General features: G+C 30.3%; 4 protein-coding genes across 4 annotated transcripts; 1 reads left to right on the top strand and 3 right to left on the bottom strand.

The window, feature by feature from the left end:
- The first annotated feature begins 15,729 nt into the window (after positions 1-15,729).
- LOC123212689 (RNA demethylase ALKBH10B-like) lies at positions 15,730-22,640 on the top strand. Its single transcript, XM_044631822.1, has 8 exons — positions 15,730-16,396; positions 17,176-17,301; positions 17,625-17,722; positions 17,813-17,930; positions 20,119-20,238; positions 20,346-20,458; positions 20,540-20,694; positions 21,600-22,640. Exons 1-8 carry the CDS (start codon positions 15,961-15,963, stop codon positions 22,327-22,329), a joined length of 1,896 nt encoding a protein of 631 aa, XP_044487757.1. The 5' UTR covers positions 15,730-15,960; the 3' UTR covers positions 22,330-22,640.
- A 4,891-nt stretch (positions 22,641-27,531) lies between these two features.
- LOC123213162 (purple acid phosphatase 8-like) lies at positions 27,532-29,900 on the bottom strand. The gene is made up of 7 exons (XM_044632540.1): positions 29,635-29,900; positions 28,833-28,989; positions 28,642-28,749; positions 28,364-28,491; positions 28,098-28,226; positions 27,950-28,017; positions 27,532-27,877 (listed from the first exon to the last, which is right to left on the bottom strand). The coding sequence occupies exons 1-7, from the start codon at positions 29,827-29,829 to the stop codon at positions 27,664-27,666; spliced, it is 999 nt and encodes a 332-aa protein (XP_044488475.1). The 5' UTR covers positions 29,830-29,900; the 3' UTR covers positions 27,532-27,663.
- Positions 29,901-44,643: 14,743 nt separating this feature from the next.
- LOC123213504 (purple acid phosphatase 8-like) lies at positions 44,644-46,739 on the bottom strand. The gene is given in 8 exon segments (XM_044632956.1): positions 44,644-44,850; positions 44,853-45,007; positions 45,080-45,147; positions 45,228-45,356; positions 45,493-45,620; positions 45,768-45,875; positions 46,078-46,234; positions 46,480-46,739. Coding segments are annotated over 8 exon segments (996 nt in total). The 5' UTR covers positions 46,675-46,739; the 3' UTR covers positions 44,644-44,794.
- A 12,671-nt stretch (positions 46,740-59,410) lies between these two features.
- Positions 59,411-61,181, bottom strand: LOC123214936 (purple acid phosphatase 3-like). The gene is made up of 6 exons (XM_044634964.1): positions 61,025-61,181; positions 60,796-60,903; positions 60,583-60,707; positions 60,331-60,459; positions 60,168-60,235; positions 59,411-59,881 (listed from the first exon to the last, which is right to left on the bottom strand). The coding sequence occupies exons 1-6, from the start codon at positions 61,179-61,181 to the stop codon at positions 59,665-59,667; spliced, it is 804 nt and encodes a 267-aa protein (XP_044490899.1). The 3' UTR covers positions 59,411-59,664.
- Between the last annotated feature and the right edge of the window lie 10,908 nt (positions 61,182-72,089).

The raw sequence follows: 72,089 nt of genomic DNA on the forward strand, positions 1-72,089 counted from the left end.
GGGTAAGAAATCCAAGGAAATTACCTTTTTAACCTTATTTTGAAGTATAATAATCTATATATATTTTTTTCAAATTGCGGTAAAAAATAAATATTAATTTTCTAAATTTACAAGTGAACAACTAATTAGCAATATTTTATAAAAAAACAAAATAGAAATTTAAAAGGTAATAGTTAATACATTATTTATAAAAATAGTTTTTTAATATAATCACAATATTTTTAGCATAAATTAAATATTTTAATGTTAATTGTATTTTTGCCCACTTATGTCACATCTCAGTCCATTCCTTCAATATTCTACCTTATAACGAATCAGTGTGATCATATTCCATTAATCCTTTATTCAATATTCCAAACTCTTTCCTTTTCCTTTTATTAGAATATCAACAAGAAGACATCATGTTATTTATCCTCAACACATGTTTCATGTTTTCTAAATATACCCACCATATATATATATATATTCATAATTTTAACCAAAAAAAACTAAGGAATTTATACTTAATTGAAAATAAAATAATAGGAATCACAAGCTTTGTTGAAATTTGATTTAAAATTTTAATTCATATGTGAACTTAGAAAAAAAAATGGTTGAATTTAAAAGATTGTCCAGGACCTTTTTATTATTTCATCTATACATATATGAATTTGATATGAACTGTATTAAATAAAGTTTTAATTTAGTTGGTGTTATGATGAAACATGTGAAAATCTATTTACAATATTTTATGCACTATTTGTATGATTCTTTCCTATTGTAATTATTTCCTTATTCTTGTGAGTATTGGTTAGTGTGTAATTCTCTTATTCTTTCATTTTGTTGTGCTTTTATTCATTGAGATAATTAATTTTCGGCTTAAAAATAAAATGCATTTGTGCTGTCAAAAATGTAATCAAAGTAAAGAATAAAATTTCAAATTTATCACCTAATATTAATCATGAAATATGATGGTTTTTATCTATGAAGACAAGTTGATATTATATATTTTTTTAAAAGGTTGATATATGTTGTTGTGAAAAGGAATGTAATAAAAATAACGGATGTTATGTTAAATGCCTTAAATTAGGGGGGTCTAAGCGAAACTATCCAAAACAATTAGGGTTAAGCAAAAATACCCTTTTTGTGAAATGACCAAACTGCCCCTATATATAAACCAAAATTTTTCATATTTTCCCCGTTATTTTCCCATAGTCCCACTATGCAAATTCAAAGAATTTTGCCTTTCCCACAGTCATCCCACGGGCGAAGAGATTTTTGTCTATTTTCTTGTTTTCGGGTGATAAAAAAGGTTAGTACATCTTCCATACTCTTGTTTGAATCAATTTATTGTTTATATTATTGAGATTTGAGGGATATTTTGAGGTTTGAAACTTTAGGGTTTCGATTTTGAACAATGCATTATGTTTTGATTCTTGGTTGTTTTCATTGAATTTCTTGAGGGGTTTTGTATTATAGGCTATATAGATTTGATTTGTATTGAAATTGGAGGCAGAAACGACGATTTTTTGGCTGGAAAATGGGCTAGAAGCACAACGCTCTGTCTGTGGGAACAGTGGAACCCACGGACCAAATGAATTCTCCCATAGGCAGAAGAGATCGACTATGGGTTGGGGGGAAAGTTAGCTTTTTCAAACTTTTAGGGACTGGGGAAATAAGGGGTAGTCCACTGGGGGTCTTATGGAGATTTTACATGAAACCATGGGCTAATGCAGTGAAAACCGTGGGTTGGGGGGAAATTAAATTTTTTTAAACTGTAGGGGTTGTTATAGATTAGAAAATGTTGAGGGGCAAGAGAAAAATATTGGACCTGTTACAATAGAAATTTTTTAGGGGGTAAATGAATATTTTTTACATCTAGGGTTTTTCGACATATAGTTTTTGAATTTCATATTCGTTTTTCTTGTTTTAGGGTTTTTCGAGATTAGTTTTCAAATTTAACATTCGGTTTTTCATTTTTGTGCCTTTTTAAGCACATTTTACAATGTAATAATGAAATTTCTGATCGATACTTTGTTATTCAGGATATATCGACTCGTTATTTTAGATTTTCAAATGATTTTTCGATTATTTAAGGTATACGACATTTCAACATATAGAATTCAAATTTTAGCTCCGTTTTTTCGAATTTTGTCATTTTGGGATATTTTGACTCGCATTTTTAGATTTTCGAAAGATTTTTTGATTGTTCATACTCTAGGGTATTTCAACGTATATAATTCCAATTTTAGTTTCGTTTTTTTGAATTTCATCATTTTAAGATATATCGACCCGTATTTTCAGATTTTTGAGTGATTTTTTGATTGTTCACATTCTAGAAAATTTTAACGTATAAAATTCGAATTTCAATTTTGTGTTTTCAAATTTTGTCATTTTAGGATATATCGACTCGTATTTTTAGATTTTTGAATGATTTTTCAATTGTTCACATTTTAGGGTATTTCAACATATAGAATTCGAATTTCAGTTTCACTTTTTTGAATTTCGTCATCTTAGGATATATCGATACATATTTTCAAATTTTCAAACGATTTTTTGATTGTTTACATTTTAAAAAATTTCAACATATAAAATTCAAATTTCGTCATTTTAAGATATATCGACTTATTTTTTTAGATTTTTGAACAATTTTTCGATTGTTTGTGGTCTAAAGTATTTCAACATATAGAAGTTAAATTTCTGTTCTATTTTGTCGAATTTCGTCATTTTAGGATATTTCGACTCGTATTTTCAAATTTCTAAATGATTTTTTGATTGTTCATATTTTAGGGTATTTCAACGTATAGAATTCGAATTTCAGTTTTATTTTTTTTAATTTCGTCATTTTAGGATATTTTGACTCATATTTTTAGATTTTTGAACGATTTTTTGATTGTTCATATTCTAGGATATTTCAATGTATAAAATTCAAATTTCAGTTTTGTTTTTTTGAATTTCGTTATTTTAGGATATATCGACTCGTATTTTCAAATTTTTGAATGATTTTTCGATTGTTCATGTTCTAGGGAATTTTAAAGTATAGAATTCGAATTTCAGTTTTGTTTTTCGAATTTTGTTATTTTAGGATATATCGACTCATATTTTTAGATTTTTGAATGATTTTTCAATAGTTCACATTTTAGGATATTTCAACATATAGAATTCAAATTTCAGTTCTACTTTTTTAAATTTCGTCATTTTAGGATATATCGATGCGTATTTTCAAATTTTCAAACGATTTTTTGATTGTTTACATTTTAGAAAATTTTAACATATATAATTCCAATTTCATCATTTTAAGGTATATAAACTTATTTTTTTAGATTTTTGAATAATTTTTCGATTGTTTAGGGTCTAAAGTATTTCAACATATAGAAGTTGAATTTCGTCATTTTAGGATATTTCGACTCGTATTTTCAAATGATTTTTTGATTGTTCATATTTTACGGTATTTTAACGTATAGAATTCAAATTTTAGTTTTATTTTTTTGAATTTCGTCATTTTAGAATATTTCGACTCATATTTTTAGACTTTTGAACAATTTTCGAATGATTTTTCGATTGTTCACGTTCTAGGGAATTTCAACGTATAAAATTCGAATTTCAGTTTTGTTTTTTCAAATTTGGTTATTTTAGGATATATCGATTCATATTTTTAGATTTTTGAATAATTTTTCAATTGTTCACATTTTAGGGTATTCAACATATAGAATTCGAATTTTAGTTCTGCTTTTTTGAATTTCGTCATCTTAGGATATATCGATGCGTATTTTCAGATTTTCAAACAATTTTTTGATTGTTTACATTTTAGAAAGTTTCAACATATAGAATTCAAATTTCGTTATTTTAAGGTATATCGACTTATTTTTTCAGATTTTAAACAATTTTTTGATTGTTTAGGGCTAAAGTATTTCAACATATAGAAGTCAAATTTCCGTTCTATTTTGTCGAATTTTGTCATTTTAGGATATTTCGACTCGTATTTTCAAATTTTCAAATGATTTTTTGATTGTTCATATTTTAGGGTATTTCAACGTATAGAATTCGAATTTTAGTTTTATTTTTTTGAATTTCGTCATTTTAGGATATTTCGATTCATATTTTTAGATTTTTGAACGATTTTCGAATGATTTTTTGATTGTTCACGTTCTAGGGAATTTCAATGTATAGAATTCGAATTTCAGTTTTGTTTTTTGAATTTTTTCATTTTAGGATATTTCGACTCATATATTTAGATTTTTGAATGATTTTTGAATGTTCACATTCTAGGGAATTTCAACGTATAGAATTCGAATTTTAGTTCTGTTTTTTCCATTTTTGTCATTTTAGGATATATCAACTCATATTTTTAGATTTTTGAATGATTTTTCAATTGTTCACATTTTAGGGTATTTCAATATTTAGAAAACAAATTTCAGTTGCGTTTTTAAAATTTTTGCCATATTAGAATACATCGATTTGAATTTTTCAAATTTTCGAATGATTTTTGGGGGATGACAGTTTCATTGTTCAAATTTTTGTCATTTTTTTGTTTTTATATTTTTTATCTTTCCATATTTTTTTATTTGTCATTTCTATATTTGTTTACATATATATTTTTTTATGTCTTACGAATTTTTAAAATTTTTCGCAGGATACTTCTCGTAAAAGAAAATGTGTCGAAGGCGAGCTACGAGTCCCCCATGAGTCAAGACACTTTCAGGCAGAGATTATATGTCGTGTACAATGCACCGCATTGTCCAAGATTAGGTCCGCACTGACGCCGAATCAGCTTCGATTGTTTGAGAGGACATGTTTGGGGCATCTCCTTCGTCTATCCGATACCAAAATTTTCAGAGTGTTGGTTCATGCATTTTTCCTACAACAGCTACATCGGCCCTCCATCAGAGATAAGTTATCGTTTAGGGTTAATAGGGTTGACGTAAGATTCAACCTGTTTGAGTTTTTTCTGATGATGAGACTATCATTTAGTCGACTCACTGCTCTTTCATCGTATATTCCCCGCTTATCTGGACATAGGATCAAAGATACATACTTTTGAGGTTGTCCGAAGGTGTAGTATCACGACATAGAACATTTTTTTTTCGAGGCCATAGGGTGATGATGATATTGATGCTGTCAAGATGGCCTTACTATATTGCCTTCATATGGTGTTGTTAGGGAATGATCGACGAAGAAAGTATCTACCGAATATTTACAGTTGGGTGATCATCTGAATGGGTATACTAGGGTATGCTAACATTTGTGAGTACATCGGTATGCCAGATGCGCATTCCTCCTCATCGTCTTTGATGCCTCCCTCTATAGGTCCTAAGGCTTCTCCAGTCATGCCACCTTTAGATATACCTGTCGGCACTGTTATGACATTTGAGGAGCCTACTTAGCCCCTTGTTATGGAGCAACCTTCATGTCCCCCTGTAGTTCAGAGCCCAACAGTCCAAACTGTAGACCTTTCTGGGGTTGAGGACCGTGCTATCCATCCTATCACAAGGGAGTGTCGCGGACTGGGGCACTATGATTTTACGTGAGATTTCTTGTGGTTGATTTGAAACATTTCACCGACTTTGGATTTGGTTGCATGTATATACCACTGATAGTTTTCAGTCTCACACTTAATATCCCATCGCCCCTTGTTAGACTTCTTGACCTTATATTGAACTCCTTTTAGTAAGGCAAATTATTTCACAATATCTTTCAACTGTACTTTATTATGGAAAATGTCATCAAACTTTACAACATTCTCCTCTTGAATAGATCTTGTACCACTTGATGATGTTGATGGCTATGGAGATAAATCAGGAAACCACCTAAATGGATTAGTGGGGACATTGTCAAAAAATAGCCCAGAATAATTTGCACCACCAAAATAGGATCTTTAAGTTGTAAACTGTTTATCCCCTCAGTAACAGGTGGCTTATGCTCGGGCTCTGCCTCTTCAAAAGGAATATCAGTCATGTCATTTCCATTAAAGTTACCCTAGTCGGGAACTTTATTTTCCTCTCCATGAGCCCTTGAGTTTGCAATGTGCAATGCGCCATTACTGAAATCAATCAAGGTTTTCAAATCATATTCTTTTTTCTGTCCACTAATTTCTTCTTCTTCTTTTTCTTCTTCCTTTTGTCCTTCAATTGAGGTACATATAACAAAAATAAGAATATATTTTTATAAGTATTGAGATATATCAATAAGACCCTGTACATCTTCATCATTTTGGATCTGTACGGGACAGTCAAACTTAATTTTTCTTGGCTTCATTGATAGTTGACGGTAGTTTTTCATTGGATTAAGACTGCAAGACTCCTTCAAAAGCTGAATAAATCCCTCAAATGTTGTTTCAGAAGAAATTTTAATCAATAGTTTAGATACTCTAACATATTTTATTGTGTTGTCATCACCTTGAATCATTCTCCTTGGTAATGAACCGATGCATAACCAACTATTTTAATTATCAATCCTACAATGACAAATTTTTTAGAAAAAATTAATCATTTATAACAAAAAATCCACAATAACCATTTAAAACAGTCTTACAATGATTAATATCAAAATATCCCCTATAATTATCTAACGTTTTGTTTCATTTAACCCCCTATCATTATTTTGTATCAAAATGCATTTATCTATTCTTAACATTTCATTTAAAATGTTCTTATAATGTTTAATATTAAAATACCCCCCATATTTTTTAAACATTTCATTTACCTCCGTAATTATTTAACCTTTAATTTTACACCTTTGTATATTGTCTTGTATGAAAATGTATCTATCTATTGTTAACATATCATTTAAATCCATCTTACAATATTTAATATCAAAATACCCCATATTTTTTTAACATTTCACTTTTCCCCTATAATTATCTAATATTTCATTTAACACCCTTGTATATTGTCTTGTATCAAAATATGTTTTTATTTAAATCCTTCATATATTATGTAATATCAATATAGCCCCATAATTTTGTAACATTTCATTTAGCCCCCTTATATTTTTCTAACCTTTTTTTAATACCCTTGTATATTGTTTTGTATCAAAATACATCTATCTATTCTTAACATATTATTTAAATCCTTCATCTATTATGTAATATAAAAAAACCCCCATATTTTTTTAACATTTCATTTAACCCCCTATAATTATATAACCTTTCATTTAACACCTTTGTATGTTGTCTTGCATCAAAATACATCTATCTATTTTTAACCTATTATTTAAATCCTTCATATATTATCTAATATCAATATAGCCCCATATTTTGATAATATTTCATTTAGCCCCCCCATATTTATCTAACCTTTCATTTAATACCTCGTAGTTGTCTTGTATTAAAATACATCTATTTATTCTTAACACATTATTTAATCCTTCATATATTATGTACTATTAACATACCCCCATATTTTTTCTAAATTTCATTTAACCCTCTATAATTATTGAACCTTTCATTTAACATTCTTGTATGTTATCTTGTATCAAAATACATCCATCTATTCTTAACCTATTTTTAAATCCTTCATATACTATGTAATATCAAAATACCCTCATATTTTTCTAATATTTTATTTTATCCCCTATAATTACCTAAATTTCATTTAACACTCTTGTATGTTGTCTCATATCAAAATGCATCTATCTATTTCTAACATTTCATTTATAATGTTCTCACAATGTTTAATATCAAAATACCCTTCATATTTTTATAACATTTCATTTGACCCTTCATAATTATCTAACACTTCATTTAACACCCTTGTATGTTGTCTTGTATTAAAATATACCTATCTATTATTAACATGTTATTTAAATCCTTTATATATTATATATTACCAAAATGTCCCCATATTTTTTTAACATTTTATTTAACCCATAAATTATTATCTAATATTCAAATACCCCCTTTACATGACATACAAACTAGATTTAAAAAATAAAATTAAGTTTTAAGTTAAAATTCATATAAATACCTTTTTTTTTATAAACTAACTTTTTTTTATTTAAATTTAAAAATACGAACTTCTTCCTTTCGAACGAACTTTTAGTAATTGATATTGAGTATAAATGAGAGTGAGAGTGAGTGTTTGAGTGATATAAGAAGTGTGTGTAATAAAAGTGCGAGTGAGAGTGAGAGGGTTTATATAGATGTTGTGAAAGGTAATTTTGGTATTTTAAAAAAATTTTAGGGCATTTTTGCTTAGAAATAGGAAAAATAGGCATTTTTGCTTAAGAATAGGAAAAATGAGCATTTTTGCTTAATAAAATGGTAAAATGGGCATTTAATATAATTTCCTTCAAAATAATTCTTTCACATATATTGAAACATTATTGTATATGCATTATATACATTGAAGGAGTTGTTGAAAAAAAAATTACAGTAAATAATTTCCTAAACTAAAGTGTAGAATAAAGGAACAAAAGTAAGGGGTGTTGACCGTAGGATCAGTCTCCCAATGGTTTTCCTTAATCTTGGGTGTAATTGACGATGGGAATTTTCTAGATTCATGAAAACCTCCCTCAAGCTATTGCGTTGAAGAGAACACTATCAAGCTTGCCTTATTGATGATTCCCAAGTCAGTGACAACATGCCTCCCTCAAGTCAATTTCTTGCAAAAGAAAGCAAAATTGGCCACTTCCAAGAGCCTTGGTAAATATGTTAGTGAGTTATTGTGAGATGACACATGGAGTAGATTAAGTAATTTGGCTTGATATTGAAGTCGAATGTAATGAAAGTCAGCTCCGATGTACTTCATTTTTTCATGGAAGACTGAATTTAAAACAACGTGGACTGTCATATTATTGTCGCATAGTAAATCAATAGGTTGAGGAATTTTGACTAACATGTTATTCAATAAATGGACAACCAAACAATTTCTTTAGTAGTTTTGGTCATAACTTTGTATTCAACTTTGATAAAAGGTAAGGACATTGTAGGTTATCTTTTGGACCTCCATGTTATGGATGCATGTTCAGAAACGTGATGAACCTTATGATAAAATGTCTTGTGAAAGGATATGAACTCTAATTAGTGTCACTATAATCTTAAAAAACTAGAATATTGTTGGTTGGAAAGAAAATCCCTTGTTGAATCATTGAGGCAACATATTGAACCATCTATTTAGCTAAAAATAGGAATGAAATTCATGCCTAAAGTAGAAATTGCCTAAGAAGATGGACTCCTATGCCAAATCGAGTCTTGTCATGGTGAGATACTAAGTCATCTCCATCTTTAGTGTTTGTGCTAAAGTGTTGCGGAATAAAGATTCTTATTGCCTTTTTGTTTTTGAGATCAACTTCTTCTAGGATATCCCATACATATACTTATGTTGGTTAAGGAATATTCTTTTGTGGGAGCATTTGACTTCCAATTAAAAGAAAAAAAAAAGAAAAGTACTTAAATCTTTAACATGAAAACACATTTGGAGGTAGAGTTTGTAATCTACACAAGCTTTTGCACTATTTTTTGCAATTACATGATCATCGACATGGACTTAAACAAGTAATCGATAGTCACGAGTAGTCATGGTAAATAAGGAATTATCAGAAAAGCTTTGCTTGAACCATAAGTAAGTCATAAGAGAGTCTCCTAAACCACTGGCATGAGGCTTGTTTTAAGCCATAGAGTGCCTCGTGAAATTTGCAAATCATTCTTCTTTTTGTTGGTGCAAGGCCTAGTGGAATTGTCATGAAGACTTTTTCTTCAAGGTCTCCATTTGAGAAGGCGTTATTAACATCAAGTCGGTGAAGTTTCCACTTTTCTACGATGGCCACAATGAGGAAATGTTTTACTGTTGTGAATTTAGCTACTAGTGAGAAACTCTCACTAATACCAAGACCTGTGCTTGGTTAAAGCCCATAACAATGATACATGCTTTATAGTGCTCAATGGTTTTGTTGGCATTATGTTTTATCTTGTATACCCATTTTTATCCTATAGCCTTCTTTCTGTGAGGGAATGGTACAATGCTCCTGGTTTCATCTTCTTAGAAAGCCTTCAACTACTTTGCCATGGCATCTTGCCGATTTGTGATTCACATTGCTTTCTCAAAGCTAGAAACGCTGGCAAATGAAGACAAGACCAAGTTGTTTTAGCTTGACAGAGGTATTCTTTTCATCTAAAGTGGATGAGTTTATGTTCTAGGATATAAAATCTTCAAAAAAAAAAAAAAAAACTTGGTCAAAGAGTGCTAATACACAAATTGAGCAGGCCATATGGGGCAATGACATAAGAGAGATGTTAGTGCAAACTATTATTGGCCATAGATGCAGGAAGAGGTGAAACAATTTGTGAGCAGTTGTCTAGTGTGTCTTCAAGACAAGACAAAATAAAAATCCAAGAGGATTACTGGAGCCAATGTTGACACTCGAGAGACCTTGTGTGAGTATTAACATGGATTTTACCATTACTTTGTTAATTTTAGAGAGGTGTGGCTCAATTATTATGGTAATCAACTGATATCCAAGTATGAAACCACCATGGCACCAAAGTAATGCATAACTGAAGACACAACTAAGTTGTTTTTTAAGCACATAGTGAAGTACTAGGGATTACTACAATCAATCATTAGTGATCAAACTCATGATCCATGGGGAAATTATGGACAAAGTTGTTTAAACACGTGATCTACCAATATATGGTAATTATGACATGATAAATGGAGGCATTGGATTTTTCATAAAGGACATGGTAATTATGAAGATTTTGATGGGCCAACACAAATCCACATGCTCAGTTCGTAAGGCATTGTTGTGGAAGTATGAGGGCTTATTTTCCGTTGTCAAGTTGAAAATGTTGATTATTAGTTGAGACAGCCTTTGAGACTCAATTTTTACCTAATCTTCCACATGAGTTTTTTAAGGCCTTATCATGGAGACACAAAAGATCTTTATAAAAAGGAGCCAAAATGAGTACCAATTGACACCACCTCCACCCACAACAAAGATATATAGGCCATGCTCAAACATAAGACACAAGGGCAATTCAAAAGTAGAATGACAATCCAAGTTGTGAGTATCTAGTAAAGTGGAAGGGTAGCTGATTGAGAAACTAGTTGGGAAGCCTGAGCATGCATTTTGGAAATTTTAAATAAAGACTCAAGAGTTTCATAATATGACTTCACAATGAGAGAATCACATGATTAGGTGGGGGAGAATGTCATGTCCAACCCAAGTCTAAATCCAAATTTGTATGAGACCTAATTCTAAATCTAAAGGCTTGACCCAAAAGAGGAAAAAATTATGCCAAAAAATATTTCTTAAAGCTTTAGGAATATTTCTTCACCAAATAAATAGTTTAATGATAATATGGTTTTAACTCTTATAATGCAAATTTTAGTTGTCTATTTAAGTGGGTATGTATGGATTTGGAACCGTTGGATCTCTCCATAAAATAGTACATATAGTTAACTTTACTTGATGTATTTTCATTCAATTCTAAGCACTATATTTAATTAAGAACACTTCTATCTGTCTAATGACTACATTATTATCAAATACTTATTGAGATCAAACACATAATCTTTCTTTATTGGTTTTAGATTATAGCATATCTAATTAAATTGAATATATATTTATATATATATACATGCATATGTACATTGCCCTCTTCAATACATACTTGTATTGGCTCTCATCAAACTTGCTCTTAGATAATTTTCTTTTTGTATTGCCTTTCCTTTATACTAATTAATGTTCTTTTTAGCAATGTATTACTACAGAAGACTTTTGCAGAGCAAATAATGCAAAAAATCCACTAACTCAATACATTTTCTTTGTTTATAATAAAATAATACATAAAAACACGCATTTTCACATATGTTATAGGGTAAAAATAGTTATTATATATGAAGATCCCAAGTATAAGGTATAAGATTTAGATCCTACATTAAAAAATATAATGTGGGGTTTATGGTCTTGGGCTTTCCTATCTCAATAGCTAGTTTTTTATGTGTGATTCTCCTAAGGTTCGTATCATTTGATATCAGAGCTATCACCATATCTTTCAGTTATAATTGTGCGATGCGGGTGGTGAGGCTGGCATTACAATGTTTGCTCGGGGCTATCACGGAGCGAGCACACAACCAACCTGTGTAGGCGTTGGAGCTACGATGCATGACGATATGTTAGGATTTCAAATGTAAGGTATGAGATTTGGATCCCCCATTGAAAAATATAGATAACTAGTATGAAGTTTATTTGGTCTTGAACTCTCCTATCTCAATAGTTAGCTTTTGAGGTGTAATTTTCTTAAGGTTCGTATCATTATTATTTCTTGGAAACAAGTTTGGCTTATTGTCAAAATTCCATATTTATTTGTGCATTGATTTTGCGAGGAAATTATCATAGTTTAGACTAAAAATAGTTGAATTTGGTTAAAGTTAATCGTTTACTTTGAATTATTTTGTTCACGGTAAGACATAGTTGTGATGGTAACATTTGTTTCACACTTGGTAATATTTATTATCATTTATATATAATTTACATCAATAAAATTATATATATATATATATATATATATATATATATATATATATATATATATATATATATATATATATAATATATAATTTAAACATATAGATAATATATCATCGTGTGATTGAATGATTTTGAATTAAAAATAAAGTAATATTCAATCACATGATAACGCATCATCTAAATACTTAAATTGTATACAAAAAATATGTACACATAGTATTACTCAATTTATATTTTCATCAAAACATATGTTTGAAATATTATGTTTTAAAAATCAACAATGCTATGTACATTCAATGTCGAGTACTCAATTGGATATATAAGTAATGTGTTATATTATATAATTAGATTTTAATTTAGAGCAATATTATGTATATCTATTTTAAGTATACAAATAATATATATTTATTTGTTTTATCACGTGATTAAGTATTATATTATCGTTAATTTAAAATCATTCAATTACATGATGACACATACTAAATATGTATTCATTTGTGTACACAAAGTAAATATGCATACTTTTATTGTTTACAAATAAAACTATACGTATATATTTTTTGTATATAATTTAGATATACAGATAATACGTTATAATGTGATTAAATGATTTTAAATTAAAAATAAAATAATATTTAATTATATAATAATATATCATCGATATACTTAAATTATATATAAAAAATATATAAACGTGCCATTGCATTTTGTGTTAAACGTTAAATATGCTTAACACTTTACATTTTTTTTATTGGAATTATAAAAAATTCATTAAATCTAATCATTCAAAAAAAAAAAAAAATCAAACTAACATTTGAATTATAGTTTAAATAATATAGGCCAAATGAGTTATTCCCACCAAAGGTTTTAATGTAAACCCAAACTTATCTCAATTAATTTTTGAAAATTCAAATATCTATTTATCTATTAGTTTTAGTTGTTATAGCTAGGAATAAAATCGTTATTTAGTTTTAAATATTAAAAAAACTAAAATATTATCACATTTGCCTCATAGATTTAAAAACTAACAAATTTCTCTCCACCCAAGTTTGGAAAGTGATCATTTAGCCCTTAGGGTTTCTCTTTTACGTTCCTTCTTCGATAAGCTTTCTTCGGTGACAATCGACCTTCTTCCTTGGTTGCGGATGACCACCGATACCAGTTGCAACTTCCTCTGTCATGGACGACTACCAAGACTGACCAAAATAGTCAAATTTTCACACATGGAGCTTTTTGAAACAATGACTAATCAAGATAAAGATCGGTGCAAAACTTCGATCTTTGGCATCCATGGTCTTCGAGAAACTCAAACCGATGTTTTCTAAAGATGAAGGATGCAAAAGATCAATGTTTTGCGTTGATCTTTGTTGCGATTCGTCGTCATTTTAGGAAGCTTTGTTTGTGAAAATTCGACCATTTTGGTTGAACTTTCAATAGTTTCCACGTCCAAAAACCACCAGGGAAGGAGGAGAGATGCCATCGAAGAGAAACACCAGGATGAACGGTTGTCGAAAAGATGAAATGAAGTTTTGGGGTACAAGTGCAATGTTTCAAAGTTTGAAGGAGGTGGTTGTTCATTCTAAAAATATAAAACCCTAAAAACATAATTGATTGGGGTGAAAGATTAATTTTTTAAAATTAAGCTAGGGGGAAATGGTTAGATTTTAAAGCTAAGGGGGAAAAAGGAAAAGTTTTTCTTTGTTTAAATAAAAATCTCTAAATGATAATTTTACCTTTAATTGTAACAGCCAAAACTAACAGATAAATGGATATTTAGATTTTCAAATGTTAGCAAGTTTGAGTTTACACTAAACTTTAGATAGGATTTAGCCATTTGGCCAATAATTTATAATCTAAAATTAGATTATTTACAGGTGGGTGGATATTTAAAAAAGGTCAAAGGGTTATTTCTCACCTATGACCTAATTTCTGTTAAAAATCTTAGTTAGCGTTAGGGGAAAAATCGTTATTTATTAAAAAAATTTAAAAAATTAAAGTTTTATTATTTTTTCTCTCAATGTATAAAAATCTCACAATTTCAAGATACACGGTCTTTTTGTCAATGGAGATGAAGAGACGACGCCTCTTCATCTCTCATTGATGAAGCTGAAGATTTGTTTGTCAGAGATGGTCGTTGCCTTTTCGTCTCGTCTTCAGATGGTCATCATCACTAGAGTTAGTTGCTGGAGAGGGGAAAAAGAAAACCTATAGATATGAGGGTGAAATGGTCACTTTTCAAAACCTGAAAACTTCAGTTAAGGAAAAAATTGTGAGATTTTTAAATCTAGAGAGGAAAATATGATAAAATTTTAATTTTTAAAATTTTTTTGGTAAATGACAATTCAACCTCTAACCATAATTGAAATTTTTAACAGAAATTAGATTATAGGTAAGTGTTTGAGTTTTTAAAACCCCATTAGTGTGTATTTATCTTTATATTAAAACTTGAGTGAGAAATAATCATTTGACCTTTAAAAAAATATACTTCAAATTTCAACAGACTGCTAAAGTAGTCTCACGATGTGCATTTTTAGCACTAGATTAAATCTAGGTCAAACCTATTTCAAGGTATAATTTGAGATTAGTTTGAATACAAAAAAATTAATTTGAAATTATGAGTTAAAACTGGAATTCAATTAAAAAATAATTTAACTTTAGATTTGATTTAAATCAACTCAAATTCAAATATTTGAATCAATGTATTTTATAAAAAAAAAATTCAATTCTTAGCTTAATCTTCACTTGTTTGATTCGAATTCAAGTATCTTTAGTCAAATCTAACCCTAGGGGAATAATATGATACCCTAGATTAATAACATGAGATAATACATCTATTTTCTTAAAATGAATCCACTTAACCTCATAAGATGCATTTCAATGCAAAACGTAAATCTCGAATCAAATCCAATGCCATATCTAGATTAGAAATATAGAACATCATCTCATTAATTTATTATATTTCATAAATATATCAAGTTCCAAATATTAACATATTTATTTGTTTTTAAATATATGTAATTTCTCACCAAAAAGAAAAAGAGAACTTCAAATGTCAATATTAATGTTATATATCAAGTTTGCAAAAGTGAAAGTTAAAAAATAGATAAGTTAACAAAATTTAAACTCTAAACCAAATTCCAAAATTAGAAAATGAAATTCTAACAAAGTAGGAAACTCTTAGTTAAGCAGTTAAGCGTTTGATGAAATATTTTTCAAAATTCCGAAATTGCCCATCTACACAATAGAATATTCGTTGTGGTACTACTTAGCTCCCAAAACCACGCTTAACACCAGAGAGAGAAAGAGAGAGCCACCATTTGAGACCATACAGATGCGTGCTTCATAAGCCATTTCCATTCAATTCCAAACCCTAGATCTCTTAACTCTTAACTATTCACTCTTCCAAACTTACCCTTTTCAGATCTGTACAATTCCTTATTCTGGGTTGATCCCAAGATTTCATTTTGGTTTAATTTGGATCTTAAATTTATGTTCTTGTTTTAGTCAGCTATGGCAATGCCATCCGGGAATGTGGTTTTATCCGATAACAAAATGCAGTTCCCTGATGAGCGAGATGGGTTTATTTTCTGGTTGAGGAGTGAGTTTGCCGCTGCTAATGCTATAATTGACGCTCTTTGTCACCATTTGCGTGCAGTTGGTGAGGGTGGAGAATATGATTTAGTCATGAGTTACATTCAAAACAGGAGGTCTCATTGGTCCCAAGTTCTCCATATGCAGCAGTATTTTCCTGTTGGTGATGTGTTGTATGCTTTGCAACAAGTGACTTGGAAAAAACAACCGAGGTTCTTTGAGCCATTCAGCTATAACAAGAATAGTAAGAGATCTAGTGGGTATGTTAAGAGGGATTCGTATAAGTCAAGTGTGGATAAGGATAATCAACCCGTTGATGCAAATTCTTCAGTTTCGGATACTAATGATAAGATAGGTAATTGCCCTTTGGATAATGTAAATGGGTCTATTTTGTTTTGATTACTGTTTTAGAGATGCATTTGGGCTTGTGATTTCATCTGTGTTACTTTGACCGCGTAACTAACTTGTGATCATATATGTATGTTTTTTATGTGGTTCAGTTTCGGATACTATTGGTAAGATAGGTAATTGCTTTTTGGATAATGTAAATGGGTTAATGTTGTTTTGATTACTGGTTTGGAGATGCATTTGGGCTTGTGATTTCATCTGTGTTACTTTGACCGCGTAACTAACTTGTGACCGTATATGTATGTTTTTTATGTGGATATTATGTTTTACGATTTTGGAAAGTAGATTTTGTTTTATTAATATAAATTAGCGTGTATTAATGTAAATTGAATTACCTGTGCATCACTATCTTACTTTGAAGCAACTTTTATAAATTGGACGTTATATTATGGCAATTAATTTATTGTGTTGTATCCTTTTAGGTTTATTCTTCTCTCTTTTTTTCTTTTACTTCATTTGAAAGATACCTGTACTGTCACCTTCAGAGCCTGATTATGGTCTTGCATTCAATCATCAATGGCAGTACTTTTCATGAGGTTTGCTGCTAATTGTATATCATGTATTTCTATACTTGTATAATAAAATTAAGTTGCATGATTCTTGGTTCTTTCAAGCTCTTAACGAAGTTTCTTAGATAGTAAAATAATAAAATTGATTTTTTTCACAGTTTGTTACATCAGTTTGATCTAAATCATTTTTTATTTGGAAAATCACTGTGTGGAGCAGATGCTGTTACTAAAGCTCCTGAAGATGGCAGCTCAAAGAATTCAGGGGATTCAGAAATTTCTAAGTCTGCTAATTCGGAACCTAAAGCTGAGGCGTCAGATGACGGATGCACCCCAAGCCCCAAAGGTATATCCTCTTTTGTTTTCTTGTTCTACATGGGCAGGTGGGGTGCAAGTTGTTGATGATTATTTAGCTATGTAAACTATTGAGTATTGAGGGTTCATTTGTCACCACGATTGAGGACTGAATCATACACTATTGTTTATCTTGATTATGTTTTTAATTTAAACTTAAATTGTTACTTAATAAAACTCTTTTTAAACTCTTATGTCATGTTTGTGTATATGTGCTCCTTATACTCCCCCTTTCTTTGGCATTGTGCTTGTTATGCAAAATAATTTAATAACATTATTTATTCCACTTACCTGGATCTCTGAATGTTCTTTCAGAGAAGGATTCACATTCCGTTCAAAATCAGATTGAGAAGCAGAATCTCACAACAGCTCCAAAAACTTTTGTCCGTTCAGAGATGTATGATGGAAAGATGGTATTGACTTTTTACTCGTTTCTTGATTATAATTTACAATTTATCTTGTTTTATCTTCTGCTAAGCTCCTATACTATTCTATTTTTTAAGGTTAATGTGGTTGATGGGCTTAAATTATATGAAGAACTTTGTGCTAATTCAGAAGTTTCAACGCTTCTTTCAATGGTTAATGATTTAAGAGCTGCAGGAAAAAGAGGTCAAATTCAAGGCAAGTTTGCTGACTCATTTTCTTCGTTTAAGATAGAAGTATATTTATCTCTCTTAACTCTCCCTGCTCCTTCCATTGCACTCTATGATCTTTGGAACTTTACTTTTCTTGGAAATTTGAGATTATCGCATGAATTATGTTAGAACCATCTCAGGGCAACATATGTTTTAGAGACATGGGAGTTTTGTCTCTGGACACATAGTTTGACCAATGGGTGCCATTACTTTTTTAGAACAGTAAAATAAAAAAAATTGTTATGTGTCACACTCCATTACAGTGATTCAGCTAGTGGCTTTGCTCTGTAAGTTACAATTAGGATTGCTTGAGTTATTTGGTCTAGACCTGTCATAAGGTCTGTTTAAACTTGGTTAAACATGGTTTATTTAGTTCTTGTTCTAATTCTAATGTGCTTGATTTTACAGTCTCATACTTGCTGCATCTAGTTAATACTTTGATACATGTGTGAGACTATGTGGATGTGGTTCGAGTAAAGAACTGTTTAAAGGCATTTATTATTGAAGCAAGGTTTAGTGCATGGCTGTTGATTCTAATATTAAAAAGATACCATGCTTGTGTGGCCGTGCTAGTTATTCCTTAAGATTTTAATAGCTCTTGCAAAATTGCACTTGGTTGTAGCCATCCACCCCTTAGTTTTCTGATAGTACCATGCCGCTTATAATTCTTAAACCTTAGTTTTTGATGTAACTTTGCATTGTATGGATTGTTATATATCGGTACAAAATCATATTAAATGTTACATTCCCCATAGGTGAGACCTACCCTTCTCCTCATGTTGCTTTTAGGATGTCCAAGACAAACCCTGAAGTTTCCTGACAAAAAGCATCAGACATTATTTTTTATTTTGGCCAGTGGTGTCGTGAGTATGGGAATTTTTTCTTGTATTTGAAATCCAAATTTCTTGGACTTGTTTTTCTTGAATAATTCTATTATCGATGATGTGAGTTCTAGATAGTGTGGGCTTTGGTCATATGGACCAAAGAACTATCATGTGGTAGCATCAGAGTGGGTTGTAGTTGTGCATGATTTGATCTGAAAGAATTTCCTATAAATACACCTATGAGTTTTAGATATTTTTGTCTAGTAATTTCTTGGATCTCAGCCCCAAAGCCCCTGGGAAATTACTTTGATTTTCAAAATGTTCCAATTGTAAGAAAGAAATTTTTCATGGTATCAAAGAAGAAAGAAGAATGTATCCACTTATATTATTACTTGAAATAAGAATGGATGCTGAGTAAGAATGGTTGAGCTGAATGCTGAGAGCCTTGATATTATGAATTGGCCTGGCTTGGTGATTAATCTCATTAGTTATTGTGGTCTGATCTTAGGGCATATGCAACAATGGTTAATCAGTCATTGGGGTGTTTAACTTGATTTTTTAAATATCTTATTGGGCTTAATGATGGAACTGATACCTAACCCAGCCTGGCATGTAAGCCTTGCATCCACTGGTACTTTTGCACATATCATTTGTGCCATCCTATCACTCTTTTTCCTAAAATTTGTCTTCTGGTTTGAGATCCGCATTTATATTGTCTGCACTTTGTTGAAGCAGTGACAGGTAAACAATGGTGTTGACAATAGTAAAATGTTCTGCAATAAGATGATAGATTTATTCAGAGAAAGCAAAAGATATTTTCTTTCATGCCTGTGCTTTTGTATGTGAGCCATGTACAGCTCCTGAAATTTTTCTGCAATATGATTCAGTAGTTCATCTTTGCTACTTACCATTGTCTTTAGGTTTGCAAGTTTCTTCTTGGTGTCAGGAAAAGAACTCATTCAGGCCTTTTTATTTTTTAATTTTTCAAGTCCATTGATCGATTTTTGTTAAAGTTTTTCTTCTAATTTACCAAAGAGAGTCTAGGCATATGATAAAGGATGGTGTGCTTTTCTTGTTCCGTTATTTGAATATATTTTATTGATCTTATGGCATGTAAAAGTTGTATCTTGTGAAGTCAATAGTATGTCAGTTTTGCAACAATGATGGCTAGAACCCATAATTTTTTCATGCAGTATGAATCCTGATGCCGATAATTTATGTGCACTCTCTGCAACATTCTGATTGACAGCTTGATAGTGTTACAATTGCTCCTTCAATCATTATTTTTTCTTATTACTAAATCTTTAGATTTGGTTGAAAACTATTAAAAAGTCTATCCTTTTAACACAGGCCAAGCATATGTGGTCTCAAAGAGGCCAATGAAGGGACACGGAAGAGAGATGATTCAATTGGGCCTCCCAATTGCAGATGCACCTCCAGAAGATGAAAATGCAGTAGGGACCTCTAAAGGCAAGTGCCATTTTCTGAGGAGCTTCTTTTCTGTTTCGTAATTCGTGGTTTTGAACAATAAAGACCCATTAATCTTTGTAACAATTTTGCATAAACATGTTTTACAGATCGGAGAATAGAACCCATTCCTGCCTTGCTTCAAGATGTTATTGAACGCTTAGTTGGCATGCAAATTATGACAGTAAAGCCAGATTCATGCATCATTGATTTCTATAATGAGGTTGCTTAATGGATTTTACTTAATGGTTAAAGATAAATCTACAAGATGATAGCTAAGCTAATAATGTGAGTATTTTTGTAGGGTGATCACTCACAGCCTCACATTTGGCCGCATTGGTTTGGACGGCCTGTTAGCACCCTGTTCCTGACAGATTGTGAAATGACCTTTGGCAGAATGATTGGAGCAGACCATCCTGGAGATTATAGAGGCGCCCTTAAGCTTTCTCTGGCTCCTGGGTATTTATCTTAACCTCTACTCTACCTTTCTTGCTTGATGCCGTTTGTAATACTTGAGCTTTCTCCAAAAAGAATTATCATAACTTGAAAATTTGATGTGTCTCAAACTAGGGCCAGTATGTGGAACTAGCTAAATGGTTTTCAGTCTTAAACTGAGCAGGTAATATTGCAATCAGTGTCAGCGGCGCTACATCCTTGGTTGTGTGGCATTTGTAATACATTCTTTCCCAATGCTGCTTCTCCAGAGCTAAGATTGTGCAGTTTTATTATATGATTCCCTACCGGGACATGGAATATAATTTACAAATATTGAATGCCTTGTAGTCATTGGACATATTGAAATTATGTCTCTTTCCCATGGATATACCTCATGTTTTCTTCTTGTGAAATTAGTACCTTGAGTCATCCATTGATTTGTACAGTCTACCATTGTTTCAGTTTTCTGGTTGGTAGCCAATGATGCAATTATAATCCTTAACAAACTAGGCTTTTGGTTTCAAACAAGAGGACAAATGGTTTAATATCTGCTTGGGTTGCTTGGGATAATATATCCCTCTAGTAATGTTATGTCTGACAAAATTGTCGAGTTTGGGAGTAACTCTAGTTTTAGAATTCAGTGAACGTATGGCAAAGGTTGGAGAATTTTTAGGAAAATAATCCTTACCTGATTTAAGCCATTCCCCTTACCTGAGCTGTCCAGTCAGGATTTCGGTAGAATGGAGCTTGAAAATGTGTTTAATTTTTTAAACCAACACAAGTTGTTGATGATAATAAATTAACATTGTATCAATCTTTTCATTTGATATTTAATTACTTGAATCAGCATCTTTATTTATTTGTTAATTCATTAGTTTAGTTTCCCCAGAGGTCTTACATTCTTGGTTTTCTCTTTTCCTTTATTACAGATCTCTACTGGTAATGCAAGGAAAGTCTGCGGATTTTGCTAAACATGCAATTCCTTCAATCCGAAAACAGCGCATACTTGTTACTTTTACCAAGTCTCAACCAAAGAAATTTACGGCAAGTGATGATCAGCGTCTTACTTCATCTGTATTAGCCCCTTTGCCACACTGGGTTCCACCACCCAGTAGATCCCCTAATCGTATTCACAATCCTGTTGGCCCCAAGCATTATTCATCAGTTCCAACAACTGGTGTACTGCCTGCACCAATTCGGACATCAATTCCTCCACCAAATGGTGTTCAGCCCCTCTATGTTACCCCCTCAGTTGCCCAAGGAATGGCTTTCCCCGCACCAGTCTCCATCCCAGCTGGATCAACTGGATGGGCCGCAGCTCCACCAAGGCATCCTCCTCGCCTTCCTGTACCTGGCACTGGAGTTTTCTTTCCTCCATCAGGCTCTGCTAGTTCTTCATCTCCTCAACAACTATCAACAACTGCACCTGAGATTAATTCAACCACAGAATTGGCTTCCCTTGCAGATAAAGAAAATGGTGTCGGGAAACCCAACCATCATACAAATGCTTCTCCAAAGGAGAAGCTGGATGGAATAACAGATGGACAAGACTGCAATGGAAGTGTAGATGGAACTGGTGGCATTAAAGCTGCAATGAAGGAAGAACAACATCAAAGTGTTGATGATACTGCAGCAAGCAAGACAGTCGGTACAGTATAAAGCACAGGGGGGGGGGGGGGGGGAGAGAGAGAGAGAGAGAGAGAGTACTATATTCGTGGAAAGGGGAGGGAAGATGGAGTAGGCTGCGAACTGCAACGAGTTTGAAGCAAATGTAAAGAGCGGCGAAATTCAGATCTTTTGACATTTTATACTAGTATGGAGGACACAAAGGGGAAGAGGAACTGCACAATTCTCCTTGCAATTCCTTACCTTGTGGTTCTCTATTCCGTTTTTGTTGTTTTATTATATCAACACTCTTACACTTGTTGGAAAACTCAATTCTTAATTTAGATGTGTCTCTTATTTCTTTCTGTTTTTTGAAGTTCAAACTAGTTTTGTTGCTTTCTTGCTGGATAGCAAGCTGATTATGCCACATGAGCATATATAGGAAACACCAACCAGTTATGCATCAGAATCCTTGTAATGTGCATTTTCATGTTGACCCACTTTGATTTTGTAACGTCGATTTTTATATTTATTTTTTCAACTTTGCATATGGGTTTTACAGAAACCAGATTATTGGGTGATGATAATTTCCTATTCTCAAGGATAATGTGCAGAGCTTCATCTGTTACTAAAATCTTTCTTAGATAAAATAATAAAATATAAACTAGAATCTTGAATATCAAAATTATAACAAAGCAAGATTTTGATTCATTTAAACAAGTAACGTTGATTATTGGGAGATTCTCATTAATACTCAAAATCGTGACAGAAATCATCAAAAAAATTCTGGTTATCGACTTCAACTCACAGGGTGAAAATGGTGCCAAAGAAGGCTACAAACTAGTCTATTTGTTAAATATTCAATTCCTGAGCTACTGATATGTTGCAAGCAGTGGTCATGCCCATTTATATACGTATTCACATTGTTTTCCTCCAATAAGTCAAAATATTTATGTTAGAATTTTGGTTAATAAGATGAATAGATAGATTTTCTTAGTATTCTTAGATTATAAATTGTTAAAAGTCCCTTGAAAATACTTACCTCAAGGACTGGGAGAAGGTACAATTGGAGCTTCTTTGGTGACACCATGATGCCCACCACTTTTAATTATATGGTGTCTACTATTTTCCATTTTGCCGTTCACTCCCTTAATGTTACATTCACATCCTATGCATTTCACAAGCTATCGAAAACCACTTAAAAACTTCAATATTAATTATAAGGCCAAAGGACTATTTCCCACCCAAACTATGTTGAATTCTCAAAATTCTCCCCGTTAACTTGAAAAATATCATTTACCCACTCATAACCGGTTAAATTTAACGGAACCCTAACCCTTGAAAATTTAATCTCATTTTTCCCCCTAAAAGTTTAAAACCTAACATTTTATCCCTTAAGCCAAGTTTGAAAAGATCACATTTCCCCCCTAGAGTTTAGTTTCAAAACCCGTTCACTTTCTCCGACGCCATCGCCAGCCGTCTCTCCCTCCCGACGGATGATATATAGATTAGCAGTGAGGAAGAGTAAATGGACCACCACTGCCATGACCACGCTAGGAATGGCAATTTGGGCCTAACTTTAGGGATCTTGACCCTCCCTGACCCTAACCAAAAGGGGATTTCCTGATAGAAACAGGGAAGGGGATGAGGATGAAAAAAATCCTCACAATGTGGGACGGGCCAGGGATGGGGATCATGTGTCCCCTCCCCACCTAGCTCCTTCCCCTCCCTGCCTCCATTCTCATCCCTTTATATTAATATATTTATTTAAAATACTAATATATTTTTTATAGTTTTAAATTATTTATGTTTTTCAAATTTATTTAGATTTTTGTTGTATATATTAAAATAGTTAATATATTATATCTGTGATATTTGAAATAGTGGGTTAATTTTAATTTTACTTAATTATATTATTTAATATATTTATATTGTGTTTAGAAAGTAAAAAAAAGAGATTTTTTGTTGCATGTATGGGAAGGGGATTTTTCTCTGCGGGGATGGAGAGGAGATTTTTCTTTGCAATGAGGGGACGGGGAATCATTTTTATCCCCGTAGTGGGGACGGAGATTGATATCCCCTACGAGGATGGGGAAGGGGATTGAGATCCCCTCCCTACCCCTCTCCGTTGTCATCCCTAGACCACGCCCACGCCCACGCCCATGCCCACTTTTATTTTTACCACAAAAGTTATGCTTACCAACGGATTTAGATTAGCCTGAAGATTGTGAAAAGGATCAAGAAGCAGTCATAGCAACAATTGAAGTAGACAAAGCAGAGTGTCTATTTTGAAGTGTTTTCACAAGGCAGAATATCATACAATTCATCAAAGGTGGTGGTCAGTCGAAAATGCAATGAAGTGATGAAAGATTGGTACTTGAAACCTTTGAAGAATCAAATTACTCAGTCACGCAAACTCAAGTGTGCACAAGAAAGCTATAATATTGATGCTTACGCTTCCATTTCCTGTATTTGTCGTTGAGTGTGGCGATATCATCTTCCCAGATGAAGATGACTCGTCTTCCTAGAGAGAGACGGGTCATCTTGTCGTCGTATAGGAAGACGATTTCTCTTTCTAGACGACGTCTTTCGATGTCGGATGGGTTGGGGTAAAGTTGAGGTGAGCCGTCAGAGGAAAGGAAACCATCGAGAGGGAGAAATGGCCGGCGATAGCGTCAGAGAAACTGAACGAGTTTTGAAACTAAACCCTAGAGGGGTAATGTAATTTTTTCAAACTTGGTTTAGGGGAGAAAAGTTAGTTTTTTAAATTTTGGGAGAAAAATAAAATCATATTTAAGTTTAATTTTAATATTAAATATAAAATAACGATTTTATTCTTAAAATTAACATATTTAAACAGTCATAGATAGGTAAAAAAGATTTTCAAAGTTAACAGAGAAAACTTTGAGAATTCAACATAGTTTGGGTGGAAAATAGTCCTCTGGCCTAATTATAATTACTATTTACTAAACAAATGATTAGACATGTTAAACAATTTTGTGTGTGGGCTATATTAGGGCTCTTAGCGTCTAGCATGCAAAAAATGAAAAATAATTAAAAAATTTAAAAATATATAGATATGTAAAATAGTGGATCGTCCGTTAGAGACTCACAAAGGCACAATTTAGGGTACAAAAGATTGTGCTGAATTTAGCTAAACATGGCTCATTATCGCTAGTAACTTTCTAGAATGAATTTCGCGAACAAAATTGCCTTGCTTCGTTAACATATGAAAATTGAGAGGGGTAAAAGGATACTATATATGACTTGAAGGCGTTTGGTGATCAACTTTGCGGAAACTATAAGGCAATTTGTAGCTCTGTGGATTGTTACTAATTATATGATTTGACAATGACAATCTTAATTAATTTCCCACATGATCAACTTGGAAATGGTCAAAGTATAAAAAATTGTCAAAAATAAAGGTTGGTTGGGCAAATAAAAACATTGATTAAGATATTATTTTTCTTTTCAATATTAGAGAGTTCCTCGGGAAAATCCATGTCTGCAGTTGGACTTGACGTGAAAAGAAATACGGGAATTGCAGAAATAGGAAGAAAGAATTTGATTTATATAATAAAACACGTTAGGATCGATTTCGTACGTTTCACTCAGGATGCCAATGATTGAAGTTATGTTCACTTGTAATTTTAATTTCTCTAATTTTCATCTATTACGTCAAGCACGATTCGTTTAAAACTGGACCCTTTTTCTTTTTTTTTTTTGGGAATTAATGAAAAATTCTAATAATATATTGTTTCTCTTCTTGAGCTAATAAAATTTGTTGGCTAAATTGAATTAATTTTGTGGTCTTAAAGGAGGTTTAAGTGGATGTTGGCTAGCGGTCATGGCTTGTCTATGGCTAGCAATAGCAATGTTGAAAACGGCGTTTTGTAACATGCAAAAGAAATTTTTTTCTGTAACAAAATATATAAAAAAAAAAAAATTGAGTTATGATTATAGATATGTTGGACATAAATGAAGTCTTTACCAATGAACAAATTGTATATAATAAAATTAAGACTATAATTTACCTAAAAGACTATTGGAATGTCCTTTGAATATTATGTCTTTTAGATGATCCGATTTTCACAATAAATAATGTACGTGTATTTTCAAAAGTCATTCATTTGGAGAATCTTTACATGAAACTTAAATATATCGTATCATTAAAAATGTCATTGAATGGATAAGAGGAATTATGAACTATTTACTTTAATTTTCATAACTTTTCATTAAGTGTTTTTTTAGAACAATTGTTATAAAAATAAACCGTTTGGATGAGTGTGTTAAAATTTAATTGAAATGAAAATTTTTTAAGTTAAAACATGATTCAAGATGAATTGTAATTTTATATTTAAGATTTAGATGTATTTCTTCAGCTTTTTGAATTATTGTCCTGTATCATTTTGAACAGAAAAATGGGGCCGGATTAATGTTTTCCTTGTATTGCAAGATATCTCCTAACTCCTAAACCAACAAAATTTGATAATATGGGCAGAGTAAATCATGAAGAAGAAAAGTGGGAAAAAAAGAAAATACCCAATTTGGGTTGGGCAGTGTTTAAGCTCTTTGTATAATGCTATGTAAATTTTTGTTAAATTGGCGTGACATTGTGTTTAAATTTGTTTGAAAATATCATATATCTTTATAAATTCAATTACTTCACGTAAGAACAATTGCAAAGAAAATTCTTCCTCAATAAACCAATAAGGGATCGGCATGTGATGTTATCTTGTAAATATGATGAAACATTTATTTGAGCTGATCCTTTTGTCTCAAAATACGGAGGACGGGGACGTGGATCAATTGAATTAATTAGTTTCAACTTTAAAGGAGACAAGCTTTTTCTCCTTTTGGTTGGTGGGTTGATTTGAACTTTTATGGAGACTTTTTGAGAAATTATATTGGGGTCTTAGTCATACAAGGACTTGTTTAGAATATGCTTGAGATTATGTCTTTTGTTGATATGAAAATCTGCATCAACAATAATTAAGCAAGATCATGGTTGAGATCTTGTGAACTAAATGAACATAGTGGCATTTTTTAAATGGCTCGATTTGTTGTTTGATAATCTACATCCATTATTATGTTATTTATGTATTTGAAGAATTCAGACAGAGTATTGATATTTAAATTATTTAATCAGTTATTATCATTGCATAAATAGTATAATTGAAATAATTATGGTTAATTTAATTAAAAAAAGCAGGGTATATAAATCCGATTAATGACTTGACTTCATGAACCATGCCATTAAAAAGGTCACAATGGATTTTATAGTTTCAACTATAAAAATACAACTAATACAATTAGTACAACATACCCATTACATTACATTACATTGACAAGTTCAGATAATTATACAATCAGCAGGTAATTAGATATCTAAACAGAAGAGTCAAGGATTTTGGTAGTGGACCATTTGTGCAAGACATTGCCAAAAATATCATAGAAAATTACATCAATCTGTGTTTCTGTAATTTGGACTGACACGAACCCTTGTCCATCGTAATAGAATTTCATTTCCTGTGGATTCCACCATTTTACATCACCTCTCCATGCCTTCGATCCTCCTCCACTTGTTAAAAATTCAATTCCGCTGCACATATAAAAAACATAATTAGAATAATGTTATCAAATTTATATAGATAATTACGTATGAAAACATTACCTGTCAGTGCTGCTGATGTGTTCCAAGCAATGGTCATGACCATTGATGTAAAGATCGACATCATTTGCCTGGAGAATTTAACACAAAAATTAATTACTTGTTAATTAATTAGACTTATTAACAGAATTAAGCCTAAATGATTAATTACCTCAAGTATGGGAAGAAGTTGCAGAACAAGCTCTTGAGTGATACCATGATGGCCTACACTTTTGATTGTGTGATGACCTACTACTATCTTCCACTTGGCTGTTGATTTTTTTAGTGCTGACTCTACATCCTGCAATACATATTATAAAATAAACATGTGGTTATATGTGTCATTAGATATTTATCTAATTAAATTTTCTCGATGAAAGGTTTTTTTTTTTTTTACAATATTTGTAAATATTGTGATAAATTAGTTTGAAAGTTTACCTGTAGGAGATTTGAGAGGTATTGCTTTCTGGGTTCAATGCCCCTCCAATCGTAAGTCTCACCCTCTGTCTCTGTGAAGTATTTATCAACAAAAGGAGTGGTATCCACAAAGAATGTTTCTACAATTTCTGCCAACATAATAAGAAATTTAAAACACTTTGAAATATATAGTAAAAAAAGTAATTAATTTGAAAAACAACAGAGGTGAGCTTGGATTTATGGATTTCTGGATTACAGAAGGAAAAAAAATTGTGAAGAGAAAGGTATGTATGTCTTACCGGAATTAACAATAAAAGATCTATAGCAAATCCATCTGCTGTCTATTTCTTTGAGGATAGGACTCAATTGAGCCTCAACATCACCCCGATAATCATGATTTCCCAAAACTATAACACAATAAATTTAGAAAAATAATGTTATTTTAAAACTTTTTAACAAATAAAATTAAGTAATTACCAGTGTATATTACCCGTGTACCAGGGTTTGTGGAGGCTTGGAGAAGTGTATATGTTAACAAATGAGTCAAAAAATGCATCATCATCCACACCAGTTAATCCATTTTCATAGAAATTATCTCCAGTTGAGATTACAAAATCAATGTCCAGCTTCTCTCCAATTATTCCCATCTGCAAAAAGTTACCATATATATTCATGGTAAAGGTAACTTCTAAAAGGAGGTCAAAATAAAGCAATATTTCTCTTTCTCATTTTTTTAATGCATTAAAGAGTGTTGGATAGAAATCTAGTGGCTCTCAGGATTTGATAGGTGGGAAAAAGACAGAAAATTTGACCGAATATATCAATATTATTTGGACACTTAATATTTGGATTGTAGCTAATTACTTAGCTATGTTGTTTAAGTCATGTGAGAGGATTTGGAATCCAGATGGAATTATTCTTTTTCCAAAACAACTGAAAAAAAGGATAAATGATATAATATAAAGAATGAAATTGACAGAGATGATGTGTCATCATTTCACCGGATCCCAAGTCCTCTTGCAACATTCGTCAGATGAATTTATTCTCTTAAAAAATTTGTTTTGACTCGAGTAAATATCCCGGTTCAGACTTTCCCCAGAAGTTTACACACCAGTTAAAATATTCTGACAAATTAAAATTGCTAATTAAATTACGTTCTAAGAAATTGATATTTAGAAGGAAAGATGATGAAGGGTTGAATTAGAATCATGAATTAAAATAAAAAACTTTAGATTTGATCCAGAAAACTACAGTGTAGCAGAAGGAAAAATGATCTCAAAGAGGATGATCACCTGGTGAGCGACTTTCGTTTGGTTGTAGAGTCCTCTCCTTCCCCAGTCTCCGACAACCAAAATGTTAAGCGATCCATCGGCTTTGGCTGCATGTTGAAATCGCTGAAGCTCAGCTGAGCAGGGGCCAAAACACAACGCAAGAAGAGCAGCTAGCATGAGAGCTGAGGCCATGGTTTTGTTCCGCTGAGCAGGCATGAGAAATACAGAGAGAAAGAAGGAACTTTGGTTTTAGCGTATTTGTGAGGAACTCTAAACCAAAACCATATATGTATATATATATGGCTGGAATGAGGCATACAATAATTTAATTAAAAAAGATGGGCGAGTGGAAGGGGTTGTGTAATTGGTGGTCCATAATATACCAATACCCGTGCGCTTGCCATGGGGCATTACTTTGTGAGTAATGATTCACAAATGGACAAAACAATTCTCACCAGAAATGGACAAAGTTATTGGCGAAGAACCCTTTTATTATACGGCAAAGGACTATTTTCCACCTAATATGTATTTTTAAACTCATATTTGTAAGGTTTAACAAATCTAAAATTTTATTTATAATATAATTATTATTAAAATTTTTTATTAAAAACAGAAATAAAACTATTATTTTATTAATAATATTAAAAAAAAATTTATTATATTTTCTCTCTTATGTTTTAAAAACTAACAATTTCATTCTTATGTAAAGTTTTTTAATTTTAAAAAGTCATATTTTTCTCTCTAAATTTTTTATTCAACTCTCCGACTACTATCTCTAACACTAATGACTTCTCCTTTCCACCCTAAGGTTTTCTAATGGTTGGTGCACTGGAGAACTCTTTGTCGTCAGTTTTCTTCGTTTTCAATGAAGAGAGCTATTTCAAATTGCTTCTCATGCACCAACCAATGGTTTAGAGTAGAGAAGAAAGGTTGTCGACACCGAAGATGGTGGTCAGAGGAGAGAAGAAAAAAACCCTAAGGTTTTAAGGAGAGAGAAATGTGACATTTCAAAGGTAAAAAACTTTATATAGAAGTGCAATGTTAATTTTTAAAACTTAAGAGGAAAATTATAATAAATTTTATTTTTTTTAATATTATCAATAAAATGACAATTTTATCCTTATTTCTAATAAAAAATTTTAACTTTAGTTAATCAATAAATAAAACTTTGAGTTTTTCAAATTTTATAAGTATAACTTTGAGAACACAACTAAATTTGGATGAAAAATAGTCGTTCAACCTTTAGTATGTGCTGGGATCCTTGAGAGATTTCCGATCTCCTTATATTTTAGTTTTTTAGTTTATTTTTGAATAACCATATCCAATATATCCGCATGCTTATTTATTCATTCATTGGCTAGAAGACAATATTCGAAATTTCTCTAAACTTAAAACCGTACAATATTAATTATTTTCTTTGTTAGATTTATGTCTGCAGGCAAAATTGCATTATTGTGTTTCTTGTATGGAGAGTTTGGCTTCTTGCTTGGGTCAAAATGATAAATATAATTATAAAAAGAGTAATGTTATATATAATTAATTTTGAATATTTAATTAGATAATTATATGATGTGTTAATATCTAATTATATATTATTTTATTTTTAATTTATAATTTTTTAATCATCAGATAACTTATTATCTTATATCCAATCAAATATTTAAAATTAGGTATTATTAATTTTATTATTATAAAAATATTTTAAAAATAAAGAAATATAAAAGGAAATATTATTTTGTTAAAACAAAAATAATTATAGAAGTGTAAAGAACCATAGCAGCTGATTTAAGCTTTTTTAATTTTGCTTTCTGACAACTCTAAAATTTTAGGGAAATTAAAATAAATGGCCATTTTGCCCCTCTTTAAGCAAAAATACCTGTTTTTTTTATTTCTAAGCACAAATATCCTAAATATTTTTTAAAATATCAAAACTACTCTTCACCATTTCTATATAAACCCCTCACTCTCACTCTCACTCTCACTCTTATTTTAAGTCAATATTTGATACTGTAGGTTCATTCAGAATTCGAGTTGAACAAAATCAATTTATGAGAAAAATATATTTATACGAATCTTAACTCAAAACTTAATTTTATTTTATAAATCTAGTTCGTATTTTATGTAAAGGGAACATTTAGATATTTGATAATAATTTAGGGGTTAAAAAATATTAGAAAAATATAGGGGTATTTTGATATTAAACAAAGTATGAAGGTTTTAAATTAAATGTTAGGAATAAATAGATACATTTTGATATAAGACAACATATGCAATTGTTAAATAAAATGTTAGATAATTATAAGGGGTTAAATAAATATTAGAAAAATATATGGGGTATTTTGATATTAAACATTGTAAGACGACTTTAAATGAAATATTATGAGTAAATAGATACATTTCAATACAAGACAACATATGAGGGTATTAAATGAAATGCTAAATAATTATAAGGGGTTAAATGAAATGTAAAATATGGGAGCATTTTGATATTAAACATTGTAAGAAGATTTAAAATGAAATATTAGGAATAGATAGATACATTTTGATACAACACAACATAAGAGGATGTTGAATGAAATGTTAGATAATTATAGGGGGTTAAAAAAATATTAGAAAATGGGGGGTATTTTGATATTAAATATTGTAAAAATGTTTTGAATGAAATGTTAGGAATATATTAGATGCATTTTGATACAAGACAACACAAGAGGGTGTTGATGAAATGTTAGGTAATTATAGGGGTTAAAAAAATATTAGAAAAATATGGGGGCATTTTGATATTAAACATTGTAAGAAGGTTTTAAATGAAATATTAGGAATAGATAGATGCATTTCGATATAAAACAACATATGAGGGTGTTAAATAAAATATTAGATAATTATAGAGGTTAAATAAATGTTAGAAAAATATGGGGACATTTTGATATTAAACATTGTAAGACGGTTTTAAATGAAATGTTAGTACTAAATAGATATATTTCAATATAGGACAACATCTGAGGGTGTTAAATAAAATGTTAGATAATTATAGGAGGTTAAATAAAATGTTAGAAAAATATGGAAAAATTTTGATATTAAACATTGTAAGACGGTTTTAAATGAAATATTAGGAATAGATAATGACATTTTGGAAAATTAGAGGTGATATATATATCAATAAACGGTTATTGTGGATTTTTTTCTTATAAATATTTAATTTTTCTCTAAAATTTTTCATTAAAAGATTGATAATTATAATGATTGGTTATCTTTCTATTTGTTTCTAAAGAGAATGGATCCAACATGATGAAAACACAAAGAAGTATGTGGAAGGTTGTAAACAATTGGTAAAAATTCTTTCTGGAACAATATTTGAGGGATTTATCCAACTTTTAAGTGAACATTATGGTATTGATTCAATCAGAAACTACATTCAATTATATATGAAACCAAAAAGAATTGAGCTCGACTGCCCTGTAAATATCGAAAATGATGAAGATGTCTAAGGCCTTATTGACATATCTTAATACTTCAAGAAATGTATTCCCATTTTTGTTACATGTACCCCAATCAAAGGATAAGAAGAAGAAAAAGAAGAAGAAGAAATTGATGAAGTGAAAAAAAAATCCGATTGGGAAGACTTGATTGATTTCAATAATGATGCATTCTCTATTGCTAATGAATGGGCTCATGGAGACAAAGAGAGAGTTCCTGACTAGAGTGACTTTGATGGGAATAGGATGACTGATATTTCTCTTAATGAGGCAGAGTCTGAGGATTTGTCACCTGTTACTTGTGATATTAATATTTTGTAGTGTAAAGATCCTATTATGGGTAACGAAAATTATTCAGGATCATTTTTTGATAATGTCTCCACTAATCTGTTTAAATGGCTTCCTGATTTTCCTCCTCAGCCTTTAACATTATCAAGTGGTACAGGTTCAATCCAAGAGGAAAATGTTGTAAAACTTGGTGACATTTTTCATACAAAAAACACATGAAAGATGTTGTGGACTAATTTGCCCTAGAGAAAGGATTTCAATACAGAGTGCCTAAGTTTGACACGGGATGATGAATGATTAAGTGTTATGATGAAAAATGCCGATGGCATTTAACGAGAAGCAGAGTCAAATATAGTCAAGTCTTTTGAATTGGTAAAATAAATCCTACCCACACATATTCAGTTGTAATGTCATATCACAAACAAATTGAGGCTTAGACTTTAGATCAATTAATGAGGTTAAAGTTTGTGTTGATTGATCGAATTTAACGACTTAAAAAGATCATTGTCGACATTGCTGACAAGTGTAGAATTGACATTTCATATTCACAACTTTGACGGATAAGAAATTGAGCTTTAAATTCATTGAAGGGCTCACTGCAATAATCATTTATGCTCTTACCTAATTATTGCTATAATTTAAAGTGTGCTAATCCGAGAACCATGACAACTATAGAAACAAACAATAAACATCGATTTAAGTTTTTTTTTTTTCATGGTATTGAAATGTTCCATTTGTGCATTTAAATAAGATATTGACCTGTTATTTGCATTGACGCTGCTTTTCTTAAAGGTCGTTATCTCAAACATTTATTCCTGTGGTGGGCCTCAATAGTAATAACTAGATATACCCAATTGCTTTGGTGTCAATAAAAAAGAAAATCATGACATGTGGTGTTGGTTTTTGACGAAAGTTAAAGAATGCATCAATGAAATCCCAGAGTTGACAATAATCTCAGATTGACATCATGCTATGTACTCTGTAATGGTTGAAGTTTTTCTAGATATATACCATGGGTGTTGTTGCCATCATCTTCTCTGTAACATGTGATCAAAGTACAAACGTGACTCATAGGTAACATGTTTATACATGTATAAAATTTTTATATCGTTTAACATTTTACAAATTTTGATTATAAAGTGCTTATATTATTTATAAACTCACAGGTTGCATGTTTATATTGAAAAACCGCATTGTCATAAACAAAAGTAGATTTTAAGGCTATAATGAAATCTCTTAATATAGTGCATTCTCAAGCTAGGGTTTACTTACATAAGGTGGGGTTTCACCAATGGAGTAGGACACATTTTCCAAGGCATCAGTATAACATAATGATAACTAACATTACAGAGTCTTATAGTTTTACTAGAGGAGATACGCTCGAGGTCTACTTATCATGATGCTCAACAAGTTTATTTGGGGTACATTACAACGATAGTTTTACGAGAGGAAAAACCATGATAGTACGTATGAAGTTAATATAATTATCTATTTAAATACGAGTCAAAATATCCTAAAATGACCAAAAATTAAAAAAAACAGATCTGAATTTTGAAAATTAAATGTTGAAAAAGCTTAGAGATAAAAAAAACCAAAACATCGATTTGAAATTCAAAAATTACATAAGAAAATGAGCTTAGAAAGCATAAAAATAAAAAAAGCAGACGTGAAATTCAAAAACTGCATGTCCAAAATCCTAAAATAGGAAAAAAGACATAAAATTCGAAAACAAAACGTTGAAATTGCTTAGTATGACAAAAATCAAAAAATCGATCCGAAATTTGATAATTCATAATAAAACAGACCTCGAAAAACACAAATATCAAGAAACAGACCTCGAATTCAAAAACTACATATCGAAAAACCTTAAAACAAAAAAAATGGATATGAAATTCGAAAACTACATGTAAAAAAACCCTAGGAGTGAAAAATATAAATTTGCCTCCTTATATGTTTTCTACTCTCACACAGGTCCTATAGTTTTCCTTTACCCCGTTATCAATTTTTTAATCTCCCACAGGTTCTATAGTTTCAAAAAAGTAAATTTTCCCCCCATCCTCTATATTCCCTGTGTTCCACGGATCACCCTTGGGTTATTGTATAATTACCCTCTCCCCCCTAGGGGTTTCCCCCGTCTCCCTTGGGTCCCAAATGTTTCAAAAATTAAATTTTCCCTTATCCCACGGGGTTATCATTCCAACCCGGGGGAGATTTAATTCACCTTGGGGAATCCATAGGTCCCTCGGGTTAGATCTCTAACAAAACTAATGTATTTTCTAACCAAAAATCGTCATTTTAGCCTCCAATTTTAAGACAAACCAAATCTATATATCCTATAATACAATAGCCCTAAAAAAATTCAATCAAAACAAACAAGAATCAAAACATTTTATGTATTGTTCAAAATCGAAACCCTAAACATTCAATGCTCAAAATCTTCATCAAATCGCAATAGTCCTAATGATAAATTGATTCAAACAAGAGTAGAGATGATGTATTAACCTTCTTTACCATTTTTTGTCATAAAAAAACACAAAAAAGTAGATGAAAACCCAAAAAAGATGAATGGATGTTGAGACATTGGAGACCTGTGAAAATCTTTGAATTTCAATAGTGATTTAGTGGAAATTTGGGTAGGAATATGAATTATTTTTTGTTTATATATAAGGGCATTTTGTTCATTATAGCTAAATAAGGAATTTTTGCTTAATTTTTAACTTTTGAGACAATTTCACTTAGTCCCCTATTGTTTTGATCAGTTACTTTAATTTCTCAAAATTTTATGTCATTACCCTGCGTAAAAATAATACAAAATAATATCACTCTAATTTCAATTATTTTCATTTATTTAAGAAACAGATGATTTACAAAGGAAAAACGAAATATGAAGAGAGATATAAAATTATCTTTTCTCCTGTCCATCATTTGCGTGAAGCCAATTTGAATCGAAGTTGCAAAATTTGAATTGATGGATTGAGTAATATTTTATTAATTAAAGGCCAAAGGACTATTTTTCACCCAAGGTTTAGTGATAAATTTTTATCTGTTAATTTTTTAAAATTTAAATGTCCACCCATACGTTAAAATTTACTATTAGGGTTTAGGGTAAAATTGTTATTTAACTAAAAATATGTAAAAAACTAAAAAATTATCACATTTTCCCTCAGGTTTAAAAATCTAACAATTTCTCCCTTTCTAAGGTTTGAAAAGTTGCATTTCTCCTCTAGGGTTTGATTTTTTTCTAATAACCACTTTCCAACGACCATTTCGAGAAGGTCATCGGTTGGTCTTCCCACCACCTCCTCCTTAGTGGTTTTCTGACATAAAAACTATCAAAAATCGGATTGAAATGGTTTGATGACAATGTACAGATCTGTGCATCATTCGACCATTTTGATATCAACTGGACGATGCATAGAGATGTGCGTCATTTAGCTAATGTTGACAGGACGATGCACAAATTTGTGCCATGCCATCTAGCCATTTTAGTTGGATTTTTTATGGTTTTCACATCAGGAAACCATCAGAGAAGGAAGGTTGGTAGACAACCTTCTCGGAATGGTCATTGAAAAGTGGTTATTAAAAAAAATCAAACCTTAGAGTGGAAATGCAACTTTTTAAACCTTGGGTGGGGGAAATTATTAGATTTTTAAACTTAGGGGAAAAATGTCATAATTTTTTAGTTTTATTAATATTTTTAGCTAAATAACAATTTTACTCTCAACACTGACAATAATTTTAACAAATGAGTAGGTATTTGAGTTTTTAAAAGTTAAGGGATGAGAATTTGTCTTTCCACTAAACTTTGGATGAAAAATAATCCTTTAACCTTAATTAAAAGATTATATGTGTAAGTAACCTAAAAATTATTAAATATACATTACTGTTATATTTAATTGATATTATTAAAAAAATATTGAAATAATTTTTTATTTAAATGACCTCAAAAATTTATTAAATGTTCATTAGTATTTTGTTTTATCAAACTAACATAATTTATATTAAAATATTTGCGTGATGTAATTTTTAATAATATTATGATTTTTTATCTTGTCAAAATATAAAATTAATTAATTAAGTTATTTCCTCAAGCCGTTATCTTTTATATATATATATATATATATATATATATATATATATATATATATATTTAATATTACTTATTTTAATTAAAAATAAAACATTTTTATCTTAACAATTTAATCAGTAAATAATAAAATTGTATTATATTAAAATTATCATAATAATTTTTTTTAATACTCAAAGTAGATATAATAATTAGATTAACTTATATATTGTTAAGTTACATAAAATTACCGAAATATTTTCTTAGAAATACCAATAATAAAAAATTGATCATTACCAAAAGAATATGTTTATTTTTTTAAAATATATAAATAAAATTTTAAACATTGAAATTAATTAAACGAAAATAATAAATATAAGTATGAATAATACTATATGTATATTTTTTATATACAATTTATATATGTAAGTAATGTGTCATCATATGATTAAGTATTATTTTATTTTTAATTTAAAATAAAAATTAATTGAAAATAATTATTAACCTAAAAACAAAGAAATTTAACGTTTCAATTGATAACATTTATTAGTCTAAATATAGATTGAAATGGTTAGAATTTTAAGAAACTCAAAACTCCATTAAATCAATAATTTGTTTAATAATTCAATAAAATTATATATACATATTTTTTCATATACAAATATATATGCAAATGATATGTCATTGTATGATTTTATAATTTTGAATTAAGAATAAAGTAATATTCAATCACATGATGATATATTATATGTATATTTATTTATTTATAAAAAATATGTTTGTATAACATTATTCTTAACAAAATATACTTAGAAACTTGTAACATATATATTAATTAAAAAAGGAAAAATAATTAATTTAACAATTTTTTAACCATATTATACAATTTTAACCCATTTTTTTACGTAGTATATAGGTATAGTCGAGACCCCAACTTTATATTTGTTGTACCCTCATCGATAACCTTCAAAATAGTAACATGAACAATAACGTGAACAACATTCATTAACAATACCCGCTTACTTGCTACCTCATGAATAGTGTTGTAAATAGCGCTTATGTATAGTGTTCATGAATAGTATCACTTATATCTGCCTACTTCACGTATACTAGCCAACCTTATGAATAGTACCATGAACAATGCTTATAAATAGTGTTTATTAGACACGTCAATTGGGTTTGGCCAAATAGAGGCCCAGTTCAAAACACGAAAATAAAACCCAACATGAAAAGACTTGGCATGGCACTGTAGCATGCCGAGCCAAACCCATTGGCCTATCGGGTTAAGTTTGGGGCTTTAGTATTAAGCCCATAGGTCCTGACTCGACACAGTATACAAAATAAAAATAAAAAAATATTTTTTTTCTTCTACCGCAAGTTTCCTAAGGTAGAGCAAAACGGCTTTTGCCAGAAGCCGTTGGTTCTTCAATTGCTACTGGCCTCTGACCAGTAGCTATTGTTAAAATTTTTAATTAATTTATTTTTTCCATATAAACCAATTCAATTTTCTTCATTTTCAATTCCATTTACAAATTTCTCAATCTTTCATTTTCAAGATGAGTAGATAAATGATATACAATATATATATTTTATTTATGTTTTATAATTTATACAATATGTAAATTAATTTATTTATACTATATTATCAATTTATAATATTTTTCATCATGTAACCACGATATTCCTCCACTACAAGTAAGAGATTATAAATAAAATATTTGAAGTATTGTCCTTGGTTTCAATAATTAAAAAATAATTTGTATTTAAAAATTTTAATTAAATTTTTTTAAAAAAATATTGTTAAAATAGGCTAGCTTGACCTGATTAAAGCCGAACCTGACCCAATTAAGGCCCAACTTAATCATGGCCTGACCCAATTAAGGCTCAACTCGACCCAATTAAGGCCCATTATTATATGGGTCGGGTTTTGGGCCTTCATATATTAATAGGTCGGCCTGGCTCGAAGGCCCATTAGTGTATGGGCCTCGGGCCCAACTCGGCCTATTAGCTCAGTGGGTTGAGTCGGAGCCACCCAACCCATTGACATCTCTAGTGTTCATGAACAATACTACACCTATTTGCCTACCATTTTCTGAAAAATCAAAGTATTTTATATTTTCCAACAATTCAATCTAAAAAACTAGACATTTTTTTAAATGTAAATTTGACGTAAGTAAATCATCTTATAACTAAATTAACAATAAAACAATAATAAAAATAACCAACAAAGTAGAATTTATCACTGTATAAAGAAATCTCAAATATTAAATTTCAAATTTTTAAATAAAATAACAAATAATATAATGAAATGCTAGCTAAAATAAGATGAATTTGATGTAATTTTTTTTATTTTAAACTTATTTTTAAATGAGAATATGGAAAAAATAAGTTTGACTAACTAGGGTTCGTAAGGTTAGAGATGAGGTTAAAATAGAAACAGAGTTGGAATCTCATTTATGTTTGTATAATACATAAAAAGTAGATTAAAATTGTATAACATTATTAAAAAAATTAAATTAATTAATTCTCAGAAAAAAATCGGGGCCCTTTCTTCCCCTAGATATAGGATAGGCCAAAGTCTACGCTTTAAAATGTGATTGGACTAAATTAAGGGTGTAAATGTGAGTTCTTTGTGAGATGTTCATAATTTTTATTGTTACTTAGGTTTAGAAAGTTTGTAATTCAAATATAATACCAATAAACTTTTAAAAATTGAAAATTTTATAATTATATTCTTAAATTTTTTCTCCACTTAAAATATATAAATTATAAGATTTAATATAAATTTTTAAATTGAATTTGAATTATTGTTTTTATTTCAAACTCAAATCTCAAAGTCTCAAATTAGAGTTTGATATATATATCCAATTAAATCAAATTTGAGCTTAATAAACCGATTTGTCTCACTCGATTGTAACCCTAGGCTAAACAAAGTGGAATGAGCTTAATTTCTCTACTAACAGACATAATCTACTTCTATAAATTTGTATTTTAACAAAATTAAATTACTGCTGTAAATTGGTCGAAAGATAATATCATGCCACAGAGAAATAAATAATAACTTTTTTAAACATATATATATATGTATGTATGTACATATACAGGGGAGGTTCTGCTTAGGAAAACTGCAATACGTTCATTATATATATAGGGAAGGTGGTAATCGCCCTGCACTCCTGCTACAATAGTCAAAACTAGTTGGGTTAAAAAATTAATTCTTTTATCCTTTGCTCTAAACATGTTGCGCAATCCGCATGCCACCTTTTGTTGTCAAAATAAATCAAAATAATTTATTTTTTTAATTATAAAATTATATATACAATTTTATATACAAATGATATGTTAATTTATTTTTAATTTTTAATTATCCAATTATATAATAATATATTATTATTTATATACAAAATTATATATAAAAATCATACATATAATATTATTCTTTCTCTATCCATGTTGCGCAATACCACTTGCCATCCAACGGATTGTAGAGAGTAGAGATTAATATGTTTTTAAATAATTACCCTCTGCGCCATATTAATAGACCACCCCATATATATATATATATATCAGTATAGGTATCGTCCACTGCACTTATGGGTCAGATCGGATCGACTTGATAAAAGTATGAGGCCCATACCTGACCCTATATACATAAAATTAGACTGAATCTTATGATAATAGGTCAAACTCACAAGTCAACTGTTAGTTTTTTTTTAAATATTTTTTTAATTATGTTTTTAAATCATCAATCGTAACAGGTCATGCTAGGTCAGGCTACCCCAATTGACACCTCTAACTAGATACGACTAGTTAACAGGGGCTAAATAATTCTTTAGCTTGAAGTCTACAACTTTATGGAATTCGATCCGAGATTTAGACATCCTAACAAATAAATAACAATTAGGCAACTTTGAGTCTATAATTTGTGAAGTGAAAGATTCTCTTCAAGACAATATTACAATTACAATTTCATCAAAAGAGATACTTATTCGGATTCTATGACACAATATCCTCATAGCGATCATCTAGTGAGATGTTAACTTTCCTCAGAGATAAAATGTCATTGATATAGATATAATTTCCTCCCATTCAAATTCAAATTACAAATTAAAATCATAAATTAAGGGTGCTTCAAAGATACCTTTTCATTTCTATTGTGGTCACAAATTCAAATGGTCAATGATGTCCGTTAGTAGGTTTATTAAAGATATAAGCTCTTATACTTGAAAGTGATAAATCATTTGTTGATATTCCATAATCTTCGTACATCTCACAATATGGCTAATCACCATTGTTTCAATAATCCTTTCTCAAGGACTATATTGAACTGGTGTCAAACTATATCGATCATTGTATAAGACGATTTAGTCTCTCATGTCGAAGGATCATATGCACCACTATTTGTCAGAGAATACGTTTCATAGACACTAGGGCAGTCATCTATATGGATTAGTTTGATGGATACGTCATCACAACATGTATCTATGCGTTATACCAAATTGTCTTTGAACAACCTTAACACGTTAAATCAATCACCATATTTTGGTGAAGTCGTTTAACATTATGACAGTTCTAACCATATTCTTTATACCCTATGTTAGTGTAATATCAAGAGAATAAAAGGTTCTAGAACAACTACCTTATATGGTATAGAGTTTTCACGATCAGTCAATATGCATTGATCCCTTTATCACAGTTTTATCGTTTTAATAATATTTATCTACTTTTGAATACAAAATTTACGATATAGAATAAAACCATTTTATTAATTAAAATCATGACGATTGACTTTAGGATACCTATTTTAACAATTTTCTACTTGCATTATAACTAATTAGTCATTGGTCTAATGCTAAATGAGGCTATATGTTTATCGTGCTTTTGCTGTAATAAAGACTTGATCAATAGGTGTACCAAGTTGTTGTTTGTGTTTATCCTACTAATTGTCACATTAACACGATGTATGATCTCCTCAATTAGGTGGAACTGTATGAGTATATGCTTGGATCTTGAGTGAGATCGTGACTCCTTTATTTGAGCTATTGCTCTATTGTTATCACAATAGAGTTCTATATGGTCAACTAAATTGGGAACCATCCCAAGTTTAGGATATCATTTTCAATAATCAAGATGTTATTAATATACAATATTTGAAGTATAGTTGCACTCCCACTGACCTCTTGTACATGCAATGCTTGTCTTCTTTTTTGACACGTTTGAATTATAGGATCGAATGACCTAAGAGGGGGGGTGAATTAGACAATTTTAAAACAATCTTTACCAAATTTGAGAATTAAAGCAATTTATTCAAATCAATGAATGTTGCGTATTTTTAATCCAATTTATGAGAATAACTAAAATATTCCAAATAATCAATACAATCAAACTAACATAACATAAAGTATGAGTTTAAGGGAAGAGAAAATCAAACACGCGATGTATATTGGTTCGACTCAACCCCTCCTACGTCCACTCCTCCAAGCTTTCTCCCTTAGAGTATTCCACTAATCCTTAGTTGACCTAAACCTCAACCAAACTTTTCTTCACAACCAAAATAGCTTCCAAGGTGCTATTAACTTTTACAAATGTTAAAACTCAATTTCTCTCATAAGAAATTTTCTAATCTCTCCAAGAGTGAACCTCATTCTTTTATAGCACGAATTTTAGTACGAAATTGAAATATGATCTCTCTCAAGAGTGTATATGAAAGTTAAAGCTTAGTACAACCCAATGCAAATGAAATTACAAAGTGTACGAGCAAGGGTTTTGATTAGAGAGAAGAATTTGCGAGTAAATAGCTCAAAACTAATTTGCTCTCAAATATATGAAAGTTTTTGGTGGCAAAAGTTTTTTTCGAACAAATTTGATTGGGTTTATATAGGGGAAAATAAGGAAAGTTACCGTTGTGCGCAAAGAATAGTCGTTTTAGTTTTCCAGAAAACGCACAATTTGGTTGACTGGATGTAATTCGGTCAACCGGATGTGCTGTGGCACTCCTGTGGTGCCTACGTGGCACTAGCCGTTAAAAAAATTCAAACCAAAATTCGGTCGACTGAATTTAATTCGGTTGACCAAATTTTTGGAAGCCAAAATACATGGCTTCTGGACAATTCGGGAGCTGATTCAGTCGGTCAAATTCGGTCAACCAAATTTTATTGTATTTTACCCCCTAAATTTTTAAAAATTCATTTGACCCCTAAAACTTTGAAAAGTGACAATTTAACCCATTTTTGAAAATTCTTTCAAAACCAACTTTAAGATATGAAAATGCAGTTCACAAAACTTCATCATTTTAAATAAATTAATAAACTTTAGTGAAAAAATTGGCTTAACCCAATAAGTTTGAAAAACGACATTTTAACCCAAAATATGAAAGATATGAAAGTGAGTTTTCAAGTGAGCTATCCCATGCAAATAAATATTCTAATCAAAATGAATGCTTCAAATTACAAACATGTCTATCTAAACTTGAGTTTTACTTCAAATCTTCAAGAATTCTTCACTTGAGTCTTGTCTTTATTTTCATCTTGAAACTCCTTCAAGTGCATTAGATAAATTCTTGCAATCTAAACTCACACTCAAGTAAAATTATTAGTTAATATGTTAAGGGATATATTAGTTTGTTATCATCAAAATAAGAGCATAATGACTCTTTGAGTCAACATGAATTGTGCTAGAACTTCACCAAAACGAATATTTTAGCTTATTTTGAATCCTTAAATGGATCTATATACCTTTACACTCTATTGTCTTGTCTATTAAGAAATAAATCATCGGGTTTTGCCATATATCTATCTCCACATGGTTTTCGTTCAGGAAATTCATTTTGACATCCATTTGTCAAATCTTATATTCATAGTATGCAACAATTATAAGTATAATTCAAATAGACTTTAATATTGCAAATGGTGAAAATGTTTCATTATAATCAATGCTAAGTTTCTATGTGAAACCTTTTGCAACCACTTTTGTTTTATCGATATAGACGTTACAATCTACATTGGTCTTCTTCGTAAAAACCTATTTATACATTATGAGTTTTATGTTACCTTTTGCAACCAACCATGTTATATAGGTGTGCACATCAACATCTATTTAACAATTGTCTAAAATAATCAGGATATTTAGATAATTTTATCAATTATAACCATTGTATAAACAGTATGATTTTGAATTATGGTGGTTAATTGGATTCAGGACCTATGCCATTACAAAGGTCACAATTGATTTGATCAATTTCATCAATTAAAATACAACTAATATGAATAGTAGAAAACACCCATTGCATTACATCGACAAGTCCAAAACAAAGATTTGGAAAGAAAGATAATTATACAATCACCTAATTAGATATCTAAACAGAAGGGTAAAGGTGTTTGGAAGTGGACCATCTGTGCAAGACATTGCCAAAATGCCATAGAAAATTATATCAGTCTCTGTTTGGGTAATTTCGACCGACATGAAGCCTTGTCCATCATTATAAAACTTCATTTCCTTTGGATTCCACCATTTTACATCACCTCTCCATGCCTTTGATCCTCCTCCACTAGTTAAAAATTCAATTCCGCTGCACATATAAAAAACATAATTAGAATAATGTTATCAAATTTATATAGATAATTACGTATGAAAACATTACCTGTCAGTGCTACTGATGTGTTCCAAGCAATGGTCATGTCCATTGATGTAAAGATCGACATCATTTGCCTGGAGAATTTAACACAAAAATTAATTACTTGTTAATTAATTAGACTTAATAACAGAATTAAGCCTGAATGATTAATTACCTCAAGTATGGGAAGAAGTTGCAGAACAAGCTCTTGAGTGACACCATGATAGCCTGCACTTTTGATTGTGTGATGGCCTACTACTATCTTCCACTTGGCTGTTGATTTTTTTAGGGCTGAATCTACATCCTGCAATACAAATTATAAAATACACATGTGGGTATATATGTTATTAGATATTTATTTAATTAAATTTTCTCGATGAAAGGTCTTTTTTTCAATTAAATATTTGTAAATATTGTGATAAATTAGTTTGAAAGTTTACCTGTAGGAGATTTGAGAGGTATTGCTTTCTGGGTTCAATGCCACTCCAATCGTATGTCTCGCCCTCTGGCTCTGTGAAGTATTTATCAACAAAAGGAGTGGTATCCACAAAGAATATTTCTACAATTTCTGCCAACAAAATAAGAAAATAATTACAATAAGAAATTTAAAATACATTGAAATATTTAGTTAAAATAGTCATTAATTTGGACACATGTGGATTTCTGGATTATAAAAGGAATAGAAAGTTGTAAACGGGAGAGGTGCTTCTCTTACCGGAATTAACAATAAAAGATCTGTAGCAAATCCATCTGCTGTCTATTTCTTTAAGGATTGGACTCAATTGAGCCTCAACATTACCCCGATAATCATGATTTCCCAAAACTGTAACACAATAAATTTACAAAATTAGGGTCATTTTAAAATTAATTCAAAAATAAAATTAAGTTGTAAACAAATGAATAAATGTTATGTGATTGAATATTATTTTATATTCAATTTAAAATTACTTAATTAATTATTGACATATAATAAATACGTAATTATTTATATAATCTAAATGAGTATGTATAATTTTATATATTACCAGTGTACCACCGTTTCTGGAGGCTTGGAGCCGTGTATATTTTAACAAACGACTCAAAAAATGCATCATCATCCACACCAGTTAGTCCTTTATCATAGAAATTATCTCCAGTTGAGATTATAAAATCAATGTCCAGCTTTTCTCCAATTATTCCCATCTGCAAAAAGTTACTATGGTCAAGAAAAAAAGTAAATTCTAAAAGGAGATGAAAATAGAGCAATGTTTCTCTTTCTCATTATTTACGAAGCATGATAAACAGCTTCCGAGAATAATGCTTTAAATAGTGATGGATATTACTCTAGTGGCTTTCATCTTCTTATTTCTCTTTATTCTGTTACGTCAGGATTCGATAAGTGGGAAGAAGACAAAAATTTTGACAGAATATATTAATAGGATGATCACCTGGTGAGCAACTTTAGTTTGGTTGTAGAGTCCTCTTCTTCCCCAGTCTCCGACGACCAAAAAGCTAAGGGATCCATCGGCTTTGGGTGCATGTTCAAATCGCTGAAGCTCAGCTGAGCAGGGGCCAAAACACAATACAAGTAGAGCGGCAAGCATGAGAGCTAAGGCCATGGTTTTGTTCCGCTGAGCAGGCATGAGAAATATAGAGCGAAAGAAGGAACTTCGGCTTGGTGTTTGTGTGAGGAACTTCTAGGAAAAACTACCTTTATTTATATATGGTTGAAATGAGGCATACAATTATTTTTAATTATATAATATGGGTAATAGTTGAAAGGGTTGTGGTTCTTGCTAGCCCATAATATACCCATACCAGTGTAATTATTGGCCAATGGACAAAATAATTCTCACCAGAATTGGGGTCCATCTGAAGATGCCTCACGTGCCATTTCCACTCGCTTTTTATTTTAATCTTTTATTCATATTTTGGATAACCATATCAATCATATTCATATACTTGTATACTCATTCATTGGCTCGGAAGCCATATTCGAATTTCTCTGAACTTGCAACCAGACAATGTTGATTATTTTCTTTGTTTTATGTCTGCAGACAAAATTGCATTATTGTGTTTCTTTTCTGGTAAGTGTGGGTTCTTGTTTGGTAAATGAAGAGAATGAAAGCATATGATGACATGTAGGAAGCCCATCACTGACAAGTTCAACTGAAATCACATTGGGCACAAATTATGTCCAATATTGGAGAACTCAGCAAACAGGGTTTTTTTTTAATCATTAACTTTTACCAATATATTTACGTATGAATTTTTATATTTCATATCAAATGTAATATTTATTTTTTGGGTAATTTTTTTTATATAAAAAATTAGTTTGACCTCCCTTGAAATTGGATCTTGGCAAGAGATAACAATTAATTGAAAAAAACATAATTTTCATTTATTTAAAAATTCAACCTTGACTTTTTAATTTTTGAGTATTTTATTAGAAAAAACACCTTACACGTTTATAAAGAGTAACCCCTTTAAATTTTTTTCACAGTTGATTTTTATACTTCTCCATTGTGAGAAAAAAAAAAAAAAAAAAACCATAAGTTTCATTTATTTACAAATTTAACATTGAGTACTCTTTCTCATGTTACATTTTAACTTTTCTCCCTTAAATGAAACACCGATGGCTTAAATGACAGAGACCCTAATAGCCAAAAAAAAAAAAAGCCTCGTAGACTTCTCTTGAAAGAAAATTGTTATATGTAATCGAGTACAAAATATATCATTAATGAGTTCAACCCTACCAAGTCATGTAGAAAGAAAGGACTGTTTATGTCAAATATTTCAAAAGACAACATCCATAATTTTTTTTATTGACTTTTATATATATATATATATATATATATATATATATATATGAATTTTGATATTTCATATTGTATTTGATAATTTTTTTTAGGAAGGGAGTAATCCTCGGTGGGGGAGTAAGACTTTTGGCCTTGCAAATATTTCATTTAAGCCATCGGTGTTTCAATAATGGACATTTACGTATTTGATAATTATGTAATGATATATCATTTACGTAAACACATAATAGAAAAGAATACTTCTAAGGGGTTCTTGTATTACTGGATCAAACTCAACAATCATTTCAATTAAACTCAAAAAATTTCTATCATTTTCTTGATAAATCATCTCTTTTGTACCACAAAATAAAAAATTACTTTTCAAAAGATTTTTTATTATAGCAATAATTCTTAGTAGTACATTCTTCCAATGCTCCCTCTTTATTTATTTTCTCTTGTACATGTTTATAAATTGTTTTGTATTTAAGAAATCTCTTCTCAATATCAGCCCAAATGTTTATATTTAAAGCATGTTCATTGCTTGTTTCGTAACTCTTAAGTTTGATACTAACATTTTTTAAATCTTCATACCCTTCCTTTGCTATTTGAATTGTATTGGATTTTATAATTAAATAATTTACAACAAAAGCAAAATTCCTTAACTAATTCTTTTGAATATACTAGCTATTTTCCATCATATTTTTCTCCATAGGGTAATTTTTGAAGATCATTGTTGTGTATATATATTTTTGATATACAATTTCAATATATAAATGATATATCATTATATAATTGAGTATTATTTTATCTGAATTCAAAATCATCAAATTACATAAAGATACATCATTTATGTATTTAAATTATGTATAAAACATATGTACGTAAAGTTTTATTAATTTTGGAATGTAATGAAATATAGAAATTGGACATTTTTCGACTAATATATCACTTAAACTTGTGTCTAAATTACTCAACTGTGCTTGCTCAGAAATATTTTAATAGTTGTTTGTTTCATTCTTTATCGTTAACATTTTCATTTTTGTCATTTGAAATATGCTCATCAAAATTTTCATGATATTCTTCTGTAGTATTTAGAGATGTCAATGGGCCGGGTCGGGTCCAAGACCCAAACAGTAATGGGCCTTCGGGCCAGCTCAGTCCATTGAAATATAAAGGCCCAAGCCTGACCCATATAATAACGGGCCTTAATCGGGCCAGGCCGGGCTTTGATCGGGTCGGGTTGGGCTTTAATCGGACCAGCCCGACCCATTTAATCAATTTTTTTAAAATTTTTTTAATTAAAATTTTTTAACATAAATTTTTTTCAATTATTAAAACCGATAACAGTATCCCGAATATTTTATTTATAATCTCTCACTTATGGCGGAGGAATACCGTAGTTATATGATGAAAAATATTATAAATTGATAACATAGTACAAATAAATTAATTTACATACGGTATAAATTACAAAACATAAATAAAATATATCTACTATATAATATTTATCTACTTATCTTCTATATTTAAATCTCTGAATTCTTCAAAAATAAATAATTATTATTTGTGAATTTAAATATTTTATAATATTTTGTAATTATAAAATTAAAATAAAAATGAAATTGTAAATATAAAGAATTATTATTTACGAATTTAGATATTTTTCGAAAGAGAGTTAATGAGATTAAAAATATAATAAAATAATTGAAATTGAGTGATTAAAAGATTTATAAATAAAAGTGAAAATAAAAGAAAATAAAATAGATTTATTTAAAAAAAAATTTTTTTAAAAAATTATGCAGAGGTTGCCCTTCTGGTTGGCAGAAACATAAATCTGCTTCTGCCAAGGCAAAAGCATAAATCTGCTTTTGCCAAGGCAAAAGCAGACTGAGGCAGAAGTAGAAATCTGCTTCTGCTGCATTTTGCTTATGTCGCCCAGAAAAAAAATATATTTTATAAACAGTACCGGGCCAGCCCATGGGCCTAATATTAAAGCCCTAAGCCCGGCCCGGTAGGCCCATGGGCTTGGCCCGACACTCTACAGTGTCAAGCCGGGCTTTATCGTGCCCGGATTTTTTTTCGTGCTTTGGGCCGAGCCAAATGGAGGCCCGGCCCAATTGACGTGTCTAGTAGTATTTGATGAATTTGAACTGTCATCTTTAAAATTTTCTTCACATTTTTCTATTGATTCTTCATTTCAACCTTCATTTAGTTTTTCTAGCATTTGGTGTTTAGTCCTACAATAATATTATATGCACAATTTTTATATATAATTTTTACACAAATAATGATATATCATCATATAATTGTGTGTTATTTTATCTTTAATTTTTAACTGTACAATCACATGATGACATATCATTGTTTGTACATAAAGTTATACACAAAAGTTCTGTACTCTTAATACTAATAACAAATATATCAATTGCAGCAAAATTGAATTAGTTCTTTAATCCCTTTTTTCTTTTTTTTTTTTTTCAAATCATGATTCTTACTTTCTAGTAGATATTTATATTCAAAGAATAAATATTTTAGAGCCCTTATATTATATTTCTAAAATAAAAATAAATATAAATGTGCAAGTTAATGTGGCACCTGATTTATGTTCTTTTGACTTTGCATTTTTCATTTTGGTGATACTCTGAAATTTTATATTCAATAAAAATAATAGAAAAAAAAACATCACTATAATTTCAATCATTTTCATTTAAATTAATAAACAAATAATTTATGGACGAAAAAACAAAATATATGAGGAAGGATATAAAATATCTTGTCTCTTCTTTATCATTTGTGTGATGCCTTTTGAATAGAAGAAGAAAATTTTAATTTGATGAGTGTTGAATTTTTGTAAAAGATCACAGCAGTTAGTATAAGATAAAAAATAGGAAAAGACTAAAGAATGAAGAAAATAAATGAAAAATAAAGAATATGTTTTTTTTTTGTTTTTAAATATATAGAGAAAATTTTTAACGCTGAAATTAATAATGCAAAACATAATTGTAACTATTTATTTAAGAAAATTATTTGATGATAATCATTATCCTAAAATAAGAAAAAATTAAGTTTCCTTTTATAGGGAACATATTTTAACTTTATTCATAAAGAAAATAATCAATAAATAACATTTATTAGCCTAAATTAGACACAATAGTGTGCTGTATCAGGCTTCTTTCAATGCAGTCAATCATGCCTGTAAGCAATGCTGGACATAAGGTTCACATAGTAACAAGCTTTAATGTCAGATCAACCGACAAAAAATACAAGACCCATAACACGACCGTGTAAATATAGTGTCATACTATACCCTTAACGAGTTGCAAGCTTTTATCGGGTCAATCAGTTAATTTTAATAAAAAATAATTTTTCTTATTAAATAATTTTTTAAAATTATATTTTCTAATAAAAGAAAATATGTTAAGAAATTGAATAGTGATTAGAAAGAAGATAACTTATTTATAATGAGTTACTTGTATTCTCATAATCAAACTTATCAATATAGGATCCAAAAACTTAAGTTCGGTTAAAACTTCTACTTTGTTTAAATTCTTTTTATAGTTGATGAAAAAGTAGGTGATTGTTTTCTTTTAAATGTGACACTTTTACATGTTACACTTTTAGAAAAATGTTCTACATCTAAAAGAATATAATCACTAACTTCATTTACTTATTATAAATAAATGTTCAATGTCATGTTCTAACCAAACTTAAAGGTTAGTTGTTTTGTATATGTGAGATTGATCCAATGATCTAATGAACTCAATTCATTTTTTTTTAGTTTAAAATTTTTATTCTTATAAATATTTATAATTTTTTATATTTTAATTATTATTTTAAAAAAATTAGGCTTGGTGTTGGGTTAGGTTGGCTTGCGGGCTTGAAGGCCAGCCCACGGGTCAAGCACGATCCGTTACAATAACGGACCATATCCTTTTGGGTCATACTATTTTAAATGGGCTTTGGTCAGACTTTGACTGATTTAGTCCCTTTGTCGTGCCTAGTTTAAATAATAGCTCCAAGTAGTTTAGAATTGTAAAAAGTCAAAACTCCATAAAATCAATAATTTAGCCATTTGATACATAAAAAAAATTGTAATGTATAATATTAAATAAAAAAAAATTGCGGCTTAGTAGCTTATAATATGCCTTATTGAGCTAAACTAGCGCTACAAACAAATTGAGTTGCTTACGAATTCCTAACTATTCAAATATATTTTAATTAAATTGTTTAAAATTTTATTCTTATATTTTTAACTTCTTATCTACTAATATTAAGGTGTAAACATAATTTTTCAAATCAAATTTAAACCAAGCTTGGATAAGATACTTTTATCTCAAGCTCGAGTCTTCAAATCTTGAATTTGCCGAGCTCTCCTCATTTCCATTTCAACCACAGGCTAAGAAGTGTGTTGCAACTCATTACAGCTAATTAAAATATCTCTATTAATTGATACAGTCTACATACCTCTATAAATTTGTATCTTAACCAGATTAAATTACTGCTATAAAATGGTCGTAAAGAGAAAAGCACTTATTTAGACTAAGATATATATAAACAATGCTATGTGTACACTTTTATAGTATATAATTTGAATATACAGATAATATATTATGATATGATTAAGTATTGTTTTATTTTTAATTCAAAATTATAATAACATATCATCTATGCACTCAAATTATATACTAAAAGTATGTACATATAATTTTATTAGAGATACATACACTTATAATGAATCCAATAATGAATCAAACTAATGCATCAATTAACTTACACAAAAATGAAAATAATCAAAGTTTTGATAATTGAAATACACCTATAACATCCATAATAAATGTATATAAATAATCAAAATTATACACTCTGAATAGAGTTAATCCTCTAAACCAATCAAAATATATAATCGAAACCGAAGGAAAAACAATTAGAATAAAAAGTTCATTCCAAATAAAAAGATTAATAACTAATGAAATGATCATTAAATATAGATTGATTATCATCAATACTTATTTTTGGTGATCTGTTAAATTTAATCCTAATGCTTCCTTTAGGATTTTCAAATATATTGTCTATTTCTATATTTTGTAGTGTTCTTTGTTTGAATGATACAATTACTCTACCTATTTCCCAATTTTTTGGTAGAGTAACGTGATCCCATGTAATAGTTAATATATGACCTATTTAAATCTTCTTCAAATAATATTGTGTGTCCCTTTTGGTCATGTCTTATAATTCTATACTCAAAGGCTGCTGGTTGCATCTTTTGAAACCTATAAATATATGCTATGGGTATTGTTTTTGGTTTAATGTTATAATTAAATGTTTTAATATTTAATATTTAAACATTTAGTATATTTTGATCATCTAAGAAAACAGTAAAATTTGGGTAACCATTAAAATATATTAGTTAATTGAATAGACTAAATTCGATTATTCCTAAAAGTGAGTCATCAAAACTAAGGATTCTACAATCTTCTAAACATGCTAAAATTCTAGTATCCATTCCTTCAATGTTTAATGCCCCCACCAAAATTTCAAAAAATAATGAAGTAAGTCTTTAATCCTAATTCAAAATTTTAAATAGTATATACATTAATAATGTTTTAATATATTTATTTGATATAAACCAATATTTTAAACACATTAAAAAATTTATCAACGTAATTAAACATAATGGATTTGTTGTCTCAAATTCCAAAATAAGACTTTTATAGACAAAGGTAAGGTTTTTGGGACATAACATCTATAATGGAACAATTATACCTATCAGAAAGTTAATTGAATTTAGGAATAAATTCTCTGATTAATTAACAAATAAAAACCAAATATAAAGAATTTTATGAAGTCCCATTTATTTTATAGATTTTTATTACTATTAGATTCATCCTTAGTATTGAAACTTATTTAAGTATTTCATATTGATTATCTTTTTTTATTTTCACTATAATAGTTGTTTCTAAAGGTTTTATCACGATTTCTTATCTATTGTTCTATAATAATAAAAAAATAACTCGGTTTTACTCTTTTGGATCTAAAATTAGAAATCGCCTATCATTTCAACAAGATAGAAACAAATATGAAAAATTTTGATTGTTTTTGATTGTGGATTCGAGTGGCATGATTATCTCTCTTAAAGAAATTTCTTAGTGAGAAAATCATAAAGAAAATTAGCTTTTCTTTTGATATGTTTAACTTCAAAATAAAAAAAACACATAAAATTGCTTGCCGTTTAGTAAAAATTTGTTTTAATATAATATTTTGAACATTTTTTAGTTTGACAATCAATTCATTAAAAAAAAAATTTAATAAATCATTTTGAAATTTTAAGATGAATAAAACAATAAATAAAATTTCTTTTTTATAGTTGAATAATTTTGTTGGGTTTAATTCGAACATTTAGATATAAATTGAATTATTTGTATTTTGTCTTCATTTATTTGTATTAGAATTCCTCTCAAACCTATTTCATATATTGTTGAAGTATAATAATTCAACAATTTCGAATAGATTTGCTATGTGTGGGTATTATAATTGAATAATTTTTCGCTTTATTTGTTTGATAATATTAATATGAATATTGGTCCAAAGTTATTATATATACAGAGAGACACACACACGGCGGAAGGTGCACCTTAGGAAAACTATTTTTAATTCCTGCTATAATTGAGTTAAAACTATTTTTAATTGTCTTTTATAGTTTTATTTTCAACTTTTCACATAGGATATTGGGATGAGTCAAAATCAAAATAAAATAACATACCCTTCTCTCTAAATATGTTGCGCGATGCCACTTGCATCCCACAGGAATCTAGTGATTTATATGTTTTAATTAAGGCCAAAGGATTTATTCCCATCCAAAGTATGTTGTTTTCTTAAGTTTCTCTCTCTTATCTTTAAAAATCCCAAACATCTATTAATAGTTGGTTAAAGTTAATAATTTTAGGGGTAAAATCGTTATTTTATCTGTAATATTAAAAATAAACTAAAATTTAATTTTATTTCCCTCTCTAAACCTTAAAAACTAAAAGTCCCTCTAAACCAAGTTTGAAAAAATGACATTTCTCCCCTCGTGTTTAGTTTCCAGATCTCTGGTGTCAAATCCGGCCTTATCGCCTACAACAAATATCTCCTGATGCCTCCTTTCGCTCCGACAACCAAGCTTATCTCATTTAGAAGCTTGGATGATGTCAATTGACATTGGAAAAAACTCTCATCTTCATTAGAAAGACAAAGCTGTTTGTCTGCCCTGACGAAGATGAGATCTCATCTTCATCGGGGAAGACAAAGATGAGATCGACGAAGATGAGATTTGATGAAGACAAGAGATCTCATCTTCGTTAGGTTTAGGATTGTCGGTCGGAGAGAGAGATAGTGAGAGAGCAACCATCAGAAGAAGAGAAAGGAGATGCCGTCGGAGGAGCGTCAGAGATGTCACTAGATAATTAAAAAAAAAAATCTTAGGGGAAAAATTGCTATTTTTCAAAATTTGACATGAGGAGGGGAAACTTGAAAAACCAATATACTTTGGGTGGGATTAATTGCTGTCAATTTTCACACTGATCTTACGATTCCAGACACTGTTGACGATGAATGTCTTTGATGACTATAAAGTTTTAAATTTAGTTTTATAATTTTTAGTTACAATTAATATCTATTAAGTGTAAAATATATTTAATATGAATTTACGGTCAAAGTGTTATTTAACTTAAGGATTTTTTTTTGTCTTTTAAACAAATTTATAATAAGAATATGATAGATTTTCTAACAAATTTAATAAATAAGTGTTGACGATGAATATGATAGATTTTCTCACAAATTTAATAAATAAGTGTTATATGTCATTTCATCAAACCTTGGATGGAAAATAATCATTTGGTAAAATCTATAACACTTCGTGTATATGATATTTTTTTGTTGAAGATAAAAATACAAGAGAAAGGTTCTATTATGTTTAGGGATGACAAAAATTGAATACGCCAAAAGGTAGATTGTATTTGATTCATAATGAAATGAATATTAATATTGATTCTCTATTTATGAACTTGAACTTTTAGGTGGATTAACAACAAACATGCATGATAGTAACTCAACTTAACAGGGTACTTTTAAATGAGAACACAAACATATGGTTAGAGCTATAATTGTGTTGCGGTATAATGATTTTGACTTTTCCTTTTAACATTGAATGGTATGTTTTTTAAGAATTAGTATCATAAATAAATATTTATTATTGTGGATACAAAAGCCTTCAAGCATCTGAAGCTTGCCACTAGGGCTGGACTTGAGCTGAGCCGAGCTCAAGCGAATTAGTATCATAAATAAGTATTTATTATTGTGGATACAAAAGCCTTCAAGCATCTGAAGCTTGCCACTAGGGCTGGACTCGAGTAGAGCCAGCTCGAGCTCGAGCTGACTCAGGTTGGTTCGGTAGATTTTTTTTAAAAAAATTTTATACAAAACGATGTCGTTTTGATCAATATATATTAAAAACGATATCGTTTTGATAATGAAAAATGAGTCGAATCGAGCTCAAACCGAACTCGAGCCGCCCATATATGAACCGAGCCGAGCTCAGCTCGGCTCGAATCCAGCCTTACTTGCCACAAGTTGCTTAAAAAAAAAGCAGCATCGTAAAAAATTCTCTAAATTGGCAAATGTGTCGCCCACATGCACTAATGGCCTATGATCGTATGACATCTTTTCATGAGAAAAGAGCTGTTGAGCCAGATGCTCTGGTAGCCCACTTACGCTAATCGTGCTCCAAGGCCACATATCTAGTTGTGCTTGAGTGGAGGGAGACAAGAGGGCAATTGATTTTGTTGGTCGCCTCTAATTTAGCCTTCATCATCACTACCATTGAGGTAGCAATTTAGTTAGAAGGAATGTTTACGCCCCCAAAACTCCAAAAAAATAACACCTTGCATCCTATAACTATGGAAACTGCCAATAACGCCTCCTGACATTAGATTCGGCTATGTAAATAGATGATTGAAAGGATAATGTACATTAGTGGGGAAAAGTTAAATTTTATGTAAGCAAATAAGAACACGGTTGGGTTGTTAAAGTAGTTTTTGGCTTATTACTTAGAAGCCTAGTCCAATATTGTCTTGTTAGTATGCTGGAGAAAATTTGGCATGGTAAGTAACAATATTCGAAACGGAAAATGTCTTTTTTTTTTTTTCATATACATAATCATTATCAATAGGGCAAGAGGAAATGATAGTTGTGTAATTACATAAAAAATACACCCAAATCTTGGTACATTGAATCCATATGTCTAATAAATTTCATTGATTGTAAGTCAAGATAACCAATTGACAGATTTTCTTCTTGTTAATGTTAATTCTCTACGTAAAGATCATCTCAGAAAGATAGGAGATAATTTCTATCTCGTAAAAAAAAAGAATAAAGATGAAAAGTTATTTTGCAAAATTAAGAGATGGAAATTACATGATGACAAGATCATGGAAACGATTAAAACTACCAAAACCCACCCTTCTTGCTACTTATAGATAGAATGACCTCTACCCACTTTTAGGTTGACATGTATGTTGTTGACGTGTTTTGTCGCTATTCGCATAGCTAGTCATTTCTTCGGTGCAACTCTTGTGCATTCTTCATCTTTCTGCATGAATGAATGAAATGTGGACAATTAGGATTTGTGCTTGCAGTACATCACAAAAGCATCGTTTCCACTTTGTATTTGATGCATCACACATATGCTATGTGTGATATCAAGACAATACAAATTTTCATGATTCTTTATTGGGCGATGGTTAGAGTACCTCGTTGCATGGATGACACATATCATTGATCTAATTTGAACAACCAAGGTCGATTCCCACTCAATCCCAACTCATATATAAAAACCAATCTAGAAGTCATGTCCCAATATCTTTACCCTAAAACCAATCTCAAACCCTAAAACTCTCATAAACCCTCCAAATTCTCAAAACTTTTAGGCCTTCTCTAGAAACTTAGTTTCTGAAAGAACATTACTGAAGTACTTTCTTTGCATCTTATCTACAAGGTAAATCATCTTGACTTTACACTTTTATTCAACTCTCATTACTTAGTTTGTGTCTAAATGTGACTTTTGCACAATGTTTGCCCAATGCATGTCAAATTATTTTACCACCAATATTTTTTCTATTTAACTGAAATGTTCACACAGTATTAACTTTTGTTTTCTATTTTTTTTGACGATGACGATTATGACTATGTTTCTTCATCAAAATATTGATTTCTCTTTATCAAAATTATCATCAAGATAAAATTCATTTGAATTAGGAATTATTTTAATATGAATTTGAGAAAAAGAAATACACTTGACAAAATTTAAAAAATGAAATGAAAAGAAAATTATTTAAGAAATTGAGAGAGAGAGCTTAAGTGAGTTTGACTTGAAATGAGAGTTAAGTGGTTATGTGAGGATTTGAATTAATTTAAGGTGGTATTTCTTGAGAAATTTTAGGGTCGAAAAGGGTTGGCGGCTCCTAAATTCAAATCTAAATTGCCATCTCTATATTATAACATAAGAATAAATTTTTAGTGTATGTAGATATGTCTTGGATGATGGAAAATCAAGTTTACACCCAAATATTGTTGAAGGTATTATGTGTATGGAAGATTACTGAAAAAAATTTAAGCTGCAAAATTGTGTTGTTAAAGATATATTTGAAGATCTCAACAATTTAGCTATAAAAGAAATTGAAATGTATGATAGTTGTACTATACATGAGTTTATTTTTCATGTACTATTTTTTTTTTCATTTTATTATTTTAATTATTCCATCATGTAACCACAACACTCTCCCATTATAAGTGAAGATTTTTTAATAAAATTTTGAAGGTATTGACTTTGTTTACATGGAGGCACATTTTAGAGGGCCATGGGCAAACCCCAAGCATTGGTTTTGCAGCAACTGGTTTGAGACAAGCCGACCCATCCCATGGACAAGTCTAGTTGTGCATTGCTATTGGAAAACGGTCTCTCATGAAGAAAATAAGTGAACATCTACAAAGTTAGAAGTTAGGTAAGTGAAGATTCAAATAGTAATGAATGGAATAAGGAATGACATTGAAGGAGAAAATATGTAGTAATAAAAAGCTATAAGGAAGCTCAGTGGTTTTGAATTATTGGGCATATCTATAGCATGGGATTTCTTAAATTCCATGTGCCTCCCAGTCTAAAAAATGATAGGCAGAAAAGAATATTGCCATCTAGATATGATAGAGGATTGCCATCCAAACAACTATAACTAAAAAAAAAAAGGAAAAAAAGAAAGAAATTTATGAATGACAAAATTTCATAATTTAATGACAGACTTTAAACATTCTTTGAAACCAATTTTAATGAATTGTGAATTTTATAAAATTATGTCTACTTAGTTTTAGGCATCTAATTAAATATCTAAATAATATGTTATTATATGATTAAATAATTTTGATAAAAAAAATTATAACATGATAATACATCATTTAAATTTTAATTGAGTACTTAAAATTAAGTGTAATAACATTCCTGTATAAATTAACCGGAAGCAACAATATGTGTTGATAGAAAAAATAGGGGAAAGAATGAAAGCAAAAATATTATTAGAAATATATTATAAAAGCCATGTTTGTACACAAAAAGAAAATTTAAGTTTCCTGGTAACATCACTAATCACTGCATAAACCCTAAAATGCAGTTGCAATTTCTTTATTTATTTTTCATACAAAAATATAATGAATATAATTTGTAACATCATCTAGATCACGTGGACATCTTGATGTTGGTATAATAGAAGAGAAATTAATTATACAAAATTTTCTCTGCTTAGTTGATTTAATTTATACTGTAGAGTGAAACTCCTTAATCGTCTTCCACTTGTGAAGAACATCGCCATAAACATTATAGAACATAATTTGGGCTTCTGTGCTAGTCAACTCCACAGACATGAAACCTTGACCATCATAGAAGAATTTCATGCCATGATGGTAATGTTCATAATTAGTGTCGCCCCTCCAAGCCTTGGAGCCCCCTCCACTAGTTAAATATTGAATTGGGCTGCAAGAAATATTGGATTTATTTCACAATACAAATTAATCAGAATCTTATACTGAATAATACAACTATATGTATAAATAAATTATACAAACTTATCTGTATAAATTAAGATGATAATCTGTAATTAAGTGATATGATTATTATTATTTTTTTATTTCAAAATTACTCAATTAAAACTACCACGCCAGATTATATAAATAAGTTTTATAATTTGTTAGTATATGGATTATCGCTCTTTACATAATTATTAGTTCTAAAAGAATGAGATGATTGTAATCAACTTCACCTATCAAGGCTGGAAATATGTTCCAAGCAATGGTCATGTCCATTCATGTAAAAATCCACATTGTTGGCCTGAAATTTCACATTATTGAGAAACAAAGAAGAAAACTAAATAAAAAATATAAATTAAAAAAATTATATTGAGTTGTGACAATCTGCTAAATCACCTTGAGTATTGGGAGTATATGCTGAATGAGTTCTTGAGTCTCGCCGTGATATCCAGCACTTCTAATTGCATGGTGACCAACAACTATTTTCCACTTTCTGGTTGACTCTCTCAATCCCGATTCCAAAGTCTTGTGATAATTAAAACTCTCATAAATTTCAATATGAATCAAGATGATGACAATAGAAATTAAATTTCATTTAAAATGCTGTTATTGATTAAATTTTTATATGTTAAATGAGTAGAAGATTACTTCTAGAGCGTCAGCTAAGTATTTGCTTCGAGGAAACACCCCATGCCAATCATAACTGTGCTCAAAGTCTGTGAAGTACTTGTCAACAAATGGGGTGGTGTCCACGAAGAAAAAATCCGCCATTTCTACCACAATTATGGGAAAAAAATGTTTAGTGGAAGAAGTAAATTTATAATGAATAGCTTATTAATTTTAATGAATATGGTGTATTACCGGTATTAACATGGAAAGATCTTCGACAAAGCCATCGAGCATCGATCATAGAAAGGATGGGGCTTAATTGTGCCTCAACATCGCCCCTATAGTCATGATTTCCCAAAACTGAAAAATGGAAAATGTTTGATTTGAGTCTTGAGACAAAATGTATAAATTAAGTCACAATCAGTCTTAAAAGCTAAAGCTAATAAATAAGAACTCAGCATTATATTAGTCAAATACTTACTAGAATACCATTGCTTTTGCAAACCCTCAGCAGTGTAAATTTTTGTGAAGGAATCTTCAAATGCTGGATCGTCTACACCTTCTAATCCATTATCGTAAAAGTTATCTCCAGTTGAGACGACAAAGTCTATGTTTAGTCTCTCTGCAGCCTTTCCCATCTGATAAGCATTCTCTTGTTAGCCATTTATCAGTAATCCGGAAAAGTATAATTATTGTGAAATGCTTATATTTATTAGGGCAATGTAAGCATACATATTGACCTTGTTGTTGAAGTAAATAATGTTATGCATTGGTCTAAAAATTGTATTCCAATCAAACCCATACGCAATATAAATATTTAAATGTAGAAACAAGACTGAAACATACAAAGAAAAAGGAAAAGAACATTTTAGAAATCAAAATAAGACACTATAAGGTAGAATATATTATTTAAACCAGGAGAAAGAGAGGTTTTTAACCTGATATGCGACTAGGGATTGGTTGTAAAAACCCCTTCTGCCCCAATCTCCAACCACCAAAAAGTTCAGTTTTCCATCTCCTTTTGTGAGGTGTTCAAACCTTAGAAGCTCCGCAAAACTGTGCACAAAACATATGCAAGCTATAACTAGTAGATTTAGGGTTGTATTTCTTGTTTTGCAATTAAAAATATGAGCCATCGCAAAGTTTGTATAGATAATAGAGGAATTTTTTTTTTTTTTTAATGTAATTGATAAGTGGTAAGGTAAAATTTATAGTACTCTTTTAAGGGTACTAATGTTGAACCACATCAGTCAATTATTTCTAAATTATTTGTGAATTTTACAAAGAACTTATTATAACTGGAAGACCATGTTTCAAGGTTCTTACTACATATATTAAGGAGGCAAATGGGCGTTGGTCCTTCCTCAAAAGTTATAAGAATTGTTTGCCTCCAGTCAAGTTTTATTTATTTGTTCACCGATCTTTTGTATAAGCATCCGAGAGATAATATCTTTTTTATTTATAGCTAATGACCTTATTAGTGGTTGAAAATTTTCCGTTGTCATAAACTTCAGGTTCCTGTGTTGGAAAGCATTTCACAAATAGAAATAATTGTTGATTAGCTGATTAAACTATCATTCCATTTTAGAGATAAAGTTCCAGCTGGATTATTTAGGGAACATTCTTAAAACTCAGATGGTGTAGATTGGCCAAAAGTTATGTCGCACCCAAGGTTTGTTGAAATGACATATTCATACCCCTTAAAGTTGCAAAAAAACTAAATTCTCTCCTGCCATTTTAGATTATTCTAGATGAATTTTTCTATTTCTTTTTTTTTTCCTTTAGTCTTTTTATTTTGCTTTTTCCCCTTATTTTTTAATTTTCTTTTAATAACTTTAGGGGTAAAATGTAATTTTTAAAAAATTAGAGGTGCTAATAAAATTTTAGGAAATTTTTGAAAATTTAAAATATTTTAGAGGTGCTTTTGAAAATTTTAAAATTTCAATATACTCTTCAATAATTTAAAAAAAATGATAGTTACATTACAGTTCCAAAAAATAGACCAAAATACAATATTTTAAAATTGAATATAGTTTTAACCTTTTTTAAAAGTTTAAGTGACAAATTTTTAAATTAGTAAGAATATATTGATAATTTGATATTTATATTAAATATTAGTGACATTTTGTAATTTTAATAAAAAGGAAAAATAATTATTTTAGAAAAACTTTAACAAATTTATTAAAAAAAGTGATGATAGGTGAGAATTTGACTTTTAAAACTTAGAGGGTGGGAATCTGTCGTCTAGCCCTTATAAATTTATGTAACTTATTGAGCACATATTGCATATCAAAATTCTTTTTTATAAGCGACAGAGTCAAATTGATAGATACCGATACTGGTGGACATATTTATTATTTTTTATTAATTTTGTTAGTTATTTTATTTAAGTAATTAAAATTTGTTTAAATTTTTTGTTCATTACTTTGGAAGCATGGACGGAGTTCGGAATTCTATATAGGAGTGGAAATTTTTAAACTGAGTCAAAATTTAAAATTTTTAACAAAAATGATAAAATTTTAATATTTTTTTAATTTGTATGTTGATCCACACATGCTTGATGAAGGGGTTAGAGAGGTTGAAGACTTGAGATGGTTGAAACATAAAAAGGAGGATAGTGAAATTGCTAATCTGTGAAGCCTTAATTCCATAATGAAAATTTTCAGAAGTTTCAAATTGCTTCTCTGTGTTTTTTATTGGTATAGAGTCTACCACTCTAGTGGCTAAACCGTCAAATTCAGTACAATTAAGTGCAAACGTTGCATCTCTTTCTATAGGAATGCAAACACCCTTTAGTTTTATTACTCTGATCAAATTCAATAAAGACAATCGTATTCAAGATGGTTTCATTAATTGCTGGAGCTCAAAAAGCTCTAGTTATGTAGATATATTACGAAGCAGGATGTAAGTGGTGAATATTTGAAGATGAATCCTGAGATGAAGAGAGATCAAGCACTGTTAAGCTGCATGCTTTCCACACCTAGTCCAGAATTACCGTTATCTCTTAAACTTATGAATTCTCTAGAAACTATTATTAAAAATAAAGTCAAATTTGTCATAAAACTCAGTGACGAACCTACAAGGGGCCGAGGGGGGGCACTAGCCCCAACTGGATAATTTTTTTTATTAGCCCCGGAATTGTATATGTGATAACTGGGCTCATAAAAAAAATAATTATTTTGGGTCCCTACTTTTGTTGGGCAATTACTTTTGTTATTGTGCCCTTTACGTTGCACAATTCTTATGCATCTTGCCTAATCATCTTCATTCATCTGCCCAAATCTCTGTCCACACTCATCTTTACTCTTCTTTTTCGTCTACTCCAAATTCGATCTTGGCTTCCGAACTCTTCCCGGGTAACAATATTGGACAGTTGTGCTATCCATTATCAATTTCAATTTCAATTCTTCTGTTTTAGTTTTCAAATTTAGTTTTATGAGTAAAGTTATGAATTTATGGTTTGATAAAACTGACATGCTCTTATCTTTAAGACTTTGTAGATGTTTCTTGCTATTTTATGAAACACGAGAGGTTTTCTTAAAACATCCCCTAAAATTAAAAAGGAAAAAGTCTTCAATCAAGATGATTTTATTATGTTATGTAGTTATGATTAAAGGGGAGGATTTTTTTTTTTTTTTTTTTAAGGAGCTATTTGATTATAGAGATTTAAAATTATCTTGATAATCTATTTTTTATTACTTACATTACTTTATTTGGTTTGTCAAGTAATAAAAAATAAGTAATATAAGTGGTAATCTGATTACTATATTTACTTTAGGTATTAAAAGATTATCAAGGTAATTTTGATTTTATTATAACATATTATTATTTATTAATTTTTTGAGATAAAAATAAATTTATTTTTAATTAATATAATAAATAATATAAAAAATAATTATATTTAAGGACATTTAAGTAAAATAATTTATTAGTATTCTTTTATTATCTTTAATTAAATACAATAATTATTTATACCAACCAAATTTTATCAAACATAGTAATCATTTATACTTAGTAATTTTCTAAGTAATTTATCTTTAAAATACTATCTCTATTTTAGTAATAAAATATTACCCAAACCAAACGTCCTCAAAGATTTTAATTTATTAAACATTATCTAATAGATGATAAACACAACTTCCAACATTCATGTAGTTCTCAACCATCATTACTTTTGTTGTTTATTCCTTTCAAACATAACCATCACCATTCTAATACCCATGTATGTTTCTTCAATTTCCATATTTCTTTTTTATTTTTCCTAATTTAGTATTTATCTATACATACCCATTAATATACATGTTGTCTCACCACATGCATTTCAATTTCAAATAAAATTCCACCATGTGTATGTGTTTTGAACTTATAATTAACTATAGGTACACTCTACTTTGTAATTTCACCGAAATTTTGTTACCTATTTATAATTAAAATTTTTTTTTCATCCCAAATTTAACCCTAATCTTGAACTTAATTTTAGAGGCATTATTTGAATTTTGACTTGATTATACAATTGTGGCAGCAAGTTAGGGGAACATCTATTTAAAATTAACACATTTTGTCTAATTTCACCTAAAACAAGGTTGGTTAGTACAACGGTTTGATTGACACGAGAACTAGGAGTGAGTAGCCTGGTTGCATGGCTTGGATGTAAGCCTTTAATAAATTCAAGTTGGCACTTGGATGGATTATCATAAAATATGAATCAATTGTGTCATCTAATTTATAGTAATGGTGATAGATTTGACTTGATCAAGATGAGCAAATCATGAGAGTAAACCAAAGGATTAGTCAATAATCAAGATTAAGTGGGTTGTGGGATTGATTGCCAAGAATGGTGGGATTGAACTATAATCATGCTAGAGCTAATTGTGGGATTAAACTATAATCATGTTGAAGCTAATTTAAGGATTGAATGTCATGATTTAGGGGATTGAGCTAAAATCCGATGAGAAGGATTTGTGGAGCTAATCAAGGAGCTAAATTGGTAGGTTTTGAATTTGAAATTGTAGCTTATCCAAGTGTAGGCCTTTGTGTATAAACAGGCAACTTATTCATGTAATTAGAATATATGAGATACATGAGAGAAACATGTGTGAGATATATTAGAAATAGTGAGCTAAGGCAAAATGAGTGAGAGCTACTTGGGATAGAGAGTTTATACAAGTGAGAGCCTTATAATTCTTTTGTATGATTGTGAGTTGATCAATAAAGGTTGGGGTTACACATAAATATTGTTGTTCTATCTATTTACTTGATAATTGTGAAGACACTATTGCACAAAAATCATTGTTGTGTTTTCCCTTGAACTTGTTGCGAAACCTTAAACAGAGATGGAGTTTTGCTGAACCAAGATTGGGGGAGCTTGGCTACATCATGGGTGTTATTTTAGTGTTATTGGCATGTTGAGGAAACACCCCCATGACACCATGTATATAGAATAAGATAAAGATTCTAGAAAGTCATCCCTATGGCCCTTTAAGAATTACATGAGTTGTTAGAAGTTTTACAAATTTATTAGCATCAAATTCAAAAATGATATTATATCTTTAGTTATTTTTAACATACTTAACAAGTTTTTGGTCCTGTAAGGAACACATAACATATTATTCAAATATAGAGCAATGGAATGTAACAAACTTGGGACTAGAACATAAACAATATGAATTATGTCTAAGACTCACCATTTCCTATTTAAAGCTACTCAACCTTTGTAAGTTGCACTGAGTTCATATACAAGACAAAATCACCAATATGTCATAGTAGGATTTGCTAATTTGGCTAGAAGAGGTATTATTTTAATATGCTTGTTATGTAAAGAACACCTTAAGTGAACTATTTGAAGCACTAAAGCCTTGATTAAGGACTTGCTATTTGGCTAGAAGAAAAATTATTCTTCTTTGCTTGTTGAGTAAAGAATACCTTAAGTGAAGTATTAGATGCACTAGAGCCTTGATTAAGGTAAGACATATTATCAGGTGAACTAAACCTAGTGGTAAGCTATAACACCCGGATTCAGGTATGCCAGTGAACTCTACTTCCAAAATTACACTTAAAGTTGATTTTATAACTTGTTGTTTAAAGAAATTGTAAAAGAATTATAGAAAATGACTAAATGAGCAATAATTTTTAGGGGGGGTAAAATGGTCATTTTAGAAGGATTTAAGAGACAAAGTGGGAATGAAAATTGAATGGCATACTTGAAATTATATGGTGGTGCTAAGGGTTTTTGGTAATTGGTTAAGGATAAAATAGTTGTTTATGGAAAAGGTTAAGGGTAAATTAGTCCAGAAAGCTTATAAAACCAACCAACTATTCATTTTCTTCTTCCTTGGCCGAGAATCTCCATAATTTTAGCTAAAGTTTTCCTTCAAGTAAACAAATTCATCAAAAAACCTAGCTAAACCACCTGATTTTCAAAGCCTCCAGTTATAAAAAGTGTAGATCTATCAATTCTGGTAAGTTCTAAGGTAAAAAGTTTAATTTTTAAGAGATGTCAAGTTTAGGGTTTTGATGGATGATTATATTTTTGGTTGATTAAGGTTACTAGGAAGAAGAAAAGAAGGAGGGTAAGCTTAAATTACCTAATTAGCAAAGAAAAGGTAAGAATTTCATACTTTACATACTTGAAGTAAATTGAGTTAGGTTATTTAAATAACCTTTACTTATATAAGTGTGTAAGGTATTAGAATTAAGGTGATTTATGCTTAAAAGAATAAAAAAATTCATTAGGACTTATGATGTAAATTTTTGCCATAAGGGTATTTTAGACATTTCATATTCTTAAGGTTAGCTTAGTGGATTTTGTGTGTTGAATATGTAAGAAATGATGAATTGAAGAAAGAATTTGCACTAAAGATAAGCATGTAATTTTTGACCATAAGGATAAAAGTGTCATTTTATGTGTTATAGGTTAATTTTACTTAATTATGTGCATGATATGTGTAAAAACCATAATAATAAATATGTATATTCATATGGAATGCATGAGATATATATAAATGTATGAGAAAATAATATGATGTTTGATAAGGAATGAAGAAAATAAGGGAAAATAATGAATGGGCATATTTCATATTATGGTTATACATGTATACATGAGGAATCATAGCATATGCATGATTTTAGAAAAATAAAGAAAGAGGAAAAACATTTTCTAAGTTATGCATGTTTTCAGGAAATGGAAAATAAGTGTTTTTGGTTTTATAATGACTCATATGATATCGGAAAACAGAAAACATACTTAAAATCTTTATATACGAGCTGTACTATATGGACAACAAAGAAAGATATCGGTTGTACTGTGTGGACAACAAAGAAAAATATCAGCTGTACTGTGTGGATAGCAAAAAAAAAAAAAATTAAAATATGCGTGTAAGAAAGGATTGTACCTTGTATAGTGACTACAAGTACTGTCATATGTAGTCTAGATCGGTCAATGAAAATGTTTGAAAAAAAAAAAAGAAAGAATTAGAAAATATTTTATGAAAGTCTTTTGCATTGGAATCATGCATGCAAGCCTATGCGGCTAATAAAGATGTATGATCAGAAAATAGAAAAGTCATGACACTCATACCTGCATAAATCATAACGAGTGAATCATATTTGCATAGTAAGGAAATGAATAAACGGGGTGAAAGAAGAGAATTATGATATATGTTTAATGCGTGTTCCGTGTCAATTATTTTGTATGTGAATAACCCAAACACACTGAGTATGGAAGAGATTAGTACTGGTATAAAATACTTTGAGTATTGAGTATGATCTTCTTATTGAGCTATGACCGCTCACTTCGTTTAATTTAATATTTTACTGGTAAATAATTGCAGCAAAGGTTCTTAGGGAGCACTAATGAAACATGAGGCTGAGGGAGGAAGACACCATATTTTTGTTGATTTATATATTTTTGATGTCTATGTGAATATATGCATATATATATACTTGATATATATATTAGTGAATATGTATATATTTTGTTTCCTATATGTATATATGTGATTGTATATATATATTTCTATATATGTATATATATATATGATTAGTGATTGAAATTGGTTATAAAGTTTTTATGGGTGGCAATTTTTATAATGGTTATTATTATGTACTTATTTTGTTAATTGTGATTGAGATGATGAAAATCCAGTTGGTTGGTAGGACTGGTTTGTGTGAATTGCTAATTAGGAGAGTTACAGGGCATGGTTAAAAAAAAAAAATTCCCCGAGCCTTCTAAAATAGGGAAACTCTTGCCGTTTTTCTGTAACACACCTATTGGTTAGAAGAAGTTACATTTTTGGTATCAGAGCGTGATTTTGGGCGCTTAAAGATGGATATAATCGAATGTGTGGTAATATATATATATATATATATATATATATATATATATATATATATATAGTTTTGCTTTCTAGTATTGCACATGTGCCCTCATGTCTCATAGATAAGCTCCTAAGAATCGATTAGAGTAAGTTGTTTTCTTTGCCTGTATTCAAATAATAGAATGATAAAATCCTTATGTAATTACACTTATGTAGTTATTAGATGAAGAGTACCACAAGACGAGAACGGGGTCGTCGAAAGGGTATTTAGAGAGAAACGAGAGAAACGTCTAACCCTACCCCATCAAGTGGTTCAGGATTTAGGCTAGCAGAAATTAGAGATATAGTCCGTCAGGTGTTGACCGAGAGTCAAGATAGACCCACACCTGAAAATATAGCCAGAGATACCATCCGAAATGAGATTAGAAGTGAGATTCGTGAGGAGGTCATAGAAGAAATCAGAAAAGAAATGAGGAATGAAAGGAGAGGAGAAGTTGGAGCTCAAAGGCGGCTTGAGCCCATTTATTTTTTACCTAGTCAGCATACCCCTCATATATTTAAAGGTACTAAAGATCCTTTGGTGGCTGATGAGTGGATCAAGTAAGTGGAAAGTACCATGGATTTGTTTCCTATGACCAATAGAAAAAAAGTTCGGTATGCTAGTTTCTTGATAAGGGGAAAGGCCCGTGTATGGTGAGACCTAGTTTAGGAAACCAGAAATATGGATCTGATGACCTGACAAGACTTCAGAAGGGCATTTAAGGCCCAATACAAAACGGCTGATGTGGTAACAGTCAAAGTTCAGGAGTTCATTTCTTTGTAGTAGGGAGAAGGTTTAGTAAAGGATTATTCTATTTGTTTTGATGTCCCATCTAGTTTTGCTCCAGGTATGGTGAGTACACCTAGTCTCCAATTAGATAGATTTCTTCAGGGCCTCAGACCGAAGATAGCCTTGAATGTGCTAGCTGGACCACAACCTCCTCAAGCTTATGAAGAGGCATTGGAGAAAGCATTGAGGTTGGAGGTATATGTTAATAAGCTACCCAGGAATGTACCCTCCATGACAACAACTCCATCAGTGACAGTACCCCAGACAGTGATACCAAGTCGGTCAGCTTTATATGCTTCATTGACTATTTCAGCACCTACTACAGCATCAGGGGGTAGTTTAATTAGCTCTAGTTTCATAAACAACAGGGGAAAAAGAAAATTCTAGTCAAAAGCAAGCAGAAAAGACGGGAAAAGTGACAAGAAGCCTAAAAACGAAAATATTCCTCAGTGTCAGATTTGTGGGAGACGTCATAGTGGGGAATGTTGGTACCGACAGAAACAAGTGATTTGTTATAAATGCCGACAACCAGGGCATATAACATAGGATTACCAGAGTACCGAGGTGCCAGTCCCGATACAACCACAACAAATCCTAATTCCGTCAGTGCAACCAAAGAGAAGTACTAATGCATGGGTCTATATAGTTACCCATAGTCAGGCGGAGGCTAGTCCATCTGTTGTTACTGGTCAACTCTTATTCCACTCTGTTTCCTTATATGCATTGATTGATTCAGGAGCTACACACTCTTTTATTGCACCGGGGGTTATTGAAAGGGTAGGTTTAGTGCTTGTTAGATCTACCCATTCTATTAGAGTTGAGATACCAGATGGTGGGAGTGTGATTACTAATAAGATGTTAAGGGACCAGAGGGTAGTGATACATGGGAGAGAGTTAAAGGTGGACTTGATTGTCTTTGATATGCCCGATTTTGATATTATCCTGGGCATGAATTTTTTAGAAAGATATGAAGTTGAGATTGACTATAGAAAGAAAAAAGGCTTGATTCCAACATGACAATGAGGATCACTTTAGTTTTGGAGAGGGCTATCAGCCTAGTATAATGATTAGCAGTGTAAAGGCGTAAAATTTGTTAAAAAAAGGGTGTATAAGATATTTAGCTTATGTGGTACATGAACATGATATTTAAAAATTGGGTGTTCAGAATGTCCTAATAGTACGAGATTTTTCAAAAGTTTTTCCTTATGAGCTACCAGGTTTACCTCCAGAGAGAGAGTTAGAGTTTAGTATCTAGTTAGAACCTGGCTCAACCCTAATTTCAAAAGCCCTTTACTGGATTTTTCTAACTGAATTACAAGAATTAAAGAAACAGTTGCAAGAACTTTTAGATAAGGGTTTTATTAGACCCAACCACTCTCCTTGGTGAGCGCTCATACTATTTGTCAAAAAGAAAGATGGGTCGCTTCGTATGTGTATAGATTACAAGGAGTTGAATAAACTTACAGTGAAGAATAAATACTCGTTGCCTCGAATTGATGATTTATTTGATTAATTGAAGGGAGCTTCTGTGTTCTCCAAAATTGACTTGAGGTCAGGTTATTACCAAGTGAGGATTGCAGAGTAAGATATTCCAAATACAGCTTTTTGGACCCGCTACAGGCACTACGAGTTTGTGGTGATGCCCTTTGGATTGACCAATGCCCCAACAATCTTTATGGATTTAATGAATCGAGTATTTCATGATTGCCTTGACAAATTCCTAGTAGTATTTATTGATGATATCTTGATATACTCCAGATCAGAAGAAGAACATACTGAACACTTGAGATTTATGCTACAAAGATTGAGAGAAAAGAAATTGTATGTCAAATTCTCTAAATGTGAATTTTGGTTGGATCGAGTGGTACTTTTGGGACACGTGGTTACTAAGGAAGGTATAGTTGTAGACGCCAGTAAAGTGGAAATAATACTTGAATGGGCGAGGCCGAAGACAGTGAAAGAGATCAGAAGCTTTTTAGGGCTAGCCGACTATTACATGAGATTTATACAAGGTTTTGCTTAGTTGACCAAGCCATTTACAACTCTTACCAGATAAGGAACTCTTTTTCTATGGACTGATGCTTGTGAAAAGAGTTTTCAAGAGCTAAAAAGACGGTTGACTACAACTTCTATTTTAGTATTACCAGAGGAGGGTGTAGACTATGATATTTATTGTGATGCCTCACATAATGGCTTAGGAGCCGTGTTGAGGCAAAGGGGTAAGGTGATAGCAGATGCCTCTCGACAATTAAAAGATTATGAAACACGCTGCCCTACCCATGATTTAAAGTTAGTGGCAGTGGTTTTTGCTTTAAAAATTTGGAGGCATTATTTATATGGAGTTAAATGTAATATCTACACCGATCATAAAAGTCTAAAATAATTTTTGACTTAGAAAGACT

This window comes from Mangifera indica, chromosome 4, assembly GCF_011075055.1.
Source record: "Mangifera indica cultivar Alphonso chromosome 4, CATAS_Mindica_2.1, whole genome shotgun sequence".
NCBI classification, from domain to species: Eukaryota; Viridiplantae; Streptophyta; class Magnoliopsida; order Sapindales; family Anacardiaceae; genus Mangifera; species Mangifera indica.

Bases quoted from the DNA above. Each gene is read 5' to 3' on its own strand.
- LOC123212689 (XM_044631822.1), top strand. From the start codon at position 15,961: ATGGCAATGCCATCCGGGAATGTGGTTTTATCCGATAACAAAATGCAG. The intron at 17,931-20,118 runs GCAAGTTTGCTG...CTTTTAACACAG, and splicing joins AAAAAGAGGTCAAATTCAAG to GCCAAGCATATGTGGTCTCA. The intron at 20,695-21,599 runs GTATTTATCTTA...CCTTTATTACAG, and splicing joins AAGCTTTCTCTGGCTCCTGG to ATCTCTACTGGTAATGCAAG.
- LOC123213162 (XM_044632540.1), bottom strand. From the start codon at position 29,829: ATGCCTGCTCAGCGGAACAAAACCATGGCCTCAGCTCTCATGCTAGCT. The intron at 28,750-28,832 runs GTAATATACACT...ATTGTGTTATAG, and splicing joins CCACAAACCCTGGTACACGG to TTTTGGGAAATCATGATTAT. The intron at 27,878-27,949 runs GTAATGTTTTCA...TTATATGTGCAG, and splicing joins CACATCAGCAGCACTGACAG to CGGAATTGAATTTTTAACAA.
- LOC123214936 (XM_044634964.1), bottom strand. From the start codon at position 61,181: ATGGGAAAGGCTGCAGAGAGACTAAACATAGACTTTGTCGTCTCAACT. The intron at 60,904-61,024 runs GTAAGTATTTGA...TCCATTTTTCAG, and splicing joins GCAAAAGCAATGGTATTCTA to TTTTGGGAAATCATGACTAT. The intron at 60,708-60,795 runs GTAATACACCAT...TAATTGTGGTAG, and splicing joins ATCTTTCCATGTTAATACCG to AAATGGCGGATTTTTTCTTC.